This window comes from Nicotiana sylvestris, chromosome 1, assembly GCF_000393655.2.
Source record: "Nicotiana sylvestris chromosome 1, ASM39365v2, whole genome shotgun sequence".
Lineage (NCBI taxonomy): Eukaryota > Viridiplantae > Streptophyta > Magnoliopsida > Solanales > Solanaceae > Nicotiana > Nicotiana sylvestris.
The window spans coordinates 186131373-186203461 of record NC_091057.1 but is presented as its reverse complement, the minus strand read 5'-3'; the positions used below and the strand labels follow the sequence as shown (position 1 = coordinate 186203461).

Sequence of the window (72089 nt, the reverse complement as noted above, 5' to 3'; positions counted from 1 at the left end):
TTCGAATATGAAGTGATTATTATTATTTAGGTATCATATTGATTTTTATGTTTAATAACTAAATTCGGTTAACCTTGAAAGTGTAAATCAACGAAACATTATTGTCAAGGCGACTAAAAAAATAACTATTATGTGTTACTAAGAAAATTCTCTCATAAGAATATTTTAATAGATAATATGTTTGTCATTTTTTTATATTTTTACTAAACATATATGTACATATAAAAAAAATAACAAAGTAAGATTGAAATAATATTTAAGTAATGATAAACCCCAAAAATCCGACAAAACCGAACCAATCCAAATCGATATAGTAGGTTTGGTTTGGTTTTGACAAAAACCGAACCAACCCGTTCCATATACATTCCTATATCACATGATCAATGGGCAAACCTTCAAGGTCAAAAATTAAAAGTTTTGTTGGGGTAAAACTTATTAAACATTAAAGTTTTGCCGATTGTTTAGGTGACTTGCCTAAATGTTAAAAATTGGGGAAATGATATTGTATAGCCACTCTCAAAATAATAGCCTATATATATATATATATATCACACATTATATATGTTATATATAAAAATTATACAAATTTTATACGCTTTTTTGGCTATTAAATTTAAATAGTTTCTGACGCCGGCTAAAAGTGAAAAAGACCATTAAAAATTCAAGACAAGCTCATTTCAAGGTTATTTGAGAACTTAACCCCAAGTGAAGATATACCAATGGACCTTGGACTATGGCAATAGGCCCAAGCCCACTGCGATCCACTGAAGTAAGATTATCAGTATTTATAGCGGTAATAATTCTCCAACCACCTTTCGCAGACTCCGTTTTCATTTTTGGCGGGAATCAAAACCCTCATTTCTCATCAATGACAGAAGCAGAAATGGAGGCGGCGGGAGGAACCGAAGAAGAAGTGGAAGAGGAATTCTCCGTTTGGAAGAAGAACACGCCGTTACTTTACGACCTTGTCATCTGTCATGCCCTTGAATGGCCTTCTCTCACCGTTCAATGGCTTCCGTCACCTGCCGTCGACAACGGTTCCTTTTTAACACACAAGCTCATTCTAGGGACCCACACTTCCGATGATTTCCCCAATTTTCTCATGGTCGCTAACGTCCATCTTCCCCGTAACCCTGCTTCAGGAATCGAACACAATCTCAGTAACCCTCAAATCCCTAAGGTATGTTAGTGATTAAATACTTACATTAAGTTATGTTAGTTTAAATATAGATATTTCCGACAAAAGTCCACTGTCCACCTAAGATTAAATATTCCGAGCCGGTGTATGTAGCTAAAAATATATTCTTAAGATGCGTGTAAATACTTCTTTGTAATGCTTATATGGACTGTTTTGAGCTGTTTGGTGAAATGTCTAAATGAATAAGCTTTGTCCGACTGAACGAGCTTATGCGTAGGAGGACAGGCGGTTAAGGATTTGAATATTATGGTTTCGAGTTTGGGGTTCTATCACTACCCAGTTGATTTACTGGATTCTAAAGCTATTATTTGGACGTATTTAGGGATCTTTAACACATATATAGAGTCCGAGTTACCCATATAAGTCCTTAACATCCGAGTTACCCATAAGTCCTTAACTGCATCCGCCCCAGTGTAGGAGCCTATTAGTGTTTTATTACAGGAAGTTTTAGTTGCAATATCTTTGTAATGTTAACACATTTAAACAAGTGGTTAAGTCTTTTCCTTAATGTTTACAGGTAGAGATAGTACAAAAGATACATGTTGATGGAGAAGTGAATAGGGGGAGATGTATGCCACAAAAGCCAGCTGTAGTTGCAGCAAAGACCAGTAGCGCTGAAGTTTATGTCTTTGACAGTGGTAAACAGCCACTCGATCATGAAGGGGGATCTTGCGACCCTGATGTTCGACTTAGAGGGCATGATAAAGAAGGTTATGGCTTATCGTGGAGCCCATTTAAAGAGGGTTATCTTTTGAGTGGTTCGGATGATCGAAAGATATGTTTGTGGGATGTTTCTGCAATGCCTCAACATAAAGTGCTTCTGGCCCATCATACATATGAGGTAGATTGATCTATGTTTTTCACCCCATTACTTTTGCTTATGCGCTGATTCGACTGTGTTACTTTTGTTAATTCTGGAGGCTAAGTACTTGCTGCGGCAGATGAGATTTTAATTATGTTATTTTGTGTATAGGAACATGCAGATGTAGTTGATGATGTATCGTGGCATCCAAAGAACGAGAACCTATTTGGTTCTGTTGGAGATGATTGTCGTCTGATCATTTGGGACTTAAGGACAAACAAATCTCAACACTCTGTTGTAGTGCACGAGAAAGCGGCAAGTGTCTTTTCTCTTTACCTTTTAGTTTCTATCTGCTAAATATTGTACTTAACACTGTTTGATCTGTATTATTGACATTGATCTTTACTATGTTATTCTAATTGCTTGTTTACCTATTATTATTCTTGCAACTATACTTTCCCACCAAATATATAACAGGGAATGTTCTCCTTTAATGAGTCTTCAACCATGTGAATGAGGGTTGACTGTGACTTTTCTGGAGTGACATTGTTTAGAGGACATTATTAGTATCAAATATATAATTGGATGTGGAATACTTTTCTCTTTAATCTATGAAAGCTTAGCTCTGAATTTGGCTAATATAAAATCAACCCCTACTTCCGAAAGTACTCATATTCTGATTCAATATTCATCATTCAAGGCTGCACAATACATATTGCTGGCCGCCTTTTATATTGGGGTTCTAAGTGCAGACCAAGACAGGTTGAAATTCAACATATCTCATGTTTGGTTATCTGTCATGCTTAAATGTACCTCAAGTACTCATTATAGCAAGGCTTCCAACATGATGTTATGAAGAAACAGAAGAAACCATAATAGGAACAAAAAGTGGATTGTGGTCCATGACTCATGTTCTCTGAAACATCTCTCATTGCTGTACAGAAGACACACTTTGAACTAGATTCGTGTACAATGTTACGAAACTAGTCAAGGAGTCTTCTCGGGCATGTGAACAATATCTGTTAAATTAAGAAAGCTTCATTTGGAACAATTGGACAGGGCAATTCAGATGTTTTGGGCAAATGGAACTAATGGCACCTTTAACTATGGTAATTCTTAAGACATATTAGTGATTCTATTGTATCTGTTCAAGAGTTGTTAAACTGGTCATCTGATTCACATCCATTAATTAATTGCGAGATCAGAAAGTGAATAACATGGTCAGTCTGAACAATGTTTTCTCCACATTTTCCCCGGTTATGTAGTCTTGCTGATCTTGTTTTTTCTTCCACTTTTCAGGTGAATTATTTATCCTTCAACTCGTATAATGAGTGGGTTCTTGCTACAGCATCATCAGATAGTACTGTCGGTCTGTTTGACATGCGAAAACTGAGCACTCCATTGCACGTGTTTGGTAGTCACACGTATGTCCTTCAGCTTCACATATGAGTTTTCAAATTTAGTGCAGTCAAACTGCGAAGTCACTCCCTTGTCTTTATGGCATAGAAACTATTGAAAGCACAGTTCTATGGTGCTTGTCTCTGCTGCTGATTGACTTATTGATGTTTGGATCCACTAACAAGCAAATTAAGCTCCTTTTGAAACAAAAGCAATGAAAGCTACGACGTATTCATTAAAGTTACTTGAAAATTGAAATGGTGCTGACTTTATGCCCTTGCTGAGTAATTTTTCCCTTGTACACGGAAAATGGTCAAATCTTTTGTTGCTTTTGACCCCTGCTGATGCTCTTCCTCAGCTAATTCCTCCTTTCCTACATGCTACAGCCTTGAGAAAAGTTTATTTGATGACATTGTACCTCTATGTTAGTTAATTATAATAATTTTCCAGACTGTGTAACTGTATTGTCACCAATAGCTGGAGACTCTTGATTGTCAGGCCTTGGCGTTACCCAGCTGCTATTCGGACTCTTCTGTTAATTCTCATGCATTCTAAATTGAATGACTGCACTACCTTTTGTTTCTGCAAATGCTAAAGCTTTTCTCACTAAACCATATTTATTTTTTGCAGGGATGAGGTATTTCAGGTAGAATGGGATCCTAATCATGAGACCGTACTGGCATCTTCAGCTGGTGATAGAAGGTTGATGGTCTGGGATCTTAACAGGTACCTCATGCATGAAATGCCCCACAACACATAACGATAATAACCCAAGAATACTCAACTGCACCTTATTATAAACTGTCTTTGTTTACTTGCCTAACATTCTACTCGAATAACAGTTGATTTGATTTGGTTTTATGTCTTCAGGATTGGTGACGAGCAATTGGAAGGGGAAGCTGAAGATGGGCCCTCTGAACTTCTCTTCTCTCATGGTGGTCACAAAGCAAAGATTTCTGACTTCTCATGGAACAAGAACGAGCCATGGGTCATTTCAAGTGTTGCAGAAGACAATACTATCCAAGTGTGGCAGATGGCTGAGAGCATTTATCGTGATGACGATGACAATGGCGACTGCTAAGTTCTCCTAAATCTGGATGTTAACTTTTGTGGCATTCTCCTCCATTAGTGTGGCCATTGCAGTTGTCCTGCAAGTTTATGAACTAGTAGAGTGCCACCGGTATTTACTTGTGTCTGGCATTGCCTATTAAGTTAATTAGGTGCAGATTTATGAACAGTATGTGGCATTGCATGTTAATTATGGAAAGAAAAGGCCTGGCCCCGATTCCAGACACTGGTCTTGATTCAGAGTTTACAGTGCATCTTTGTGGTTCTTTTTTTTTGGGAGAGTTGGGTGACATCAACCTAGGAGGTAATCTGATATCTCCGCCAAAGATGGAAAAATTAAAGAGAGTGGAAGAATACAGAGAAAAGGAAAAAAGGTGGCAAAAATGTAGATCAGTTGTGGACTCCATATCTGTCGTTTTGGGAATAAAGTGGTTTACGATAGTTACTTTATTATACCAAAGTTCAAATAAACATAAACAAACCTAATATCATGAATGTCCTCTTATCTCCTTATATTCGAAATTTCAATGTCCCATAAAATCTATGAAGAAAACAAATAAGTCTATCAAACAACGTAATAGGAGATTGGTTTCGAACAGTATTATGCAGAATCTCGTCGATAATTATACTAGTTCTATATACAGGAAATGCTCAAAAATTCGACCCCATCATTCCTGTTCCATGAGAAATCCATATATTTTCCCTTTGTATTGAATACTCTTTTTTCCCTCTATTGAGAATGAGAAGTAACAACACTCCCACCAACTTCTACTTTGCAAAATCTTATATTCAGATGCCATGTCCACCATTTGATACAACACTTGAACAAGTTAAAGGCACCAAACTTAAATCTCAATACTTCGCCCAGCTTTCCAGGGAAAATTAAAATATTAAGCTTCCACAGTAATTGTATTACCAACTCCAAACGCCACAATATTAATGTACTTCAATAGAAAGGAGCCAATTTGCCTGCTGGCTCTCCAAATATGGTCTAACGAAACTATTACTACGCCTAGACAACAATGGCTCAATGCCAAGCAAGTCTACATCAACTATATGAATCCTCACTATCCATGATGGATCTAACAGAGCAAAAAATAATTAAACACACAACCAATGATTAGCTATAGCACCACACTTGAAAACCTCAATTGTTAGTGTATAATGTGAAGTTACAACAACAAGTCCCACAAATGGGGTCTGGGGAGGGTAGGATGTACGTAGTACAGCCTTATCCCTACCCTGGAAGGGCAGAGAAACTGTTTCCAATATGAAGTTGAAACATCAATTTCAAATTTTGTTCTTAACCTAGCAACCGCTCCACGACCCACCGACTTTGATTTTTGACACCTAATAAGACACCCCCTCTCCCGAACTCCCCTCTCCGTACACACATTAGGAGCATATGTAATACTACATATTTCACCACTTATGGTTTCTACTTCATGAGATCTGTCATGGGCTGCTTTCCAGACACGCCCCATGACCCCTTGGTTGCGCCCCATGGCGGCCTAGCAAGCCTCACAATGCCTAGCGCCATGGTCGGCCCCGTGGTCTTGGCTGCGCCAAGTGACAAGCGCGTATGCGCCTCTGTCGCCCCACCGATGCCTCTCGCCAGCGCTCAGTGGCTGGCCAATGACAACAGCGCCGCGCGCCCTGACAATGCCGCACGCGCAGATCCTGATGCCTCGCCAGCGCCCAGCTGCAGGCCCATTCCAGCAGCGCCTCGCGCACAGACCCTGATGCCAAGCACCTGCGCCCAGCCTCAGGCCAACACAACAAGTGTCGCGCGTGCCCACAGCAATGCGCGCGCAGACCCTGACCCGCAAGACAAAGTTGCTACCATCGGACTTAGTTCTACATTGTAATAAACTAAGTCCTTTTCATTGTAATTATAGGCTAGTTTACATCATTTTCATTCAGTGTGCTTCCACAGCTTTATTAGGACTAGTCATGTAATGTTGGTTTATTTTTTTTAAGCATTATTAAGGGGATCAAACAATCAAACATTTTCAGCAATCAATTTTCTGTACTGGTGTCTCTCCCCCTCGACACTGCATCTTTTGTAATCAGCATTTCATTCATCAATAAAATCATCATCATTCAAAACCCAATTCTCTCACAGCTTCCGCAATTGCTTGTGACATTGGTTTTCGCGCACGACATTGACAATCTAGTCTAGCGTGCGGAGGGGACCTCATTGGCGGACAACAACCGCACTGACATCGGTTGCTTAGCCTTACGTTGCCCTTCCAAAGAACATCAGGAAGGCGTTGCGTAACAGTTGGTATCAGAGCCTAGGCTCGACATCGGACGAGGGAACACATTTGCCATCATCACCATTTCTGACCATGGTGAATCATGGGGAGCGCCTAACATCCCTAGAAGAGACGGTTGACCGATTACGATCCATCGTGGATACGGTGCCTGATCAAAACAACAACCTAGCGCAAAGGTTGGACGACCTGGACCGCCGAATGAGGCAGGCGGAAAATGACATTGCAAACATCAGTCGTGACTCTGAGGATGACCGACAAACGACAGCCATTGAAACTGCCAATATTCATGGCAAATTTGAGGACCTCCAACAGGAGCGTGTCGATGATTTAGCCCATCAGCAACAAGAGGCAGACAGACTAACTGCCATGCAGCAAACCATAGACGACTTGACAGGCAAGCTCAATGTTGTCAATGCTGCCCTACAGAGCCTACTTCGAGGAGGCGACAACCACATCAGGGGTGCAACAAACCTCACCCCCATCCCACAAAAGCTTAAGATACCGGATCCAAAGCCATACGACGGATCCCGGGATGCTAAAGAAGTGGAAAATTTCATCTTCGACATCGAACAATACTTCGATGCCGTGGGCCATTTGGAAGAATCCAAAAAGGTAGCGACGACTGCCATGTATCTTCAGGGTGATGCCAAACTTTGGTGGTGGGTCAAATACGAAGCCATCATGGCCGGTGAAGATACTTTCCAGACATGGGATGAATTGAAGGCAACCATACGCCTGCAGTTCTTCCCCGAAAATGTGGAATACAATGCAAGGAGAAAGCTACGGGAGCTCCGCCACACCAGATCAGTGTGGGAGTACGTGCACGAATTCTCCGCACTCATGCTAAACATACGCGACATGGGGGACAAAGACAAACTCTTCGCATTCATAGAAGGTTTGAAACCTCATGCCCGTATGGAACTGCAGAGACAACGGGTAGACACCCTGCCCAAGGTCATTCAAGCTGCAGAATGCCTTGGCGATTATCATTTGGGAACTCAGAACGACAGGCCCCAACCGTCTGTCCGAGGGGGATTCAACGGGAACCATCCCAGCAATGGTGGCCCAAACAAAAGTGGGGGAGATCGGAGTGCATCCAAAACTAAGACTTCTCCCTCCAGCAGCAACAGTGCTGCATCCATCAATAACAATCAGGGGAGAAAACCTCCCTCAGAATGCCGTCATTGCGGCGGGGCACATTGGAACAATGAATGCCCAAACATAAAGGTCAATGCTCATCCAATTGTCGAGGATGAGTCAAATGAATCAGACACATCAGAAGAAGACCAGGTAGGCGCCTTCAATGCAATTTTTGGCTCTATCCCGCATGCCTTAGCGGGGACCAGTACATGTCCTCCTAAGAAAATCTCAGTCCCAATCACCAAGAAAGGGAAGGAAAAGATGGACGAGAGGCTTCCTAAACAAGCGAGGACCCTGATGCTCGTCGAATTGAAAGTGAACGGCAAGCCCCTTCACACATTGATAGACACGGGTGCTACCCACAACTACTTGGCTTCAACTCAAGTAGAGCGCCTGGGTCTTGTTGTGCAAAAGAGCAAAGGCCGCGTCAAGGCTATCAACTCACCACCCCAGACATTGGGTGGAACAACTACAAATGTCCCAGTGAAACTTGGCCCATACAAAGGAAACATCGACCTGCGCATCGCAATCATAGATGACTTCGACATCATAGTGGGTTTGGAGTTCATGAGGCAAACCAACACCATACAGATACCATATGCCAACATGCTCCTGATGATGGGAGAAAACGGGGCCAAGCCCTACACCATACCATGCTTTCCCATAAAGATGGCCGCTGAAAACATCTCGGCCATGCAGTTGGAGAAGGTAGTCAACAAACATGAACCCCTGGTTCCGACTACCCTTCGCAGCAACAATCAACCATCATGTCATCGGCCTCAAAAGACTGGTGACGCTCCTCAGCGTGTGAAGACTTGTCAGTAATGCCACAAGGACAAGTCGGATCACTCATCACAGAAGGGACCCTTGCAGCCATTACATGTCCCTCAGAGACCATGGGAAAGTGTTTCCCTCAGATTCATCACGGGATTGCCCCAAGTCGGTAATCTTGCATCCATCATGGTTGTCATAGATCAGTTTTCAAACTATGCAACCTTCATAGCAGCCTCGCAAAACGCATCAGCAGAAGATACAGCTCGACTCTTCTTCTCGCACATTGTCAAACATTGGGGTCTACCCAAAGACATTGTTAGTAGGCGCGACTCACGCTTCACTAGCAACTTTTGGACCCATCTCTTCAGGTGCTTTGGGTCAACATTGAGTCACAACTCAGACATCCATCCACCATCGGATGGCCAGACAGACCGGTTCGATGACATGCTGGAGGAATATCTCCGCAACTTTGCAACCGGATCACAGAAGCATTGGGTGAAGCTCTTGGATGCTACTCAAATGTGTTTCAATTCTCAAAAGAGCCATCATATAAACAAAAGTCCTTTTGAAATTGTTAACGGACAACAACCGCTTCTCCTGCAAATGGTGAATGCATCAACCATGCCGAAATCTCCTCGAGCTGCCAACTTCTCGAGCGAATGGGAGCGCAACATGGGGATAGTGCGGAGCTATCTCGTCAAAGCCCAAGAGCGGGCAAAAAGATTCACCGAACAAAATCTTTGCTTTGCCCAACATCAAACAGGGGACAAAGTAATGCTATGCATCCCAAAGCGATACTTGTTTGCAGAGAGGGCCCATGACCCTCGCCTGCAACAAAAATACATCGGGCCCCTGCCCATCAAAAAACGCATTGGGAAGTCCACATACCAGGTGAAAACTCCATCCTGGTGGAAGATCCATCCAGTCTTCCATGTTAGCCGCATGAAATCATTGCCTCGCTACAACAGCAAGCTCACAGAACAGAGGGGCGCATCCCTCCCATCCAACAACCACCAGAAGCATCATCATCATCATCATCATAAGGCTCCGAGGACGGCGCCAACTCAGGTGGGGGAGAATGTCATGGGCTGCTTTCCAGACACGCCCCATGACCCCTTGGTCGCGCCCCATGGCGGCCTAGCAAGCCTCACAATGCCTAGCTCCATGGTCGGCCCCATGGTCTTGGCTGCGCCAAGTGACAAGCGCGCATGCGCCTCTGTCGCCCCACTGATGCTTCTCGCCAGCGCCCAGTGGCTGGCCAATGACAACAGCGTCGCGCGCCCTGACAATGCCGCACGCGCAGATCCTGATGCCTCGCTAGCACCCAACTGCAGGCCCATTCCAGCAGCGCCTCGCGCACAGACCCTGATGCCAAGCACCAGCGCCCAGTCTCAGACCAACACAGCAAATGTCGCGCGCGCCCACAGCAACGCGCGCGCAGACCATGACCCGCAAGACAAAGTTGATGCCATCAGACTTAGTTCTACATTGTAATAAACTAAGTCCTATTCATTGTAATTATAGGCTAGTTTACATCATTTTCATTCAGTGTGCTTCCACAGCTTTATTAGGACTAGTCATGTAATGTTGGTTTATTTTTTTAAGCATTATTAGGGGGGATCAAACAATCAAACATTTTCAGCAATCAATTTTATGTACGGGTGTCTCTCACCCTCGACACCGCATCTTTTGTAATCAGCATTTCATTCATCAATAAAATCATCATCATTCAAAACCCAATTCTCTCACAGCTTCCGCAATTGCTCGTGACATTGGTTTTCCCGCACGACACTGACAATCTAGTCTAGCGTGCGGAGGTGACCTCATTGGCGGACAACAACCGCACTGACATCGGTTGCTTAGCCTTACGTTGCCCTTTCAAAGAACATCAGGAAGGCGTTGCGTAACAGATCTTTTGTATTTAAGCTCAAACTACTTAACACACCATGTGGTCCCAGAAGTAAAAACAAAGAGAACGAGAACTGAGGAACCAAGCAAATGCACTTCAATAATTTGTCAAGAGTGTTTGAACTTGACTCACTCTTAAAAGCAGAATCACGAGCAATAAACAAAGCCACCATCTATTCCAAATTTAGTGGTTTCAAATTCACATAATCTAGGAACGACAACTTATCAATTCAACGATCCATAAGCAAGAGGTGATATTCATCAAAAAGAATGAAGAAATACAACACTGAGGAATAAAAAGCTTCCAGATCTTCACAGAAAACCAAAACTCTTGGTATCCTCTTCATGAGTTCTGCTAGCTATATTTGTTCAATTTGTTCTGCTTTACATGACTGTTGATAAATAACTACTAGGCCACCAACTCAACAGCCGGAAGGAGATTATAACTGAACTCAACAAAATAGATAAGTTGGGAAGAAATCCCAAGAGAGAGCACATAACAAAACGTACTTATTCCCAAGAACAAAAGATGCTTCTCTGACACAGTTCATCAACTTGCTGTTGTTGTACGTGCGCCTCCTGAAAAAGCAAAGCAAAGATCAACATAAAGGAGGACAGTCAGGCAGCTTTGAGAAAAAAAAAGAGTTGTCGTTCTACACTAGTACATTAAACTGTTTCTTGTTCAGCTCATTTGCATTTGAGGAACTAACAAAGTTTACAAGCTACATAAAAGGCACAATACATTGCAAACTTTTGCTTTTTAAACCCCTTCATGTTTCATTATTTAGAATTTCAGTCCAAGATAAATATGTTTGGTAATCAAGGTGAGCAATTTTTTCTTTCTTTTTGCGACACGGTTAGCCAAAACTTTCTTACATGGCATCCAGTAGATGCTTTACTTCCAGCAAATATTAGACTCCCTTTAACAATTTTCTTGACCTATTCTGTAACAAAGGGAGCTGATGTCTGACGAAATTCATATATCCTTTGAAATCATCTATTACATCCAATTTACACCAAAAAGCTAAAAGATACATATAGTTTGCTCTAAAGAAATGTATTGATTGTAATTTATCTTCAAACCATCTTTCATTCCTTTCTTTCAGAATGCACCAGATTCTGCACCATGGTATTGTGATCCAAACTTTCTTGAAGTCGTTCCTTGTCTTCACTCCGCATTAGCAGGTATCAGCGGAGCTCATTTTTTCTTTTGTACACATCTATTTAATTACAAACAATTCCTCGGGACTTGAGGGGAAACATTGAAATTCTTAGCGACTCTTAATTTTGGGGAAAATGGTATCAGAATCTTAAGATAGAATTTGCATAATTACAACTATTTTACTTTTTGAAACGGAGGGACAAAATCACCCTTTTTATTATTTTAAGCCCAGTATTCAGTTTTGGTAATGTCAAAATTGTTATTTTCAACTCTTGGCAAGTAATATTAAGCATGTAAGTGTATGCAAATCATATTAAGACAATGTCACCCATTTCATTTACTTGCAAATCATATTATTACAAATAAAATTCCTATAGACATAAACAGATAAAATATACTAACAATTTATATATACAAACACGTTCCGTCCATTTTATATGAACACGAGAATGAAGATATTCATTTGATTAATGGATTATATTAGTTATAGTAGGAAAAAAGTAATGGCTCGATTAGACGATGTAATGGCTCAACTAGATGATGTTATTGTACACAATAAAGACATCCTTTCGTGAAATAAGGTTACATTAGACATTAGTCCTAGTTCCAAATGGTAACCGTGCTCATGTGAGCTGAAGGACAATGCTCACTTGCTCAGTTAAGCTCAGTTAAGGTGGTACAAAATACTTAAGATAGTCCAATTTTCAGATGATATTAACTTTAAGAGGAAATGACATCAACTCACCTTTTCTCTTGCTTCGACCAGAAGTGTTGGCAGTAGGAGTAGGTGTGCCATTATCCATAGGACAAGGAACCTCCTCCATTCCAGAGGTTTGATTACCCAAGCATTGGAGAGTCTCAAATTCACAGTTATTGAAGCCTTGTCCATTTAATACAGTGCCGTCTGAGCTTTTAACTTCTGCACCTGGATGGAGGCAATAAACCTGATCATCACATTGTAGGTTGCAAGAGTTCACCACATATGATCCAGGAATATTAGGATTAACTACGTTCTGATATACATTGCCACTCTTCATCGGCTTCTGGTATGGAAATGATCCAATTTCCCCTTCAATCCTTCCTCGGATGTCGACAAGCAAGCACTTGAGCCTAGCAACCTCAGCTTCCAATACAGCCTGACCCTGCAGCCTCTTGAATAGTTGCTGATTTATAGCCCTCAATCTGATAACCTCATCCTCCAATGAAGCAGCCCGAGCTTTCTTTTTCTCACGATACTTGCGAACGGCTTCCTTATTACCCACAGGTCGTTTCTTTCCTTTCTTCTCTGAAGACTCTGCAGTATCATCACTGGGGTTCTTATCCTCGTCCTCCTCTGAGGGAGGCACGAATTTGGTGTGAACATGGTAACAAGTGTGTGTATGAGAATTATCAGGGCCAGGCGGGTTGCAAGTGTGGGCGTGAGTGCAGGCATGCGTATCCTTGAGAATCTCATTGAAAAAGCTGTCCATGGAACTACTAAATTCACCAAAATTCGAACTTGATAACATTTCTTGGTTAGAAAATTCCAGCTCTCCGTCAGCCATCATAGCAATCCCAAAAGTAGTAACCAGCAAGGTGACAATCTGCAGCAAAGCACTAGCAATTAAGAGACCCTCTTCACAGATTCCATACCTCATTCAAACAGGGGCGGATGTAGAGTTCAGGTTATTGGCTCGAACCATGTATGTGTGTTTAAAAATTTACAAAACAAGTAGAAACAATATCAAGGTTGTGACAGAACCCCGTACTCGAACATATAAAATTCAAAATCCAGGATCCGCCTCTACTCATTCAAACTAAGAAATCTCAACTACAAGTCCGGGTCAATAATAGGGCAAAACCTCAGAAATGAAATGCAAGAAAACAAGACATAAAGTTGAAATCTTTAGCAACAAAAGCAGCATAATTATACTTTCTGAGGAAAACCTAAATCTTGAATTGAAATTCTGACAATAATTTAACATCAAAACCTATCACTCTTCACAAAAACAAGAAGCAGACAAGCCATGTATCCATATGTTTCCAAGTCATTAACAGAGCAGTAAACTTGAATTGAATTAATCAGTTTAAATCATCAAAATAACTGAAAAAGACAAAAAGCACTTACACTGAAGCCGAGTCTGATGCCCTAAAAGATAACATACCTCATTCAACCTAAAAACGCCAACAACTAGTCCACTCAATAATAGGGCAAAACCCCATAAAGAAATCCAACAAAACAAGGCACAAAGTTCAAAACTTTACCACAAAAGTAGCTTAATTATACTTTCAGAGAAAAACCCAAATCTTGAAATCAAAGCTCTTACAAAAATTAAAAATCAAAACCTATGAGACTTCACAAAACAAGAAGCAAACCGGTGTTACCAAATCATTAATGAAGCAGTAAAATTGAATTGAATTGAAAAAGTTGGTGTCTGCTATATGAACCTTTAGCACAAAAAGTAGCATAATTATAATTTTCAAGGAAAACCCAAATCTTGAAATTGAAATTCTGACAAAAAAAAAATAAATCAAAACGTATCTCTCTTCAGAAAACACAAGAAACACAGAAATCATGTATCCAGATGTTGCCAAATCATCAATAGAGCAGTAAAATTGAATTGAATTTGAGAGTTTAAATCATAAAGAATAACTGAAAAAGACAAAAGAAAGCACTTACAGTGAAGCAGAGTCTGATGAAGAGGAGAGAAAAAGAGAGAAAATGGGGTCAGAGGTAATGAAAAAAGAGGAACCCTAGAAAGGGCTAAAAAGGGGGAGTTGAGATGTATTGTCAAATCTTTTAATGGCGGAAAAAACAGAATGGAGGAAACAGAAGGGGCCACTAGTCAAGATTCCCCACACACATGCTCAACACTTTCTGCTACTGCAAAATTCAGCTCCGTTTGTACCTCTGCGAAATCTCATAGACTCAATTTGTTATTTATACCTATTTGAGGGACCGATCGTAAATTATTTTTTACGTGAATGAATTAGCGGTGTACAATGAGCTACTTTGTCTTTTACTTGGCCACTTGGCTGTCTCAGTATGTTTTACTTTTTTTCTTTTCACTTCAAAGAAGTGACTCTCTATTTCTTCTTCTTCTTTTTTATTTTATTTTATTTTATTTTATTTCTGTCTGATTGATTGGTGGGCATTTGGACATATGAATTGTAAAATTTCAAAAAAAGTAAAAATTCCAAAAAAATTGATTTTTTTAAAGTGAAGATGGTATTTCAAAATTAGAGTTGTGTCTGGACATGAATATTATTGATTGTTTTTAAAGTTTTGTGAGTGATATGACTGAAAATTTTATGGCCAAAAACTAGTTTCGAAAAAATTGATTTTTTTTAGAAAAAAAAGTAAAAAAATTCTTGTTTCCAAACGGGCTATTGAATTTGTGCCACATCAAAATTTATTAGACATTTATAGCATGTTTTGCCTACCTTAAAAAATCAGCTTATTTTGAGAAGTAATTTTTAAAAAAGTGCTTTTTCTCGTAAGTACTTCTAATAAGAAGCAGTTTGTGTTTGGCTAATTAATTTGAAAAATACTTTTGAGAAGCAATTAGTGTTTGGCCAAACTTGTAAAAAGTGTTTCTATGTGTATTTTTCTCAAAAGTGCTTTTCAAAAAAATATTTTTGGGGAGAAGATACAACTTTCTACTTCTCCAAAACTATTTCTACTTCTACTTAAAAGCACTTTTTTCTTCTAAAAACTTGACCAAACACTTCAACTTTGAAAAAAAATAGTACTTTTTTTTGTTGAAAAAAATGCTTTTGAATTTGAAAAATCTTAGGCCAAACAAGCTATTAGACTCGATTCTATTGAAATCTTGGCTTAATAATCCATAATTCTATTGAAAACTTGGCTCAATAATGATTTTTTTTCTTTAATGTGCTGTCCTTTTACTTTTTTCTTTTCCTGACTTGCATAGTTATAAATTATCTTGTTTATTCAATTTTTATTCTTTTGTGTGTGACAGTTGCTTGCCATAATTATTTTTAGCTCTTATGATTAATTTTCAAATTATTATTCCATTGGAATGTAATGTAATAAAGAAAAGCTAAAAGCAAGAGTTGAAATAGCTTAATTTTGTTCATGATTTTTAGGTCATCCAGAAATGGAAAATTGTCCATCAACATTTGTATTCTAGTATATATTTTAGATTGAAGTATATTTTTCTTTTTAAAATTAGCCCGTTTTGACACTTGAGATGTTTATAAACAGAATATATGACAAAATTGCTCCATCTTTCTCATGTTGTTTTGGTCTCAAGAATTTCTGGTTGAGACGCGTACCTGATTAAAATAAGGCGCATCATAGTTTTTATTTATTTATTATTATAATTCATTTATTGACATTTTGTCAAAGAATTATTGGTCAATATTATATTGCCTGTAAATGTGCATTTTCTCCTGCTCTTCACCAACTTAGTAATATATTTTCTAGGTGCTCATCATTGAGATTCTGTGCAGAGTTCGTATAGATTCAAATAAGCTCCATTGAATTCTTTACGTTTTCGTTGATTCGAAATAATCAAATTAGTGTGATAAAACATCGACAATTAAGTAGATTGTCCATTCCTTAGTACTTGTTTATCGGTCGGCATATACTGTTGGGGTTTTAAAGCTATTTTAGCTTAAAAGATGGTGAACGAGTAATGGAGGAAAAATAAAATATTTGAGTTTTCCTCCTTGACGAAGGGATATTGTCCCATATTGGAGGAGTAAAAGATTTTTGATGGGTAGATATACAATTGTTTTTCTTTTAGCCCCTAAAGAGTTAAGAAGAAGGCAAGCCTCGCGCCGTCGTCGCTCGGCTTCGGTTTCGGTCAAATGATTGATTAATTAATTTTTTGGACCAAATTTATTTGTTAATAGTAAATATTAATGCAATTGTCCATTTTCTGTAACAGAAAATAAAGTTTCCTCTGCCCGTTTTATTTGCGTAAATGACCATTTACGTTATGGCCGTTTTACGTGAACAATAACAACTGACACCTGAAGAGTTGCACCTCTTCATTTTGAACTCAACATGTTGGCTATAAATAACAGTCCATTCTCTCAGATGTTCGATACGAAATTCTGAATTCTCCTCCTTTCTTCTGCATTGTTTTAACTACAAAAAAAAATAATAGCAAGTGTGATTTGCTACTGATCATTGTGTTCGCTGAAACATTGGGGTTTAAAGTACCGCTACACCAGTGTGTAATTCGTTCTATCCTGGGAGAAAATAATCCACAACCTCGGGTACTAGGAGAGGATTAAATTTCAGTGGACTTGGATTAAATTCTATTTCTTTTACATTTATGTTTATACGTTATTTTATCTTCTCCAAAACTATTTTTACAAATACAGATATTAATAAGCTTAAGGAACTTAATATTTTCTGTATTTGTGTTATACTCACTGTTCTGGAGACTAAAACCTTTGTGGTTTTTTACTCCCGGTTTGGAGATTAAAGCCTTCGTGGCTATTTTCTACTTCATTGGAGATTAAAATTTACGTGATTTTCTACTCGAGTTTTATTCGGTTTGAAGATATAAAAACTTTACCGTTTATTAAACGTTTGTTTGTGTCATTCTTTTATAGAAATGACGAATGACAATGGTAACCAGACTGTTCCTATGGTGACTGCCAATGCATCGACAAGCTGAACAACACCAGCAGTGGCACTGGCAGAAAAATCCAGAAAATTTTCCGGAACTGATTTCAAAAGGTGGCATCAGAAGATATTCTTCTACTTGACGACTTTAAGTCTACAGAAGTTCATTAAGGAAAGTGTTCCTGTTCTGCCAGACGAAACTCTAGACAATAAATGGAAGCATTATGATTTTCTATGCAAGAATTATATTATTAGCGGACTCGAGGACAATTTGTATAACGTCTACAGTAATATGGAGACGTCAAAGGAACTTTGGATTGCTCTTGAAAGGAAATACAAAACTGAAGATGCTGGGTTGAAGAAATTCGTTGTCGCTAAATTTTTGGACTACAAAATGGTAGCTAACAAGTCTGTTATTACCCAAGTCCAGGAATTGCAAGTGATTATTCACGATCTCCTTGGTGAATACATAAGTTGAATTAATACTGATGTTAAAAGTATTAATTATATTATTTTTACTAACAGAATTTTCACTGAAGGTCTTGTCATCAGTGAAGCATTCTAAGTTGCAGCGATGATTGATTGCCTCCTTTGTAGAAGGACTTCAAAAACTACTTGAAACACAAATGCAAGGAGATGTCGCTTGAAGATCTCATTGTTTGGTTGAGAATCAAAGATGACAACAAAGCTACTGAAAAGAAAGGGTGTGGAAACCCAACAATAATGGGAGCAAACATTGTTAAGGATGATCCTCAAAATAATAGAAAGAGGAAGAAGGCTTCTGGACTGAAAAGCAACCCAAGCAAGAAGCGGTTCAACGGAAATTGCTATGACTGTGGGAAAGCTGGACACAAATCTGCAGATTGTCGTGCTCCAAGGAAAGACGAGAAGAAGGATCAAGCAAACATGGTTGAAAAACACGAAGATATTGATGTCTTATGTGATATGCTTTCTGAATGCAACCTAATGGGAAATTATAAGGAGTGGTGGATTGATTCTGGAGACACTCGTCATGTTTGTGCTGTTAGAGAAGCGTTTGCTATATATGCTCCAGTTGGACCCGAAAAGACGCTTTCTATGGGAAATTCTGCAACAGCCAAAATTGAAGGATGTGGCAAGATATTTCTGAAAATGACTTCTGGCAAGGTGGTGACTCTGAACAACGTCTTTCAAGTTTCCGAGATCAGGAAGAACTTAGTCTATGCTGGACTTCTCGTCAAGAATGAGTTTAAGTGTATTTTTGTTTCAGACAAAGTTGTAACAAGTAAGAACGAGATGTACTTAGGAAAATGTTACCTTAATGAGGGTCTTTTTAAGCTGAATGTTATGATTGTTGACAATAATAAAATTTCAGCTTCTTCTTACTTACTTGAGTCAAATGATTTATGGCATATACGTTTGGGACATGTCAATTATAAAACCTTGCGAAAAATGAATAATTTGAAAGTTTTGATTATGTTTGAATGCGACAAATCAAAATGCCAAATATGTGTGGAATCTAAGTATGTTAAATATCCTTATAAGTTAGTTGAGAGGAATTGAAATCTTTTAGACTTAATTCACACAGATATTTGCGACATGAAGTCAATACCATCTCGCGGTGGAAAGAAGTATTTCATAGCTTTTATTGATGACAGTACTCGATAGTGCTATGTTTACTTACTTAGTAGTAAAGATGAAGCAATAGACATATTCAAGCAATACAAAAATGAAGTTGAAGCGCAACTTAACAAGAAAATCAAAATGGTAAGAAGTGATAGGGGTGGTGAATATGAATCTCCTTTTGAAGAAATATGTGTAGAATATAGAATTATTCATTAAATAACGGCCCTTACATGCCCTAATCCAATGGAATTGCGGAAAGAAAGAATTGTTCATTAAAAGTGATAATGAACGCATTGTTGATAAGTTCTGGTTTGCCACAGAACTTGTGGGGATAAACCATTCTTACGGCTTACCGGATACTAAATCGAGTACCCAATAACAAAACACAATCGATTCCATATGAAAAATAGAAAGGAAGGAAGCCCAACTTGAATTATTTCAAAGTGTGGGGGGTTTGGCAAAAGAGCAAGTTCCTAAACCCAAAAGGGTAAAAATAGGACCGAAAACCATCGATTGTGTTTTCATAGGATATGCGACCAATAGTAAAGCATATCGATTTCTAGTTCATAAATCAAAAAATCCCGACATTCATAATAATACGGTTACAGAATCAGATATGCTACCAATAGTAAAGCATATCGATTTCTAGTTTATAAATTAAAAAATCGCGACATTCATAATAATACGGTTATAGAATCAGATAATATTGAGTTTTTTGAAAATATATATCCATATAAAAAGGAATATGAGTCGATTGGTGAAGGATCTAAATGACCTCGGGAAGAAATAAAAGAAAGTACATTTAATCAGGAGGATCCAAGACGTGGTAAACGTCAAAGAACGTCTACTTCATTGGAAAATGAGCCTCGAATATTTAAAGAAGTTATGTCTTCTTCGGAATTATTATTTTGTAAAGAGGCAGTCAATAGTGAAATAGAATCCATATTAAACAACAACACATGGGAATTGGTTGATCTTCCTCCTGGAAATAAATCGTTGGGTTTTAAATGGATTTTTAAGAGGAAAATAAAAGATGATGGCACTAGTGATAAATATAAGGTAAGACTTGTGGTCAAAGGATATATACAACGAGAAGGTTTTTATTATTTTGATACATACCCTCTAGTTACAAGAATTACGTCCATAAAATGTTAGTAGCATTAGCCGCAGTTTATGGTTTTGAAATTCATCAAATGGACGTTAAGAAGACCTTCTTAAATGGATATTTGGAGGAAGAAATCTACATCAAACAACCTGAAGGGTTTTTGGTTCCAGGTAAAGAAAAGAAGGTATGTAGACTTGTTAAGTTCTTTTATGGACTAAAACAAGCACCCAAACAATGGCATGCGAAGTTTGACCAAACAATGTTGTCAAATGGTTTTAAGATAAATGAATGTGATAAATGTGTATACATTAAAAATATTCTAAATCACATCGTCATTGTTTGCTTATATGTGGATGATACGTTGATAATGAGTAATGACATTTCCAACATAAATGCGACTAAGCGTATGTTAACTAGCAAGTTTGATATGAAGGGAGTTGCTGATTTAATTTTGGGTATTAAGATCCATAAGATTCATCAAGGTCTGGAATTGTCACAATCTCATTATATTAAGACAATACTTGAAAAATTCAAGCACTTAGATTTTAAAGTTGCAAAGACTCCAATTGACGTGAATCTTGCACTAGCAAAGAACAAAGGCCAAAGCATATACAATTGGATTATGCTCGTGTGTTGGGATGTTTAATGTATATCATGAATTGTACAAGACCAGATATAGCTTGTGCTATAAGTAAATTGAGTCGATACATGAGTAATCCAGGTCGATCTCATTGGATGACAATAAAACGAGTATTGGGATATTTAGAACATATCCAGGACTTTTCTTTGTACTACAATAAATATCTTGCGGTGATTGATGGATACGGTGATGCAAATTGGATCACCAGTCCAAACAAACTTGTATTGCCCGCTCTACAATGGAGGCTGAGTTCATAACCTTAGATAAAGCCAGTGAAGAAGCTGAATGGATCCGGAATATCTTTGAAGACATTCCATTTTGGCCCAAACCGTTGGCACCAATATGCATACATTGCCATAGTCAAACGACAATTGGAAGGGCTGAGAGCGTTATGTATAATGGTAAATCTCGTCATATATGACGAAGACATAAAATCGTTGGGCAGTTACTCTCTAGAGGAATTATCACGATTGACTACGTAAAGTCAAGTGATAATGTGTCTGGTCTACTTACAAAAGGCCTAACCAGAGAGGTAGTTGAGAAATCATCAAGGGAAATGATACTATGGCCGATGACAAGTCATTGTGGCGGTAACTCTACCTAGAAGACTGGAGATCCTACGATCTAGGTTCAAGGGGATCAAACAAAGTCATTAATGACGGTTCAACATTGTCAACTAAAATTTTGGTCCATTTCGTGATGGTAGAATGTTCAGTACCAATGATAAAACATTAAGGCTTTTTAATGATTTCTAAATTTGAGACGGGGTATATCAAATAGTGTATCTACGGGATTGCACGTTTAGAAATCACCTATGTAAGTGTGAAGTGTTAGCCGCTTCAAGGAGGATTTTGTAAGGCTAGTTCTCTACGCATTTATGAAACCAGACGGTGTTCATGGCTGAAACGAACATAGCAATGAGAACCAAAGACGGTTAAGGGTTTATTGTATGACTTTATGCCAAAGTTCGATGGTTCAAAGATATCAAATCTACCGATTGACCGAGTATATCCCACATAAGTTCACTACGGAAAGTTCAAAGGGAAACCTAATTATCCAGATGCGATAAATCCTTACTTGCGAATCACACAATTTTTCATGTATATTTTCGTGATATAGCCATTCCCCATTCATGTGGGGGGTTGTTGGGGTTTTTAAGCTATTTTAGTTTAAAAGAGGGTGAATGGAAAATGGAGGAAAAATAAAATATTTGAGTTTTCCTCCTTGACAAAGGGATATTGTCCCAAATGAAATATACAATTGCTTTTCTTTTAGCTCTTAAAGAGTTAAGAAGAAGGCAAGCCTCGCACAATCATCGTTGTCGCTCGCTCGGCTTCGGCTTCGATTTCAGATTTGGATTTGGATTTGGATTTGGTCAAATGATCGATTAATTGATTAATATTTTGGACCAAATTTATTTTTTAATAGTAAATATTAACGTAATATTATTAAATATCCGTTTTATAAACAGAAAATTAATATTAAATCCAAATTATCCATTTTTTGTAACAGAAAATAAAGTTTCCTCTGCCTGTCCTTTTTTTGTAACGGAAAATAAAGTTTCCTCTGCCCGTTTTAATTTGCGTAAATGGGCATTTACGTTATGGACGTTTTATGTGAACAATCATAACTGACATCTGAAGGATTGCACCTCTTCATTTTGAACTCAACATGTTGGCTATAAATAGCAGTCCATTTTCTCAAATTTTCGATACGAAATTCTGAATTCTCCTCCTTTCTTCTGCATTATTTTATCTTCAAAAAAAAAGAAGCAACAGTAAGTGTGATTTGCTATCGATCATTGTGTTTGCTGAAACACTGGGTTTGAAGTACCGCTATACCAGTGTGTAATTCGTTCTATCCTGGAAGGAAATAATCCACAACATCGGGTTAGGAGGAGATTAAGTTCCTTAAAGAAACACTGTGAATTCAGTGGGCTCAGATTAAATTCTATTTCTTTTACATTTCTGTTTTACGTTATTTTATCTTTTCCAGAATTATTTTTACAAATACAGTTTATTAACATATACACATGTGATATATGAATTACACATATATGGTATGTTTGCCGACTATTTTTTGTTTAAGCGATAGGATAAGCTATTATACAAGTTAATTTTTCTTACTTTTTCCAGTATACAAAGTAAACTATTTAATCATTCCTCTATTGCTATTTCAGTTTCCTTCATTTCCCTGGATAGTATGTCCTTCGTAAGGCTCAGTTATGAATATTTCTCTAATTAAAGTTAACTGGTTATATATTTTTGCCTTACCGGTAGAGACAATAGCAATCTCATTCTTTTTTAAACAAAGTGCAGATATGTTGGTTGTATCTTTGCTGAACTAGTCACAAAACAAGGAGAATCTGAGCTGCAACAACTGCTTTACATTTTCAGATTGCTAGGTACTCCTAATGAAGACTCTGGACCGAGGTTATTAAGCTAGTAAACTGGCATGAATATTCCCAATGGAACATAAGTCATCCCCAAGAAGGATAATTTCAAATACTTTGGGTCTACAATACAAGGTAACGGGAAAATTGACGAGAATATTACAAATCATATTAAAATAGTGGATATAATAGAGGCTCACATCTGGTGTTTTGTGCGATAGAAATGTGTCACAAAGATTTAAGGGTGAGTTTTATAGAGTGGTATTTAGACCGACTATGTTGTATAGGGCCGAGGTGTTGGCCAGTCAAGAAATCTCATGTCTAAAGGATGAGAGTAGTGGAAATGAGAATGTTAAGATAGATGTGTTCTCATACCAAGAAAGACAAGACCAGGAATGAAGTTATTAGGGACAAGTTGAGCATGACTCATGTGGAAGACAAGTTGCAGGAATCGAAGATGAGATGATTCGGGCATGTGAAGAGGAGAGGCATCGATGCCCCGACCAGGAGATGTGAGAGGTTGATAGTGGTGTGTCAGAGGTGGGGTAGAGGGAGGCCTTAGAAGTACTACCAGTGATATTAGGTAGGATATGACACTACTTCATCTTATCGAAGGCATTTCCCTTGACAGAAAAATGTTGAGGTCCAGAACTACGGTTGTAGGTTGATAGGTAGTTGAAAGTTTTTCCTTGTCCTACTAGTGATATTATCACTAGTCTTGTATTTTCATATTCTCAGTTCCTTGTTATTACATGGCGTGTCACTATTACCAGTAGTTGGTACTAGTGTTGTATTCTAGTATTCCTTGATCTTGGTTATTACATGTTTTGCCATTTTCTTCCATCGCCTTTTACCTTGTTGTTATTAATTGGTTATTGCTTCCTTTTACTGTTCTCGAGCCGATGTCTTATCAAAAATAACCTCTCCACATTTATAAGGTAAAAGTAAGGCATGCGTACACATTACCCTCCCCAAACTCTACTTGTGAGATTCCACTGGATTTGTTGTTATTACTGTGCAGAAGGGGAATAAAGTAAACTGTTTTCATTTTTCAAATTACACACTAAAAAGGGAAAGCAGGATATTTAGTTTTTGTTTTGATTTTCTTTCCTTTTTGTTACATATAGAAATTGATGGAATGAGATGTGATGTTTTGTTTTAGAGGGAGAACAAGAAATATTTGATTGAAATAAAACCCAAGCATAATTAAATCAAGATTGAAACAGAGGAATATTTAGTGATATTCAATACTCCGCCAAAATTAAAACTTTTAAAAGTAGCAAAATCCAAAGGTGATGAACTTACTAGACTAATAAATATAGACAATCTAATGTAATATTTACAAGATTAATTTGGTAATAGAAACATCAATTGTATACCTATTAACAAACAGCGAAACGACTATTTTCGGGGAATAAAAGTCTCCCAAATTTCTCCTTTCTCAAGCTTAAGTATGAGATATAATTGAGTGCATGAGTCGAATAAAGAACCCCATTGAGGAAAATACATCTATTAGGCATAAGTAAACAATTAGATGACATATGGATTTTTCTCCAGGAGGAATCGGTTCCTAGAGTTAGAATTCTAGTCTTAATTATTCGATAATCATTGTTGTTGATTTTCACAAAAATAATAAGCAATTTTGTATTTTCCAGTTATTAGATCAAATCCGAGAACCAATTAAGGATGATCCAATAGGTATTTCCCGTGATTCATAGGGAACGACAAAAAATTTATCTCCCCCTGTGGTTATATTGTACAAGTAAGCTTGAGCATCTTTATAGTTTTACAAACGAACTGTTGGGTTTAAGCCTCTTAGAGATTAAAAGAGGGTGAATGGGAAATGGAGGAAAAATGAAAATTTGATTTTCCATTCTTGACAAAGGGACATTGTCCCATATTGGATGAGTAAAAGACTTTTGATAAGTATATATACAATTGTTCTTCTTCTAGCTGCTAAAGAGTTGAGTAGAAGGCAAGCCTCGCACTGTCGTCGTCGTCGCTCGGCTTTGACTTCGGCTTCGGATTCATGATCGATTGATTGATTAATTTTTTGGACCAATTTTTTTTTTTGCAATCCTACAACAATTAGGAAAAGTATAAATAAGGGGGACAATAGCACTGGTATTGTTACCATATGCCTTGGCTATATAATCACTCATCTGCGCCTCACATTGCCTTATGATGTCAGCCTCATGTAGATGATTCATGGTGTAGCTGCCGACAAAGTCTCACGAGGGCATATAATCTCATAGCCGTGTGGATATTTTTCCAAAGGCATAGGACCAAGGCAACACAAACCGGGCTAAACCTTACCTTACTAATCCTATTGAGGCAAAGAAAAAGCCTCATCTTCTAGCAAGCATGTAAAAAATAGGAACTTGAAAGTACCAAGTACTCTATGATCGCCATAGAGTTTATAACACACTCTATGACGCTATTACTAGTGATGATGCTTTGAAAATGATAAACTAAAACAATGTAGAAATTAGAGTCTCGCCCCTCATTTATCAAACTTGTGAGTTCTTCAATTTGAACTTCCTTAAAATTCTCTTTAACTGTCTTCAAATAATCTTCAAAATTCTTCATTTCTTCTCGGATCTATTGGACCTCGTAGATGTGGAGGTGGCAACCCCTTTTTGCTTTGCAGCTCTCATTGGGAGTCGCCTGAGTGTTATTTCTTGATTCACCTTCTTTTTTTCACTATGCTTAGGAGAGAAATCACCAATTGTAGCCGCCTCTTCCGGACAAGATTCAATCAATTCATCTTCTTTTGCTTCATCGGAGATGGCAACACATAAGTTGGCCTCAAGTTTCTGATTAGCTTCTTCTTGTATAACCATCCTTAATGGTTCATGCCTCTTCAATCTCTTTGCACTACATGGTTCATGTCTCTTTGCCACTGAAAATTTTAGCTCTGTGTAGTCGTTTTTAAGCCAGATGAAAATGCACTTTTGTGAGGTTTTGGACTGTCCAAAGCATCCAATAATACACGGTCATGGTCTGAGATCAAAGCCTTGTTTGAAATGTCACGTGACTGTTTAAAACTCTCCAAGTCTACTGCTGCGATTTTCTAAAGTTGTTGCTGCTCAGATGGAAGAAATATTTCAGCCTGATCTGCCCAACTGCTTTTGGATACTGCAGAAGACATCAAGGGTTAATCCTGTAGAATGTTTGCTGGGTGCACTGAGTCTTCTGAAAAAGTGATTGTATCGTTGGAGGGAATATGTTTGTTAGATGTGTAGAGTCCGACGTTGTAAATAGTAATGTTATCAAACTCTGCTTTGTCAAGTTGCATTATAGGAATTGGAGATCTATTTCCAGTGAAAACTTGCATTGGATTCATGTTCTTCAGAATTTGTGCCCCAAGAGTAGTTACATTTACAACTGCTGGAGTGGAGGAGCTGTTTTGATCCATGTTGTGTGCTGCATTACTCTCCACCAGCTGTAGATTCTCTTCATTGTTCATCCGAGCACTCTCATTCCCATTTAATTTTATTAATCCAAATTATTTGTGTGGAGGACCAAATTTATTTGTTAATATTAACGCAATATTAATTAATCCAAATTAGATCGTTACTGTAACGGTAATTCAATTTTCCTTCGTTTTAATTTTTTCGTTATAATTTGAATTTGGTGGTTTGAATAAATGACTGTTTTATAAAATAGCCATTTTGAGTTGCAACCTTACCCGAATAGTATGTTTTTTTGGCTATAAATACATGAACTCTCCCTCAGATTTTTCTTATGAAAATTCTAATTTCTTATTCTTTCTGCATTGTTTTAACAGAAAAGAAAGCAGTAAATGTGATTTACTACTGTTATTTGAGTTCGTTGATTACTGGGGTTTGAAGTACCACTACACCAGTGAGATTATCCGTCTACCTGGGAGGAAATAATCCTAAACCTCGGGTACTAGGAGGGGATTAAGTTTCTTAAGGAAATACTGTGAATTCAGTAGGCTCGGTTTCATTTTCTGTTCTTCTACATTTCTGATTTTTTCCATTGCTACTGGTTTTGAATATATTTTCGAATACAGATTTCTAACAAGCTTAAGGAACTTAATTTTATATTTTTTGTTTTCATCTTATATTCTGTTTGTGGGAGACTAAATCCTAGCGATTTCTACTCTCAGTTTGGAGACTAAAATCTTTGAATGTTTTGCTCCTTTTGTATTCATTTTGAAGAAATAAAATCTTCACCGTTGTATGTAATCTATTTCTGTTAAAGTTATTCGGTTTGAAGATTTTAAATACTTCACCGTTAATTAATTTTGTTTCTATTTTATGATTAACAAAAATGATAGAAACAGGAACTTCTATGGTTGGCTCTACGAGCAATGTTGCTTCTTCCAATCATTCTGTGCCACCGGCTTCGGCGGAAAAGCCCGATTTTTTTTTTTGGAATTGACTTCAAACGGTGGCAACAAAAGATGTTCTTCTATTTGACTACTTTGAGTTTATAGAAGTTCATCAAAGAGGATGTTCCAGTTCTGCCGGAATCAACTCCTGAGAACGAACATTTTATAGTGATTGAGGCATGAAAGCACTTAGATTTCTTATGCAAGGATTACATTCTTAGCATACTGGAGGATGATCTTTAAAATGTCTATAGTAATGTGAAAACTTTGAAAGCACTATGGGAGGTGTTGGAAAAGAAGTATAAAAACAAGGATGCCGGTCTGAAGAAGTTCGTTGCAACCAAGTTTTTGGACGATAAGATGGTAGACATCAAGCCTGTCATTACCCAAGTTCAAGAGCTGCAAGTTATCATTCATGATCTTCTTGCTAAATGTATAATCCGAATTAATGCTTATTTGAAAGTATTAATTCTGTTGCTAATTATAAATTTTTTATTGAAGGTTTGGTCATCAATGAGGCGTTTCAAGTTCCAGCAATGATTGAAAAGTTGTCTCCTTTATGGAGGGACTTTAAGAACTACTTGAAACACAAGCACAAGGATATAAAACTCGAAGATCTCATTGTTCGATTGAGGATCAAAGAGGACAATAAAGCTGCAGAAAAGAAGACACGTGGGAACTCAACAATTATGGGAGCAAATATTGTTGAAACTACTCCAATTAATCCGAAGAAGTAGAAAAAGTCTTCTGGACCAAACAACTATCCCAACAAGAAGAAATTCAAGAAAAATTGCCACAACTGTGTAAAGGTTGAACACAAAGCTGCAGAATGTCGTGCTCCAAAGAAAGAGAAGAAAAAGGGTCAAGCAAATAGGGTTCAAACACATGATGATATTGATGACTTGTGCGCCATGTTGTCTGAATGCAACTTAGTGGGAAATCCTAAGGAGTGGTGGATTGATTCTGATGCCACCCGCCATGTTTGTGCTGTTAGAGAAACATTTGCTTCATATGCTCCTGTTGGACCCGACGAGTCCATTTTTATGGAAAATTTTGCAACGGCCAAAATTGAAGGTAATGGAAATATATTCCTAAAGATGACCTCTAACAAGGTGGTGACTCTAAACAACATTTATCGCGTTCCTGATATACGAAAGAACTTAGTTTCTGTTTCATTTCTCGTCAAGAATGGTTTTAAGTGTGTTTTTGTTTCAGACAAAGTTGTAATAAGTAAGAACGAGATGTACTTAGAAAAAGGTTACCTTACTGAGGACTTTTTAAGCTGAATGTAATGGTTGCTGACAATAATAAAATTTCAGCTTCTTCTTACTTACTTGAGTCAAATGATTTATGGCATATACGTTTAGGACATGTCAATTACTAAACTTTGCGAAAAATGATTAATTTGGAGTATTGCCTAAGTTTGAATGCGACAAATTAAAATGTCAAATATGTGTGGAATCTAAGTATGTTAAACATCCTTATAAGTCAGTTGAAAGGAATTCAAATCCTTTAGATTTAATTCATACAGATATTTGCGGCATGAAGTCAATACCATCTCGCAGTGAAAAGAAGTATTTTATAACTTTTATTGACGATAATACTCGATATTGCTATGTTTACTTACATTATAGTAGAGATGAAGCAACAGATGCATTCAAGTAAAACAAAAATGAAGTGAAAACACAACTTACCAAGAAAATCAAAATGATAAGAAGTGATATGGGTGGTGAATACGAATCTCCTTTTGAAGAGATATGTTAGAATATGGAATTATTCATCAAACAACGGCCCCTTACACGCCCCATTCCAATGGGATTACAGAAAGAAAGAATCGATCATTAAAGAAAATGATGAACGCTTTGTTGATAAGTTCTGGTTTGCCACAGAACTTGTGGGGGGAAGCTGTTCTTACCACTAATCGGATATTAAATCGAATACCCCATTGCAAAACACAATCCATTCCATATGGAAAATGGAAAGGAATGAAGACCAACTTGAACTATTTTAAAGTGTACGGGTGTTTGGCAAAAGTGCAAGTTCTTAAACCCAAAAGGGTAAAGATAAGACCAAAAATCGTTGATTGTATTTTCATAGGATATGCGACCAATAGTAAAGCATATCGTTTTCTGGTGCATAAATCAGAAAATCCCGACATTCATAATAATACGGTTATAGAATCAGATAATGTTGAGTTCTTTGAAAATATATATATCTGTATAAAAAGGAATGTGAGTCGATTGGTGAAGGATCTAAATGACCCCGGGAAGAGACAAAAGAAAGTACGTATAATCAGGAGGATCCAAGACGTAGTAAATGTCAAAGAACATCTACTTCATTTGGACCATATTTTGTGACTTTCTTATTGGAAAATGAGCCTCGAACATTTAAAGAAGCTATGTCTTCTTCGAAATCATTATTTTGGAAAGAGGCATTCAATAATGAAATAGAATCCATACTGAACAACCATACATGAGAATTGGTTGATCTTCCTCTAGGCAATAAACTATTGGGTTCTAAATAGGTTTTTAAGTGGAAAATTAAAGATGATGGTACTATTGACAAATATAAGGCAAGACTTGTGGTCAAAGGGTATAGACAACGAAAAGGTCTTGACTATTTTGATACATACTCTATAGTTACAAGAATTACGTCCATACTAACGTTAGTAGCATTAGCTGCAGTATATGGTCTTGAAATTCATCAAATGGACGTTAAAACAACCTTCTTAAATGGAGATTTGGAGGAAGAAATTTACATGGAACAACCTGAATAGTTTGTAGTTCCAGGTAAAGAAAAGAAGGTATGTAAATTTGTCAAGTCACTTTATGGACTAAAACAGGCACCCAAACAATGACATGCGAAATTTGACCCAACAATATTGTCAAATGGCTTTAAGATAAATGAATGTGATAAATGTATGTACATTAAAAATGTTCTAAATCACATAGCCATTGTTTGCTTATATGTGGATGATACATATATTAAGACAATCTCATTATATTAAGACAGGTCTGGAATTGTCACAATCTCATTATATTAAGACAATACTTAAAAAATTCAAGCACTTAGATTTTAAAGTTGCAAAGACTCCAATTGACGTGAATCTTGCACTAGCAAAGAACAAAGGCCAAAGCATATACAATTGGATTATGCTCGTGTACTGGGATGTTTAATGTATATCATTAATTTTACTCGACCATATATATCTTGTGTTATAAGTAAATTGAGTCGACACACGAGTAATCCAGGTCAATCTCATTGGATGGGGATGAAACGAGTTTGGGAAATTTAAAACATACCCAAGACTTTGCTTTGCACTACAGTAATTATCCTACGGTGATTGAGGGATACTGTGATGCAAATTGGATCACCAGTTTAATTGATTCTAAGTCCACAAGTGGATATGTATTCACTATTGGTGGAGGAGCGGTACCTTGAAAGTCATCCAAACAAACTTGTATTGCCCGCTCTACAATGAAGGCTGAGTTCATAGCCTTAGATAAAGCTGGTGAAGAAGCTGAATGGCTCCGAAATTTCTTGAAAGATGTTCCATTTTGGCCCAAACCGTTGGCACCAATATGCATATATTGCGATAGTCAAGCGGCAATTGGAAGGGCTGGGAACGTTATGTATAATGGTAAATCTCGTCATATACGACGAAGACATAAAACCGTTAGGAAGCTACTCTCTAGGGGAATCATCACAATTGACTACGTAATGTCAGTGACAATGTGTTAGATCCACTTACAAAAGGCCTAACTAGAGAGGTAATTGATAAACCATCGAGGGAAATGGTACTACGGCCGATGACAAGTCATTGTGGCAGTACCTCTACCTAGAAGACTGGAGATCCCATGATCTAGGTTCAAAGAGATCAAACAAAGTCATTTATGACGGTTCAACATTGTCAACCAAAAATTTTGGTCTATTCTCATGATGAGACAATATTCAGTACCAAGGATAAAACATTAAGGCTTTTTAATGGTCTCTAAATTTGATACGGGGTATATCAAATAGTGTATATACGGGATGACACGTTAAGAAATCACCTATGTAAGTGTGAAGTATTAGTCGCTTCAAGGAGAACTTTGTAAGGCCAGTTTTCTACGCACTTATGAAACCAGGTGATGTTCATGGATGAAACAAACACAACAATGAGAACCGAAGACGGTTAATGGTTGATTGTATGACTTATGGTTGTCTAGGTATACACCAAAGTTCTATGGTTCAAAGATATCATATCTACCGATTGATCGAGTATATCCGACATAAGTTCACTACGGAAAGTTCAAACGAAAACCTAATTATTCAGATGTGATTAATCCTTGCTTGTAAATCACATAGTTTTTCATGCATATTTCCGTGATATAGTCATTCCCCATTCATCTGGGGGATTATTGAGTTTAAGCCTCTTAGATCTTAAAAGAGGGTGAATGAGAAATAAAGGAAAAAATAAAAATTAGGTTTTCCCTACTTGACAAAAGGACATTATCCCATATTGGAGGAGAAAAAGTCTTTTGATAGGTATATATAAAATTGCTCTTCTTATAGCTCTTAAAGAGTTGAGAAGAAGGCAAGCCTCGCGCCGTCGTCGTTATCGCTCGGGTCAGTTTCTGCTTTGATTTAGAATTCAAATTCGGATTCGGATTGGATTAGATTTGGATTTGGTCAAATGATCAATTGATTGATTAACTTTTGGACCAAATTTATTTGTTAATATTAATGCAATATTAGTTAATCCAAATTAGACAATTACTGTAACGGTAATTTAATTTTCCTGTTATAATTTGAATTTGGCAGTTTACATAAATGGCCGTTTTATAAAACAACCATTTTGAGTTGCAACCTTACCTGAAGAGTACATTTTTTTAGCTATAAATACATGAACTCTCCCTCATATTTTTCTTACGAAAATTCTGATTTCTCCTTCTTCTTTCTGCATTGTTTTAACATAAAAGAAAGCAGTAAGTATGAGTTACTACTATTCTTTGAGTTCGTTGATAACTGGGGTTTGGAGCATCGCTACACCAGTGAGGTTATTCGTTCTATCCTGGGAGAAAATAATCTTAAACCTCAGGTACTAGGAGGAGATTAAGTTCCTTATGGAAACACTATAAATTCAGTGGATTCGATTTCATTTGATGTTCTTCTACATTTTTGATTTTTTCCATTGCTAGTTTTGAATATATTTTCGAATATAGATTTCTGATACAAACAAGACCATTGGAGTGATTTGAGCAGATATTCATCTCGTTATAGCAGAAATAATGATGAGGCGCCAGTAATTCTAAAGGAAAGTATTCTAACCATGGTCTTTTTTCCTTTATTCCAAGATTCTCTTTCCTTCTAGTTCAAACAAAAGGCAGATGGCCGAGGGCGAACTTGAGAACGAGCATTGTGCAGTTTGACAAAGTTGGGTTGCTGTATCAAAGTGTTCTAAATTTTTGGAATACACTGAAATCACATGAGAGACTTGTCATGAAGACACGTTAGGATCTCGAGTACTATGTCATCAAAACAATGCCTCTCCATAAGGTTATGTAGCACATCTTCTCAATATTTAGGTTGGATTACCTAATAGAGTTGTAGGCAAGTTAGAATTGCTTCTTTTGATTGTGTTATGAAAATATTTAATTTGCGGGCATCTACTGTATTGGAAAAAATTAAGTTCGTATATAGAACTGATTGTAAGGTGACACGTCATGGCACGTGGACTGGTCAAAGGATGACAATTGGCAAAGAATAATTAAAGAGGCACGAGCTTCAATAGGCATGAGCAGAGGTTCAAGAAAAAGCAGAAAGGATAGATGCTCGAACCTCTTGATGTTCAAGGGTTGTATTAAGAGAATGAATCTGATAGCAAAAAAAGGTATAGATATGTATAACTAATAGGCATTAAATACGGAAAACGTTAGAGAATCTATATTGAATCAAATATGATTACCAATTATAACATCACATTAAATGCATTAATTATCAATAATGGCTCTATAATGATAAAAACAAACGTATTACCTAGAGATAGCTATAAAAGGAGAAGACTGATCATTTGTAAGGACACGAAATACTACTGGAATATATTGATTTACTTTGCTTTATATTCAGCTGTTATTTATCAATTATTCTTATTTTTATTTGATTATCAGTAGCCCGAGTTCTTCTAAAATAGGCTTTGGCATAAATCTCGATTTTTGGTCAAACAAATTGGTTCCGTTACCGGGAATCTGATAATCGTTTGCTTTTTTAAATCAATTCTTTCATCAAAAACTTACCATGTCGAATGTCAACGACAATAACCAACACAATTTACCACTTCAAGATCCACAACATCAAGTGAATGATGCGGATGATAGGACCCCACCTCTCTCGCCACGTGATTCACATCGACAGTCTAGAGAGGGGACTCCAAATGGCTCCGAAGCAAATAACGGAGTTGCGAACCAAAACGGATCTGAGGCAAATCAAAATGACAGAGTTGTGAACGAACAAGCACTCGATGATGCTCTGAAGAAACTAATTGCTCAACAAGCCAATAATGCTCTTCGGGCTTTTACCAGCCAGTTGCGCCACCAACACCAACTCTGAATTACAATACTTTGGAAAACTCGCGTTCTGGGCTCATTAATTCAGGCACTAGTGGGACTCCCGGCGAGTCTTGTGGTGGCAAACCAGGTAACATAGTTAATTCTGATTTATAAAACTTAGTTTTAACCTTGTAGAAGCAGCTCAAGGAGCAAAGCGATCGCATAGAGCAAATACCTGGAGTACCGCCTGTAATAAAGGAATAGATATGGAAAATATTTACAACAACCATGGAAGCCCAGTGCTGCTCCTGTGCCGATTCCAAAGAAATTCAAGATGCCTGATATTCCAAAATATGGTGGCACAACTGATCCACGTGACTGCGTTCACAACTGGTGTGATAGGCAACGACTTAACCAAACAAGAAATTGAATCAGTATTGGTCAAGAAATGTGGTGAAACGCTCACCAAGGGAGCATTGACGTATTCTCTCTTACCCAAAAAATTCTATAAATTCTTTTGTTGAGCTTGCAGATTCATTTATTAAAGCGTATTCGGGAGCTCAAAAAGTTTAAAAAAGAATGCAAGATATTTTCAAAATAAAGCAAGGAAATTCCGAGCTACTTAGAGAATTCATGGACGGATTCCAGCGTGAAAGGATGACGTTACCACACGTGCCTGATAACTGGGCAGCTATAACTTTTGCCAGTAATTTGAATGAGAAAATCTCATAAGCCACGAGACGACTCAAGGAAAGTCTACATGAATTTCCAGCAACAACCTGTAATGATGTTTACAACAGATACAACACAAAGCTAAGGATAGAAGAAGATACCATCTCCCGGTCTCAAAAAGAGGAGAAGGTGAGTTCGAGATGTGCTGAAACCGAAAAAAGGTCCGGTAAAAACATATACGAACCCTACATGGTCCCAGTAGGAAAAGACTCACGTTCTAAGCAGGACAATTCAACGAATGATCATAGATCGAGAAATAGAGAGTCGGGTTCATCATCGAGGTTTGGAAATGATTGAAACGCACGAGAGACGCGAGATGATGATAGAAGCTTGAAGGCAAGATTTGGCGGTTACAATTTTAATGTCAGCACTTCAGAGTTAGTAGCAGTACTAAGAAGCATGGGTAATAAGGTGCGGTGGCCAAAGGAAATGAGATCAAATCCAAATAGGCGTAATCTTGATCATTGGTGCGAGTTTCACAACGATCATGGTCATAAAACAATAGATTGTAGATTACTACAAGGTGAAGTAGACCATTTATTAAAGCAAGGGTATCTTACCAAACTATTTAGTGAAAAAGGTAAGCAAGACATGAAGAACAGGCAGGAGCCCCCTAAACCTCTTTCTCCGAAAAGGACCGTGAATGTTATAAGCGGGGGCGAAGAAATCAATGGCGTGACATATACGGTGGCTAAGAACATTTCAAAAGTTACAGTTACACACGGGAAGCGGGTCCGGCATGTTTTGGAGGAAGAAAGTATTACATTTGATGATGCAGATGCGGACGGCGTGTTAACTCCACACAACGATGCTCTGATAATATCTCTACTTGTACATGATATTAATGTGAAACGAGTTTTGATTGATCTAGGTAGTTCCGTGAACATAATTTTGTTAAGAGTATTAAACGAGATGCAAGCTGAAGATAAGCTAGTACCTAAGGCACATACTTTATCTTGTTTTGACAATTCAAGTGTTGTAACAAAAAGGGGGGTAATACTTACCACATTCGCAGAAGGGGTTGTCAAAGATACGAAATTTCAGGTGGTTGAGATGGAAATGGCTTACAATATAATTCTCGGGAGACTGTGGATTCACGAGATGGATGATGTGATGTCTACCTTACATCAAGTTATTAAATTTTCATCACCATAGGGAATACGTCAAATCCGTGGGGATCAACAGACATCCAAGAGCATCAACTCTTTAGCAGATTCAAGTACAAAAAACGAAGAAAAGTAGCAATTACAGAATCCAGTTGAGGATACTACGACACAAGCCTCAACTGAACATGGGCGAACAGATGTGGAATCAAGGCCCGATTCCATTCAAGAACCAAAAGAAAATAAAAATATATAGTATACATAGGACATATATGTAAAGAAGGCAAAGAAGACTGAGAAATAATCAAAGTTCAAGTCAAAGCCCGAAAAGTCTACTCATTGAATGAATCAAGTGCAGGGTAAACTTACGAGCCAATAAACATAAATCCAAAGAAAACCTTATCATATATAGGTTAAAGACAATGTATAGAAACGAGTTATAAATAAAAACCTTGTATTTTATTTCCTTTTTTGAAATATATTGTAAAGAAAATAGTTACGAAAAAGTTATAAAGATGTTATTTAAACTTGACAAAGTTCAAATGAAAACTTTATCAAAGTTATTTCAAGAAACATGTGTGTTCCTATTTCTTTTGTCGTACATTTACACCATTATGAAGTTGAGACGTCTTCTTCATTAAGTGTCGAATATAAAAGGGCCTTCTTTTATAAAAATCATGTTTGATTTAAACATTCATGAAGTTAAGAAAATATTTTATGAAATAAAAGTGCAAATTATTTAATAAGTCCTTGAATATAAAGGCAAGAATGAGCAAAACAGAAGCTCAGAATAACTAAGTCAAAATGGAAAACTTCTTAATGTTGAAAAGTTTAGACCAAGTATGAACTTAGTCATAAACTATTGGTCATTTATACAAAATGCCCCGAAAAGGTCTGGAGACTTGTTGTTTTCAAAAAACTAAACCCCCAAATGGGACCGAGGGTTATAACTACATTCCACCAAAAAACAAGAAAAAAAAAGAGTCACATTCCTTAAAACTTGTCACTGAGGAGTTGAAGAAGGAGCCGAAGCAGGGCCACCAGCAGCAGTAGATTCAAGTTGGCTTGAAGGAGTTGGAACATTCACTGTACCCATATCATCTTCAATATGTTCAGAAGTATCAGCCATGGGAGAGGGAAAGTCTTGGCCTTGCTGAGTCTTTTCAATAGTTTCTTTTATCTTAGCTAATTCAGCCTCCAAGTTAAAGCCCTCTTAGCTAGCTTCCACAAGTGTATCATGGCGAGTATTTAAAAATGCCCAACTCACTTCAATTGCGGTCCTGTCCTCAAGAATCTTGTAATCTTTCTCCCATTGATCAATTTTACTTTTGAGCTTTTCATTCTCAGCCAAGGCAGAATCGTAAGAAGTTTGAAGAGAAGCACGTGAACTTTCTAAGGAACGACCTTATTAGAAGATTCACAGAGGTCTTCTTGAGTCTGAGTCAAAGTTTGCACAAGTTCACCAGCATATACTTCTTTCTCACTTAACAAAGCCTTCAACTCTCTCATCTCTTCACTAGCTTTGGAGAATTGCTCGGAAAAAGATGTTTCGAGGAGATTCTTGTCTTTGCCAGCCTGATTTGAGGAAGCCTTTTCAACTGCCAACTCTGAGGTTAAAACCTTCAACTGCTGCTCTAAGGTGCGCTTGCTCTCTTCTAACACTTCCATATCAATTTGAAGGCTTTCATATTGTTCTCTCCAGTTGTCCGCTTCAATTTGGTAATCGTGCATTAACTGCTCCGTGTGGGAAACCCTCTTCATCATTTCTGTACCAACAAGGTTGATCTAAAAAAAGAAGAAGGGTAAGAACATTAATAAAAGAAAGGAATAATAAAGCATTAGAAGGAATACCTTTAATGATGACTGCACTATGTCATTCATCCAAGTCAAAGAGTTGTGACTCTCAAGCTTGGATCTCTCGATTGGACCAATCAGAGGTTTCAACCACACATCAGCCCGACTTGATTTTCTCAAAAAATTACCATCGGCAGGAACCTCGATGACAACTTGTTTTATAGCTCCAATTCCACTTGAGGAACCAACTTCAGTGTGATGAACAATTGTAGGAGGAACTGTGGAAGGAGTCAAAACAGTTTGGGACGGAGCAGCAACGACAACAGTCATAACTAGAAGAGAAGATGTCACAGGAGTGGACATGGGAAATGAGGCAAGGGGCATTTCATCAGAAATTGGACCCAAACTTTCATTACCAAACCCACGAGCAAAAAGCTGATCAACAGAATCACGAGTAGCCGCGGGAGTATCGTCATCGAAAATCACCAACGTGGCTTCAACAGGCTCGGTTAGAGGAACAGAACGAGGGGGTGATGCGTCATTATCTGAAATAATGCATCTTCTAGCTCGTGGCCTTTTTATCAAAGAACCCCCGTCTTGTTCTTCCTCTTCTTCAGAGTCTTGGTCAGCAGAAGCTTTCCGTTTCGATGAAGAACCCAAAATTATTTCCTGGGCTTTTTCCAAAGAAATTTTGAAAGCTACAATGGCCTTAGTGATTATGCCTCAAATGGAAAATCCTGACAAAAAGAAGGATCAAAATAATTTCTAAGGAAAGAAGTGAACAAAGAATATAAAGGAAAAAGCACTTACCGTGATTTTTCACTTTCCAACCAAACCGATGAGAAAGATTTTTCCAGAATCTACCTTCCATCGGAGCAACACTTAACAACTTTCCTACCCAACCACGGAAATTGGAAATCTCATCATAGTTCCCATGGTTGCTGAAAAAGAAGAGGAAGTTAAAATGATAACCATCAAAATTGAGAAAAAGGTATAGGAAAGTTACAAAAAAGAAAACTCACGCGCAAAATTCTACTTCTCAGGAAATGGAACATTCTCTTCATCCACTAAACCAACAGTGGGGGAAGCAACAAATCTGGCATACCAGCCACTGTCCTTATCGTCCTCTGGGCTGACCAGAACTTTTTTACTTCTCGCTACTAAAGTAAAAACTCCTTGACGGAAGAGTTTGGGAGAATAAAGATGGATTAAATGGAAGAAAGTAAAAGGCATGCCAGCCATGTTGGCCAAATGCCTCAAAAAGCAACAGCCCTCCACACGATGGGGCCAATTTGTCCTAAGCAAATATCGAAAAAGCGACAGAATTCGATGATAACAGGGTCAATAGTAGGCTTGAAATTCAATGTGAAAGGGTATGTATATACGAAAGAAAACCCAGTCAAGTAAGAAGTGATTCTTTGGTTCGCATTGGGGATTATATTAGGGAAATCATGACTCCATTGGCAATCTCTACGAACCACAGAAATCAAACCTTCAGTGATCTGAGTCGGGTAAATGTCGGCACGATCTAATGAAGACATAGAAGAAACTTGGTTTCTGATGGACTCTCTATCATTGTAAAAAGATAGTTCAACAGGAACAATTTCATCTACTAAAGGTGTACGAAGAGGTTCAGTGGGTTCTTTATTTCTAGATGGAGATCTTTGAGAAAGAGAACCTCTGGTTCTAGAAGGTGGAGTAGAACTCATTGAAGGAATAGAAGGACCTCGTGAAGATGAAGATCCTAAACTACGAAGTTTTCCTCCTCTCCTACTTCTAACAAGAGCAAGAAGAAGGTTATCAACGATGGGGATTCTCCGAGGGGTTAGGGTTTGAAGAAGACATAGTAGTACGAGGAAGAAGAAAACAAGAATTGAATATTCTAAACCTTTTGTGAAAAAGACATAGGTGAAAAGTTATATTTATAGTCAGAAGCAACCGTCAAAGGAAAAGGTGCAATGATGAAAACGTCATAATGAGAACTGTCGTTTCGTAATTGGTGAAACCGTAAAAAAGCCTTAAAAGATGCTGAAAAATTGCAGAACCAAACAGGAGATGCCACGTGTCACGGACATTAAATGGAAGTGACAGATGATGCGTTAGTTCCATAGAAGAATTAATGGCGGCAAAAATTCTCGCTTTAATGAGATCCACTTCCCAAATATTCTATTGATGAATAAATGGCAAGTGGGGGGACTATTTGTATTGGAAAAAATTAAGTTCGTATATAGAACTGATTGTAAGGTGACACGTCATGGCACGTGGACTGGTCAAAGGATGACAATTGGCAAAGAATAATTAAAAAGGCACGAGCTTCAATAGGCATGGGCAGAGATTCAAGAAAAAGTAGAAAGGATAGATGCTCAAACCTCTTGATGTTCGAAGGTCGTATTAAGAGAATGGATCTGATAGCAAAAAAGGGTATAGATATGTATAATTAATAGGCATTAAATACGGAAAATGTTAGAGAATCTGTATTGAATCAAATATGATTACCAATCATAACGTTACATTAAATGTTATTAATTATCAATAATGACTCTATAATAATAGAAACAAAACGTATTACCTAGAGATAGTTATAAAAGGAGAAGACTAATCATTTGTAAGGACACGAAATACTATTAGAATATATTGATTTACTTTGCTTTATATTCAGCTGTTATTTATCAATTATTCTTATTTCTATTTGATTATCAGTAGCCCGAGTTCTTCTAAAATAAGCTTTGGCCGAAATCCCGATTTTTGGTTAAACATCTACTCCTTCATATATGAGGTTAAATTTAGCAAAGGAAAGTTTAGTTTTCTAATAGGAAAGAAATTGTATTACAACTTTGATTTCTTTCCCGTAAAGTCATAACCTTTTGTTTCAGAAGGTAAGGGATTCTTCTCAAAGATTAGAATATATCAACCTGTTGCTCTTTGAGAAATCAATATCAAGTCTCCTAATAGAGTACTGATGTTATATTAGTATTAAACTTTCAAAAGCATCTACTCATCTGATTTCTTTCTTTTCCTTTACCACTTGTTCCTTTTTCTTTTCTGATCTTAGAAATAAAATCGGAGATGTGTTCGAGATGTTCTCTATGCCGAAGCACATGCTGCTCCTATGTTATGTTATACTTTCTGCTAATAAAACATCTGATAGCGTCATCTTGTCAATCCTTTCTGCTTCAATCAATGCAACCTTCTCCTGCGAATTAGGATAATTAGAGTTCTTCAATTTCATAAAAACATTGTTAATGTCATCGTATAGCAAATTGCGATTTTCACGTCTCCCGTTATGGTTGAAGCAGCAATGTATAACCAGTTTTCCCCGTAGTGCAGTTTGCATTTTATTTAGGCGAATGTAACTGCAATATTTTGGGGAAAGTCTCCCAAACTTCTCCGTTCTGAAATTGAAGTAGTAGATACAAATACAATTCAATGAATAATCAGTTGAATAAATAACCCCGTTGAGGAAAATACATATCTTAGGCTTAAGAAAACAATTAGACGGCATATGGAATTTTCTCCAGGAAGAATCGATTCCAAGAGTTCGAATTCTAGTCTTAATTACTCGATTACCATTGTTTTTTCCCACAAAAATATGAAGCAACTTGTATTTTTCCGTTATCGAATCAAATCCCAGAAAAAGTTGAGGATCCAATGGATATTGAGCCTGAATTTCTTGATTCATAGAGAATGGCAAAGCTTTTATCTCTCCTGTGGTGACACTATACAAATAAGTCTGAGTATCTTTAAAGCTATACAAACAAACAAGGCCATTGCAATAATTGGAGCAAACACTCATTTGATAATAGTTGAAATAATGGCGAGGCGCGAGTAGTTGTACAGAAAATCTTTCTAATTCTGGTCTTTTCTTTTTTATTGAAAGATCGTCTTCCCTACGAGGACATACTTCTACTTCAAACAAAAGGAGACGGGTGGTGGAGGGACGAGCATTGTGCAATTTGACAAAGTCGGGATCATGTTGTATGTTCCAAGTTTTAGAAACACACTTGAATCGCATGAGAGACTTGGTGGGGAGCCATGTTAGGATCTGGAATACTATGTCGTCAACACAATGCTTCTCCATAATTGATCATGGAGAAAGAGAAACAAAATAATTCTAATATAGTATGGCTTTAGGGCAAGTTTTCAATATTAGGGCTGGACTCACTAGGGCTCTAGGGCATGTTTTCAAGTTTCGTACGTTTGTTACTCTTTGGGCTGTTGTGTTATTGACATTAACTAATAAAATATTCAAATTGTTTTAAAATTATGATCTTGGTATGAAATTATTAAATTGTGGTTATGTTCCTTATATGAGGTTAAATATAAGAAAAGTATTCTAGTAGGAAAGAAATTGTATTGCAACTTGATTTCTATTCCTAAAAGTTAGCACCTTTTTATGGGAACACAATCAAGTGATCTAGATCCTTTCGCGACTTGTGTAATTACGGGATACCTTGTGCATCGAATCGTCCTTTTACAATCAAGTGATCCTGATTAAGTTGTGATTGAGAATTAGATATCGTCTCCTTGCTACTAACTAGCCAATACCTCGCGAATTTTTTTGAATTTGAGTATTTAACTAAGATATATGCTCACAATTTTCTAATCCTTGAAGTAAAAGGAAGAATATATTAATGAGAATTGCAAGAATAGTTTACACAAAGAAAAAGGACAATGGTATATTCTTTCTACGTATTCCCTCTATCTCGAATAGTTGCAGAGTTTCGTTTCACAAGTCCCTTAAGAAACATTAATTACGAGGGTAAAAACTTATCCGCACCGGGTGTTTACACCAAACCAATAGATATATAATATGTGTCCTGCATATGGACTTCAATCATTTAACCATGATAAATTACATGTATTCTCATCTAATTAAATTAATTAACCATAGTGAGTTAATATAGTTTGGTGTAAACACCCGGTGCGGGTAAACACCGGGTGTATATCTTAAGATACGATCTGCTTCTATTTATTTAATATCTCCATTTTGAAGAACAATAATTACTAAGGGTAAAATAGGAAAAATATAACTTATTTTGTCTTTAACCTTTAAAATGACAAATAATTTGAGACAACTATTTTTAGAAATCACGACATATCATTTGAGACAGAGGGGTACTATTTAGGGTTCTTTCTAATCATTAAATGGATTCACTATTAATTGTTAACCTCTCTACTGTTGTTCGCTTTAAAAGGTAGTAACGATTTAAACCCACACATAATTAATTATTGATTTCTTAACCTCTGCCAAAATTAAACTTTCAAAAGCAGCAAAAAAAGATAATGAACTTTATTACAGCAGTTCGATCCACAGAATTGCAAAAGATCTGTGGGGTTGACAACTTTCTTGCTATTATCCCAAAGTTCTTGTTCCTATTAAATCTAATCACCTCAACAATGGGTGCATTTTTTCCTGTTCCAACTGTACACAATGACAGATTTGCAAAAGTTTGTAGTAAAAGCTACTACTAATATTCTGAGCTTGAGGATCTGCTCCATGTTTTTCTCAAGTATTCATCAACAGAAGAAAGAGGGCTGCTTTGATCCTGACTGCTGCTGAAAGATGTGGAATTATCATTCACATCAAGTAATGCAAGACTTAAATGGGACTCTGCACTTGAATCTGGATATACTTCATCATCATTATATTCTTCTATATTGTTATGATCCTCACCACTTCCGGCATTAGCTTCTTCATTCCTATCTTTCTCCCCCTTCAACATCTTCAGAATCTACTCAAATAACAACATGGGGTTACAATCTAAGGTGTCGTTTGTTTGCGGTCCAGTTATATAGAAATTATAATGCAGGGTGAAAAATAATACATGGAATTTTTTGTCTTTAGATACTCTTATCTATGTATTGCTAATACATGTATTCTTGTCCCACATCCTATCCCATATAAGAAAATGCATAAATTCCCATATAATTTACACCAGAATTAGTATTACAACGCTTGATTTTCATAAACACCGCTACAAGATTTTAGACCGAAAACTGGACGTTGAATTAGTAATACTTGCGGATCTTTACACGGAGAGTAAAGTTTCTTATAATTCAAACAAAACGAACTCTAAAGGGAATAGCTCAGAGGCGGATCTAGGATTTCCGGAGGATGGGTGCACTATTACTTTTTTTAAAAAAAAATTAAAGGGGATTTGATCCCCGGACCTTAGGCTATTGGAAATAAGAGATCAAAATCAGTGCACCATTTGGTCTCTTTTGACCATGGGTTGCATCAAATATATATCTCTATTTTTGCCAAATTATGTACATCATATCTATACTTTAACCTGAGGACCACGGGTTCACGTGAACCATGTTTTACATGGTAGATCCGCCCGTGGAATAGCTGCAATGAATTGTAGTTACCTGGTTTATGTTAGGACGTAGCCTTGCTGCTTGTGTAAGACAGAGTTTTGCTGCAAGAATCATTCTTTGGACTTTATCATCTTCAATATTCACATCCAAATTCTCATCCAGAATTGCTTTAATATCCTCACTTTCTAACTTAGGTTTCGCCTGGAAAATAATTTTAGCAAAAAACTTAGATGAAGTGACAAATGAAAGTTTGTAATTTGGACTAGAAGTCTTATTGTCAAAGTACAGATGCTTACCCACATGACTAAACTTTCTTGGCCACTGGGAGTCTCAAAGCCAATAGCTTTTCTCCCTGATAATAGTTCCAACAGAACCACACCAAAGGAGTAGACATCAATCTTATCACTTACTTTCCCATACATAAAATACTCCGGCGCTAGATAACCAAAGGTTCCCACCACATCACTATGAGTCAAGTAGGATGCCTTTGTGGGTCCCCATATTGCTAACCCAAAATCCGATAGCTGCAAAGGAGAATTGACCAGCGAGTTTAAGTTCTATGAATTAACGATGTACAAAATATTTACACAATAAAGTCAATTATAAGATAATTACAGGTAAGTTTGACAAGCAAACCTGTGGTTCAAAATCATCACTTAAATCCTAAACGAATTAATGATCTTGTTTAATGTACAATAATGAAATAACTGTCCTATCTGTTAGTTTTACAAGCACACCTGTGGTTCAAAATCATCACTGAGAAGGATGTTTGATGACTTAACATCTCTGTGAATAACAGGCCTTGGACATTCACTGTGTAGGTAATTTAAGGCTTCCGCAATTCCGACGGCTATTCTGAATCTTGTTTCCCATTGCAAAACTGTTTTGCTTCTTCCTGCATTCGAAATTAACCGAGCATTAATATAATACCTTGGATGTTTTATTTTTTACAGAAATAAATTCTTGTTTTGCAGCTTACCGTGTATATTTTCTTCTAAATTCCCTTGTGAAAGAAAATTGTAAACAGATATCAGATGGGAATCCTCTATGCATATTCCAAGTAGATTAGCAATATTCTTGTGTTTAACTCTTGTCATAATATCCATCTCCTGCCTGAAATCTTTTCGCGCTTCCTCTGATGAACTGGAAATCTTTACTGCCACTGATTTTCCATCAGAAAGCTGAGCTTTATATACACTGTTGCGCCCTCCTTTTCCAATCAATTTCTCTGCACAAAATTTCCAATGTTTAGGAAGAAAATGAATTTAGAGAATGAAGTGTAGATAAAAGCTAGAAAAACCAACCCGAGTAGAAGTTAGAAGTCGATGATTTTAAAACATCATAGCTAAACCATTTGCAGCCTGATGAATTTGCCTCAAGTATAAGCTGCAAATCTTTTATCAGCTGGTTACAAACTGATGCACCTTCCTTTTTATTACAATCCACGTAGTTTTTTTCCATCCCAAAGGCGTTTGGCGTCTCCTTAGGAGAAAAATCGGATTTAGGACTATCTAACATAGATCGATTTGGCAAGGTCATCACCCATTGCACCACCGACATTTTTCTTTCTATTTTAGCCGGTTGATTCAATGAACTCGTGGTTTGTAAAAGGGGCCAACCAGGAGTATCAGTAGCAAAATCTTCGGTAGGAAGAGAAATTGAACCTAGTGAAAGAGAATTTTTCTTGTGTTTCGCCAAAGAACTCACAGTTTCCTCTTTTGGATTCTCAGTATTACTCACTTCATAACTGAATCTTCCCATTTCAGGCACCTCAGATTCACCAAATTCAGATAGGCAATCCCTTAGAGTAGAACTTCTTTCTGATTGAAGACTCGGTTTTGGATCACCAAAAGAACCTAATCTCACCGAAAACAGAACAAATTCAGTTTTTTCTTATACAAAATGAGAAAAATAAGCTCATAAATGTGCAATCTGAAAGTAATATCAAACCTTTGAGTTGGGAACTAGAGCTTCTTCTAAAGAAAACCTTCCCATTGTCAATGGCCATAATCTCAGTAGTGATAGGAAGCCGCTTGGCGCAATATTTAGAAATTGAGATCCAGCTCCTACACAAGTCCCTTTCAAATTAAATTAGTACGATACACGATGAATCAAAAATAGAATAACCAAAAACTTCTAGTAGGACGTGAATCCAGATTAGTCGAGCCAGTAGCTTTACTTACCCAAGAGTACTATGTTTGCTGGTTCCTACAACTACAGCAACTGCAGCATGGTTCTTTGCTTCTCTTACCAAAACTCTTCTAATTGAACTTCCTTTTAACACCAGAGAAATAATATCCACCTGAAATTCCCAACCAAAAACAAACCTACATCAATCACAATCGGTGGCTTTTTTATTCCAAAAAGACAACAAACAATTTAGAGAAAGTTCAATTGTATTTATCACCAGAAAGAAAAGAAAAAAAAAAGAAAAAAAAAACAACCTGCTTTTTATTACATAAGCCATCGTAATCGTCCAGATAAGTGTCCAACAAAGATTTATCTTTTGCAATTGAATCTGAAATGATAAGGTACAATACAATGTCAAGACAACAACATTTAGTTAAGAAACAAAGCAAATTCAATTAAAACAAGTAAAAAATTTAATGTACCGGCATTTCGACAAACATGTAGAGCAATAACCCTATCTCCAGGATTTGCAACTTTTACAATAGCCCAATTCAACAACTCTCTAATATGGCCGTCAAATCGAATTCCAACTAACACATTTCTCTTTTCTGATTCTTTTTCCTTCTCAAAAATCATCTTGTTGACGGCCAATAATGTAATTTTTTTTATTGCCTGACCATACCAGAGAAATTATTGATAAATTTATATCAAATGCAGCAACCCAGAAAAAAGGGAATGCTCCAGCTGACAAGACAAAGGAAGTGTATAGCAAGACACTGGTCCAGAATATAAGCTTTGATCTGAATAGTCAAAAGCAAAATAAAAAAATATTAACACCATTAACAAGAACAATAAGAAAATCCAAATTTTGAATGAATAAAGAAATAAAAGTAAACACCTAGAACGACCGATAACAGTATATCTTACGTATTGAATCTGCTAAAAATTATTTAAATAAAGATCCGAGTCCGACAACAGGAATTTACCTAAAGATTGAGCCCATATGTCGCAACAAGCCATTAAAACTTTGAAAAAGAAAGAAATGCCGCCAAGATCATATACAAAAAATTAATAGTATTAACTAACAAACAAATAAATACATGCCAATGGCAGGTGCTTTGCTGACAATAAAGCTTCCTTCAGCTTATGGGTATTCTTTCTTTTTTAATATTTTTTTAAAACATAAAAAACTAGAAAAAACTAAAACTAAAGATAATTTTTGAATTTGATACCTAAAATCCTACTACTAAAGAAAGAAAGTAGGGAAGGGTAAGGAATAAAGAGAAAAAAAAGGGATAAAAACAGAGGTTAAAATTGTGTGATATTTTTTATTTCGTTCTGTTCAGAAAAACAGGCAGGTAATTCGCGGGGAAAGTAACGAGAAATCAATGATATTTGTTCAGTTAATAATAACCACCGACAAAATAGGCCTGAGAACTCTCTCGCGGGTATTGTTGCGAGTTAATAGTTGCCGCAACGTTACGACAACGGTGATATTTTCAAAATATAATTAACAGCTTAAGATAGAACTCGTAATTTGTATTTTAATTTTCACATAATAGCTAACAAAAAGAGAAAAATTAATTTTGAGCGTGTTTGGATAAAATTATAAGTCGGTCAAAAATTAATTTTGAGTGTGTTAGGTGAATTCTTAAACTGGTCAAATCAAGGTTATCTCCAACTAATAGTTTTTCCACGAATAAGTACTTTTGTTTTGATTAAATTCTATTCTTAATACGTTTTGTAATCCTTTACGAAATAAAACTCTTTAGTTCCCTCAATTTTATTTATAAATTCAGTCATTTTAATTAAAATTGTTATGAATATATTATATTATGGATGTTCATTTAGTACTCCGTTGTAAATAAGCTTCCTCAGAAAACTTATTTATATGGGACTCCGCCGTAAATATGTTTATTTATTTAATACTCTATTGGAAATAAGCCTCCTGAAGAAGCTTATCACTTCGGTACCCGGTTATGGATAAACATTACCCCGGTAGAAGATTATCCATACCGGGTATAATAAGATTATCCTTTCGATACACCGTTATGGATAAACATTACCCATAGTAAAAGATTATTCATACCGAGTATAATAAGCTTATCCTTTCGATAATGCATTATGGATAAACATTACCCCCAACAGAAGATTATCCATACCGGGTATAATGAGCTTATTCTTTCAATACTCCGTTATGGATAAACATTACCCCCAGTAGAAGATTATCTAAACCTGATACAATGAGTTTATCCTTTCAGTACTCCGTTGTGGATAAACATTACACTTAGTAGGAGATTATCCATATCTGGTATAGTAGCAGCTTACACAACAGCTTCCTTTCTTCTATAAATAGAAGAGATTTCAGTTCATTATGTACATCAGTTTGAATTCGAATAATATATAAGTTTCTCTCTATACTTGTCTTTACTTTACAGTCTTTATTTTATAACACGCTATCAGCACGAGACTCTGCCATCTCGAGCAAAAACTTTGAAAGTATCTGAGGTACGAACTTTCTTTTTCTATATAATGTCAAATCTTTCTAAACTTGAATTTGTAGCCCTGAATATATCGGCAAAAGCTACATGTCTTGGGTGCTTGATGCTGAAATTCATCTTGATGCGATGGGTCTGGCAGATACCATCAAGGATAAAAATCAGGCATCAAACTAAGACCGTGCCAAAGTAATGATATTCCTACGCCACCACCTTGATGAGGGCCTGAAAATGGAATATCTCACTATTAAAGATCCAGTCATATTGTGAAATAATGTGAAAGATATATATGACCACCTGAAGATGGTCGTTCTTCCACATGCACGTTATGATTGAACTCATCTAAGGCTACAAGATTTTAAATCTATAAGTGAATATAATTCTGCTATGTTCAGAATTATTTCCCAATTAAAATTATGTGGTGATAATATTACTGATCATGATATGTTGGAGAAAACTTTCACCACTTTTCATGCCTCGAATATGCTACTGCAGCAGCAATATCGAGAGATGGGATTCAAAAAATATTCTGAACTTATCTCATATCTTCTTGTATCTGAGCAACATAATGGACTATTAATGAAAAATCATGAAAGCCGACATACTAGTTCTTGTCCATTCCCTGAAGTGAATGAGACAAACTTCCACCATGCGAAGCGTGAAAGAGGTCGCGGCCCCAGTCGTGGTCATGACAGTGGTTGGGAAAGAAATTTTAATCATAATAATAATAATGCACCAAAGAACCCTCCTCACCACCAACAGTGGAAAAGGAAGGAACAAAGGCATGAAGCGGTGCAAGCACCAAATGCAAAAAATGCATGCTATAGATGTGGAGGAAAAGGGCACTGGTCACGTACTTGTCGTACGCCAAAGCACCTGGTTGAGCTTTATCAAGCCTCCCTAAAGAAGACAGAGAAAAATGCTGAAGCAAATTTTATTTCTGAAGATAATTTAGACTTCATGCATTTGGATGTAACTGATTACCTTGCACTCCCAGAAGGAGAAACAAGTCATGTAATCGGTGGTGAATCTGTAGAAATGTAAATATTTTAATTTTTGTTATTTGTAATAGATAGTATGGTTATGTAATTGTTGTACATAAAGAAAAATTATGATTTGATAATGATGTTTACTATAATATATCTTGTTTATGTCATTTTGAAGAATATGGATAACATTATTAGATCAACTTAAACTCTAGCAGAGTTTGCAAGAAATATACAACCACAAGAAGTGGTTATATTTCGTATATCTCATTGTAATTATATTTTGTTAACTACCAGAAGTGGTATATGCCTATGATCACCAGAAGTGATAATTTAGGCTTTCTATGGTTACAATTGAAGATAAGCTACATAAATATTCTCTATATTAAATGCACGCCTCGATTTGCTCCTGAAGTAGTAAATATTTTAAAAGAGGTTGAGGCATCACAATTTGATGTGATTAATGCGCATTCAGATAATTATGTTCGATTTCCTGAAGGATGAGAACTTTTGATAATATTAATCCATTCCCTGAAGTGAATGTGACAATATTAATAAGTCGGGTAAATATGAACGCGCTATTGATGTGAATATATTACCATTCACCTCCAGAATAAGTAATATAATTGAGAGAATATATACTCAATATTTCGTATTTTAAATTTGCTCCTGAAAAAGTAACACAATTGAAATTGCCTCATGGAGTAGGAAAATATTATGAAGAGGAGTTTTCGTGTGCTTAAACAATTGTTTTACATTGTTTATTTGATTGTGATTTCCTCTCATGATACCAGAAGTGTCTGAGCAATATTTGATAGTACAAAATGTATTAACAACTCCTGAAGAGCTAACTGTTTGCCTAAAGGATACATGACACCAGTAGTGTCCGATAAATATTAGATTGTAGATAATAAATGAAGGCTTTCGAAGAGCTTATATACAAATATGCCATTCATATTGTATGATTATGGTCAAAACATATGTTGTAGTAAACCTGAAGTTTACTAATACAAATAGCTATCATATTGAGACTACAAATTATTGGAAGATTGATAATCTTCATGTTTCCACAATTATAGGGGGTAAAATAATATGTATGTGAGAAGTTACCCGCGTTATTCTTTAATTTGTACTATATCATGTATCACAGTAAACCAGAAGTTTACTAAAACAAAAGTTTATGCCATAGTAAACCAGAAGTTTACTAAGAGGCATCACATGCCATTATAAACTTGAAGATTTCATTTGCCATTTTTAAATGAGCTATTTGAGAATTCAGATAAGCATATACCGAAGAACTAGAAGATTCTTCAGGAATTCTCTTGTGTTGCTTGTTCTCATAATAAATTGATTATACCACCTAAAGTTGGGACTAAGACCCCTTATTCTGAAATATATAAAAGGTGAATATGGGCTCGTTCACCTGTCATGTGAACCACTTATAGATGCATATATCAGATAGTTACATGTGTAATTATCGTCAACCTGTACTTTGGCATTTGGATTTGTTTTTCTCGATTAAGAGCATAATTTTCAGATTATGAAATCAAGACAGTTCATCTTGATAATGCTGGTTTATATCCAAGCTTCTTTAGCATTGAATACCTCCTATTAATGGCTAAACCATTGCTTATGAGAACAAAGCTTCATGTGTTTGTCTAAGATTTTCTAAATTGCATATAACAGCACTTGTATGCATCAGACCAACAATATATGATAAGTCCTCCCTTCATAATTGGTTTAGGATCATAAACCAAATATTTTTACTACCTTTTGTTGCGTGGTATATGATTAATTTCTCTACCATAATACATAAAGATATGTTTCCCAAAGATGATTGGGGATATATGTTAGTTTTTCTAACATTTGGAGGATGGGATAAACAACTGAAAAATATGCTATATGAATCGAATTATCATTAATATGATCCTCACTTAGAAGATAATTAAAGTCGAATGCCAGAAACATTTGCTGATCCAAAATTAAATATCATATTTTAGCTGCAAATGCTCCTATTAAAATTAAAGTCCTTGAAGGATAAAGTTTACTACACGCATGAAGCGTAGTAAATCAATCGGTTCCAAAGGTAACAATTCTTGAAAAATGATAGGAGCAAATGATCAAAATGATCATAATGGGTAGGAAATGAGCTCTAGAAGAGCCCACGACATAACATTTCATGAAACTCTAGAAAAAGTTCAGGTAACTGAAAATAAAGAAAGTTATGAGATCTCAACAAATTATGCTGCTTAGGAACCGATACAAAAGGATCGTTGACGATATATTTGATACAATATAGTGCACAATATTGTAAAAGATTGTGAGGATCAGACCTGTAGTCCAGACACTTGGAGATGTCATGCCATTTAAATGCAAGGCATAACCTATATGACTCAGTTGATTAAGTCTATATGAAGATCCCTGAAGGATTTAAAATGCCTGAAGCATATAATTCAAAGTCTCGAAAAATGTACTCAATCAAATTATAAAGATCTTTATACGTTTTAAATCAATGTGGGCACATGTGATATAATCGCGTCAGTGAATATTTGCTGAAAGAAAGTTACATAAATTATGTTATTTGCCATGTATTTTTATAAAGAAAATGTCATCAGAATTTGTTACACTTGCTATTTATGTTGGTGAATAAATTTTATTTGAACTCCAGAAGAGCTCCAAAGGGTCTTAAAAATGCTTTTACATGGATAAAGTGTGCCTATTAAGTACACCAATGGATATTCTATCACTTGAAGTGAATAAGGATCCGTTCCAACCTCTTGAAGAGAATGAGGAACTCCTTAGTCTTGAAATACTCTATTTCGGTGTAAATGGTGCTCTTATTTATCTTGCTAATGCTAACAAAAGTAGTGTAGATCGTATTGGTAATGCAGATGCAGGTTATTTATCTGATCCTCATAGAGCTTGATCTCAAACCGGCAAGCAGGGAGTGCATATGATTGAGATCAGTGATTCATTCGAGAAATATGCGGGTTGGAATGTAATAAAAGACTCACAATATTATACGGAGATAATGTTGCATGCATAACTCAATTAAAGGGAGGATTTATAAAAGGAGATAAAACGATGAACATTTCACTAGAATTATTCTACACACATGATCTTCAGGAAAATGATGATATTGATGTGCATCAAATTAGTTCAAGTGACAATCCAGCAGATTATCTTTACCAACTTCAACTTTTGAGAATATGATATACAAGATTGAAATGCGGAGACTCAAATATTTGAAATAAGGTTTTTTTCAGGGGGAGTAAAATGTGTATGTACTTTTTTTTTCCTTACTAAGGTTTTTCCCACAGGGTTTTCCTTATAAGGTTTTAATGAGGCAGCCAGCAATGCGTATTACTAAATATGTGTACTCTTTTGCCTTCACTGATTTTTTTCCCACGGGATTTTTTCTAGTAAGGTTTTAATGATGCACATTATCTTTTAATGAACATCCAAGGGGGAGTGTTATGAATATATTATATCATGGATGTTCATTTAGTACTCCGTTGTAAATAAGCTTCCTGAAGAAGCTTATCCATATGGGACTCCGCCATAAATATGTTTATCTATTTAGTACTCTATTGGAAATAAGCCTCCTGAAGAAGCTTATCACTTCGGTACCCGGTTATGGATAAACATTACTCCCGGTAGAAGATTATTCATATCGGGTATAATAAGATTATCCTTTCGATATTCCGTTATGGATAAACATTACCCCCGGTAGAAGATTATCCATACCGAGTATAATAAGCTTATCCTTTCGATACTGCATTATGGATAAATATTACCCCCGATAAAAGATTATCCATACCGGGTATATTGAGTTTATTCTTTCAGTACTCCATTATGGATAAATATTAACCCCAATAGAAGATTATCTATACCTGGTACAATGAGCTTATCCTTTCAATACTTCGTTGTGGATAAACATTACTCTCAATAAAAGATTATCCATATCTGATATAGTAGCAGTTTACACAGTATCTTCCTTTCTTCTATAAATAGAAGAGATTTCAGTTCATTATGTACATCAATTTAAATTCGAATAATATATCAGTTTCTCTCTATAATTTGTCTTTACTTTACAATCTTTATTTTATAACAAAAATATGTTTATCAACAAAATTATCAATTTTAATGCTTTTATCCAAATTTATATATAATTAACGGATCACCGTCCTTAGTGGCGAGCTCCTATGCTGTGAACAGTGTACTTTAGTCAACTTGGTAGGTTCTCTTTTTTAACTTTAATTTAATAAATAAATATGACTAAATCAAATTTGACCGCCCGTGAGGAATTTAAATTCCAATTATCGTTTAGCTGTCTTTTGATGAAAAAATAATAAGCACGATTATAATGGTTTTAGAAAATTATTACTTACATAATTATTGGACTAATAATTTAGAGAATGGCGCATTATCAATTCCTTAATCTATACCATCAAGATGTCAAACTGTAGCTTCCTGATATCATTGTTATTTCTATTTTGTTGTCCAACTATAATATAAGAAATGTCAAACAATAAATAAACTTTTGAAAGGTTTAGTTTAATTTTAAAACCAAAATGAAAACTCAGCGTAATATGGACAAGTGTGACTATTTTTGACCACGAAAAGCCAATATCTTTTTTTTTTATTCAGATGTCTAGTATTATCTTATGACCCGATTAGTTCAGATTCGCAAAATTTTATTTTTGTGATAAAACACTTCTCATCAAAAGTAATTTCATTTCTAAAAAAATTTAAATTTGAAATCTTTGATTACAATAATGAGATAATTATCATTCCATCACAATGTTTGGTGGTAAACCCATACCTTTTCATTATAGTAACCAAGTCAACAATAACAACAACCCAATAAAATTTCATCAGTGAGATTTGGGGAGGGTAGATTGTGCGCAGACCTTACCCCTACCGTGAAGGGATAGGGAAGCTGTTTCTGGGAGATCCTCGGCTTAGAACAATAAATCCGTGACAACAACAGAAATCAGAAAAATAACAGCAACGTGAGAGACAACAAATAAATAGAAAAGCAATAACACAAATACTATACAAAAGTATGAAATATAATATAAACCGCTAACAGTCCTAGACAAAACACTATCAGACTAACCAGTACCATTATTGTAACCAAGTCACAATTACCGATTGACTACTTTATTTCATTTTCATTCCTTTATCCTTTTGACTCTTGCTCGCTGCTCGAGATGGACGAAGAAGAATTTAGAAATGCAATGGAAAAGTTTCTCTTTACCTTTTTCCTTACTCCACCACCAACAAGTACCACCAAAGTATGTGGTGCAGTGGATAAGACTGCTCCTCCCTTAACCAGAGGTCTCGGATTCGAGCTTGGGGTATGGAAAAATCCTTGGTAGGAAGCGCTTCCCCCCGAATGGGGCCTTATGCGGCGTGAATCCGGATATAGTCGGGCTCCAATACAGGTACCAGACACAGGATGGGAAATAAAAAAAAACAATAGTATTTTACTTATCTTTTTATGTCCAAACTTTCGAAAAATGAAAAATACCAATGCAAAATAACGTGGGGAAAGAACAATACATCATCCCCAAAAAAGAGAAAAGAATATTGAATCAAGAAACTCAAAATCTTTGAAAGAACTTCTTATTAGAAAACTTTTTATTTTCCATAACTTGAACCCAAAATCTTTGTTACTGCTACTAAATATCTTACATGTGCAAGCTTCAATTATCAGACTTTATTTTAGCTTTAGCCTCTCCATCAAAAAGAAAAAGAAAAAAGCAAAATACTCGTAATCAGAACGTGGCGAGAAAAGTTTGGGTTTATCAATTAAAAAGTTTAAATCATCTATCTCCAACAAAAAGGAGAAAACGAAAACATATGTCATCCCTTCCTAACCTTTCCTAAAATAAAATAAAACTTTCCATTAATAACCTAAGATTGCATAGTACAATTAGAACCTCCTTCACGTAATTTAATTTACACTTGGCATACCTCTTTTGGTCCTTCTTTCATCAATTATGGATTAATCTTATTTAATCATGGTTAGTTCAAAAGCTGATGGTTCATTATTTCAAGTAATGTAAATATATGATTTTATTTCTAAATGGACAATAATAATTATTCAATGACATCCAAGGATACGGACCTAGTGGTCAATGGAGCGCAAAAGAATTACTCTCTATTTCAATTTATGTGAATTTATTTTCTTTTTAGTCCGTGCAAAAAAGAATGACATCTTTCTTTATTTGAAAATAATTTTCCTTTATGCAATGATTTATACACAAAATATATGTGTCTCATTTTACACCACTAGTTCAAAAGCCTTATTTTTTTCTTAAACCCAATGCTCAGTCAAATAAGTTCACATAAATTAAAACGGAGAGAGTATGACTTTTCATTCAAATCTCAATGGAAATAAAAAAAATATTAGATAATTTTTTCTCATATAAATGCTTAGGATTCAGTAGGTAAAGTTATTCAATATTTATACGGATAAAGTAAATAAGCATCCTATTAAATATATAAGATGCGCGCAAACTGGTCGGGTAAAAAACTATTTAATGTAAGACCAAAAAAATTAAGGTCAATATATTGCAATATCTTTTGGAGAGGAAAGTGGGGTATATAGTAGTCAGCAGTCACTTCAGTCTAAAATGTTTTTGGTGTGATGTCTTACTCTGTCCCAAATCGTATCACGCACAAATCAATAATAGAATCACCGACGATTTAGCACTAGTACCACATGTTTGTTAATATTTAATATTTGTATAGTGATCCTAATTAATTTGGATTTGTGCCGCGTGAGATTCAATAAAAGGGAAAATGTTCTTTATTGTAACCTTGGATGATTTTCGCGTTAATATCCTGCCCTTATTAGAATTAAAGGGCAATGGAATAATATCTTAAAACTATATTCATTTTGTGCTAAAACCATTTGAAAATGAAAAGATTACAACAAAAGATCAAAGAACAATTTTCGACATATTGATCGATTACTCGGAAATGAAAATTTTCAAAATCATCTGACTTCTCTACGCATGATAGTCAGAATAATGAATTAGCACAAAGCAAACCTTGAATATTGATGGAATGTGCTCTATTATTGATGGAAAAAGAAAAAAAAATTAGGAGATTCATGGAAGGGTAGGTTGTGTCTCAAATAGTCCACTTTTATTTAGTGGACATTTGGACATAAGAATTATAAAATTTAGGAAAAAAGTGGGGGGAAAATTCAAGTGAAAATGGTATTTGAAAATTAGAGTTCTGTTTGGACATGAAATAATTTTGGGTTGTTTTTGAATTTTTGTGAGTGATCTGAAGTGAAAATTTTGAAAAATAACTTTTTGAATTTTTTTAAATTTTTCAAAAAATACCGAAATTCATCTTCAAGTGAAAATGGATAATTTCATGGCCAAATACTGTTTTATATAAAAGTAAAAAAATAAAAGATAAAAAATAAAAAATCTTTTTTATGGCCAAATGGCCCCTTAAATTTGTCCTCCGTTAAACGTTAGCAATAAAAGTACTCTCACACTTTCGTATCATATTTGTTCTTTTGCTTCAGTTCAACGAATGGAATTCTCATATGTATCAATTTATCGTCCATGCTAACTGGCATACGATGATGTATGAATATTGTAAATCAATTAATCAACAAAAATTAGTAGGAGTTGATTACATTAATTGGCAAAATCATTATCCTAGAATTACAAAAAAGTTTTCATCGAGAGTGGTTTCCAGTTTACCAAATATAGAAGCGAAAGTGGAAGATTATACTTCAACTAATGGTTGAGATATTGAAAGTTTTCCGGGTCCAAGTCATTAAATTATATTTATTCGTCCCCTACCTAATTTATTAATCTCAAACTTACAAATATTTGAGACCTATTATTAAAATACCAGTTTATTGTTAGGCAGCTTGGTCATCTATAATTATTATGACACTTTTTGTTTGGCAACTTAGTCATCTATAATTATTAATACCAATGACAACTTTTTGTTTGGTCATCTTAAAAAGAAAACTATTTTCATTTTAAACCTTCAACATAAAATATAGGATAGGGAAGTAAGTTATTCAAGAATATCGCCTGAGGTTCCTCCTAATTTTTCATCTGGAATTAAGGACAAAAATATATTCAAGAATATCCCCTCACGTTCCTGCGAACTTTATTTAGAATTTATTGGGAAAAAAAAAACAGTAGATTCAGCTTTTCCTAGATGTAATGAAATGTTATTGTTTCCTGTTTTCTAATAACAACGAACCATTAATTGGTAACTCATATGTAAAACGATAAACTTATACTCCTATTCTATAGGTACAGATTCAATTCTCATCAATCTCCAACGTTATAGCCGATATATATATATAGACTAGGGACTATAAATATTTTTGGCCGAGCGACCAAATTTGTAAAAATAATACGGGCTAGCCAGTTTTCGGATTGGTCATTCAAAATAGCTATCGTTTACAAAGTCATTGAAAAATAGCAGTATTTTGCTGCAACACGAAAAGTTCCAGCATAATATAATGGAGATCGATGCACCTGTGTATGAACTTCCAGTATATTATGCTGGAACTCCAACACGCAAAAAATTCCAGCATAATATAATGGATATTGGAGCAATTGTGTATGAACTTCCAGCATATTATGCTGGACCGGTATATTATACTGGAACTTTTGTATATTATGCTGAAAGTCCAATTGTAACAGTTTACCTTATAGATTGTCAATCATTCACTTTTTATTAATGAAGATGTCAGAATCAACTTTTGCACGATTATTTCATTAGATACCTGCTATCTCCCCCAACATAGATATATGCATATCATTCATTTTTTATCTCTTGGTGGGATAGACTTTTTATTTTAAGAATCTAATTTTATTCATGATTTGACATCTGTCTTTTGCTTTATTTTCTCAAAGGTTCACTTTTCTCTATCATTTGGATATCTCAGTTAACAAAAGTCAAAAACATGAAGCTAATTATCATGCCAAAAAAAAAACCTTAGCTTTTGAGAAAATCCTAACTTTGTCTTCAACGACACTTTTTAAGAAGGAATGAAGCAGAATGAAGATGGAGGATTCATATTACCAACCCAGACTCTTTGAGTTAGACAACTCAAAGTCTAGCCCAAGAACCCATCGTCACCTTAATTAGCCCAAGATACATAGATAATCAGTTTTATTCAATTCAGTGGAATGAAAGCATGAATTTAGACAGAATTAGTAGTTTCGAACTGCAATAATACACACATTCTACTTCAACGAGCACAAGGCATAATTCACAAAACCATAGGCCACTATCTTTATGTTTCAAAACAATTGACACAGCAAATTCAACTTCTTGGACAATCTAAATCAGTATGTTCGGTTACATTTTAACAACACATAGTAGATGCAAATTCAAGGAACCATCACACAAGTGTTACATAATACGATACACAGAATCAACGCGAAACAAAGAATTTTGCACATCTGTATCCCCAACCATATACAACAACAAACAACAACAACGACCCAGTATAATCCCACAAGTGGGGTCTGGGGAGGGTAATATGTACGCAGACCTTACCTCTATCCCGAAGGGTAGAGAGGCTGTTTCCAGGAGACCCTCGGCTCAAAAAGCAACAGGAGCCGATATATTAGTACCATAAAAATGCATAATAAAATAACAGCAGTATAAGAGATATGAAATACAGAATACGAAATACGAAATAGATGGCTGGTATAGTAAAACTAGCAGGTAAAACCCTGCATCAATAGACGACCAATGACATTCTTAGTCTAACTCCTAATTGGCTAGTCTCTCTCTATTGTGTTGTAGAAATATTCACAACTTTCCCCTAACCTACAACCTTAATGCTCGACCTCCATAATTCCATGTCAAGGGCCATGTCCTCAGTAATCCTAAGTCGTGCCATGTCCTGTCTGATCACCTCTCCCCAATACTTCTTAGGTCGCCCTCTACCTCTCCGCGTGCCCACTACAGCCAGTCGCTCACACCTCCTCACCGGTGCATCAGTGCTCCTCCTTTGAATGTGCCCGAACCATCTGTGTCTTACTTCCCGCATCTTGTCCTCCATGGGGGCCACGCCCACCTTCTCCCGAATATCTTCATTCCTAATCTTATCCATCCTTGTATGCCCGCACATCCACCTCAACATCCTCATCTCTGCTACTTTTATCTTCTGGATATGTGAGTTCTTTACCGGCCAACATTCAGTTCCATATAACATTGCAGGTCTAACCACTGCTCTATAAAACTTACCTTTTAGTAACAGTGACACTTTCTTGTCACACAAGACTCCCGACGCTAACCTCCACTTCATTCACCCCACCCCTATACGGTGTGTGACATACTCGTCAATCTCTCCGATCCCCTGAATAACCGATCCAAGGTACTTGAAACTACCCCTCTTGGGAATGACTTGAGAGTCAAGCCTCACTTCAACTCCCGCTTCCGTCAGCTCAACTCCAAATTTGCACTCGAGGTATTCCGTCTTCGTCCTGCTCAACTTGAAACCTTCAGACTCAAGAGCATGTGTGAGCACGTGATTTTTGCCTTACGAAAAACTACTCCAAAATAAATCAAAATAAATTTCTTTTACTGTGTAATTTCTGAATTTGCGTGGTGTTAAATATTTGTTTATGTCCGTAAAATGTTTGCTTTGTTATAATTAAACAAAATTAAAATAAAAATTACATATTTCATCTAGGATTTAAGTATGCATTTAATTAAGTTAATTTAAATAAAATCACAAAAAATATGCATTGGTTCTATTTTAAATGTTTCACTGTGTGATTGATGTTTTGTCTATGTGTTAAACAATTGTTATGAAGTAATTAATATTTTTGTGTAAGGTTAAAAATTGTTTTATAATTCTTATTAGGATTTTTTTTTTAAATAAAATTAGGAAAGGAAATTGGACCTGGATTAAAATCCAGGCCCAAGTGAATTAATTCCCCCCACAGCCCAATCCGAACAGCCCAAGTCTGACCCAGTCCCAAGCTAAGACCAAACGACGTCGTTTGGTCACCTCTCATCAAGGGCCGTTGGATTAAATTCAACCAACGGTCAAGATACACTACCCTTACCAGTAACCCGTTACCCGATCCATTAACCCGATTCAGTCCGACCCCAACTTTGAACCAAACGACGTCGTTTGATTTAATGAATTAATCTTGGCCATTCATCTTGCTTGATCCAACGGACGATACCAGTCCACCCCACCCCTATATAAATCCCAAGCCTCTACCCGGCCCCTAACTGAACACCCCCCTCCTACACTGTTCATCATCATCCCCCAAACCCCCACTCCTAACCCTAGCCGCCCTAGGATTCCACCGCCTGAAACCCGGCGGCATCAACGCCGCCGGTCACCAAAATAACACCCCAGAACCCCTTGAACCTCCTCTATCCAGATATGTTATCGGCTTGGTTCGAATCTCCCTGAAGGTTCTCGAATCTTCATTTGAAGATTCGAGCCAAGTTCAGATCTAGACCTAACAGTCCCAAATCGACACCACAACTTCCCCTAGTCACCCTGAATATGGATCTATCGTTTGTTTGGTTCGAATCAGTTCGGAACTTCTCGAATCTTCTTTTGAAGATTCGGACCAAACAAGAACAAACTCAGATCCGTTTCAAATTAACACCAAATGACCCCTAGGCTACCCTCACCCTTATATCATGTTTGGTTCCCTTCGAATCTGCCCTGAAATGTTCGGATTTAAGATCCAAGAACCTGAAACCCTAAAAATACCAAACTTTTGGATTCCGTGCATATTAAATGAAGATTGAGGTTTAATCGACCTTAGTCGAAGTATTTTCAGTAGAAAATACTTCGACTGAGGTCAGTTTGATTTCAAACAAAGTCCAAATCCAAGTTGAGTTCGAGTCGGAATAAAATTGAAGATTCAAAGGTATTTTTCTATTTATTTTGTGTATTATACGTGTATTTTTGTGTTTGTTTTAGTCTGTGTAACTTTCCCATCTTTTATTGTCATACTGTCTCCTACCCGTCTATTTGATTTGAAATGAGAACTGTTTCTGTTGGTTGTGATTGTTTACAATGTGTGTAATCGACTCGATTAAGTTCGTCGATTAGTTATATTACGAATTTTCATTTCTGAAAATGTTGACTGAAACAGTCTGCTTCTATTGTTCAGACTAATTATTGACAAATGTTGTAAATAGTCAATTGATTAGTACTCGTCAATTAAATCAATGTTTGTTTGTGAATCAATGAATTCAAACGTATGCTGTATTGTTGTTTTCTAAACAGGACATTGTCAGTATATTGACAATGCTCCTGTATTTGTTTGCTTTTAATTCAGTTTTGAATTCCAGTTGAAATAATTCTGCATGTTCTGTATAATGTTAAGGTTGTTTTTATTCAGTATTCAGTTGAGAATTCCCTGTTTAAATTCAGTTTTTGTCAATCAGTTATTAGAAATGTAATATACTGTCTCAAAATCATAGGATTGGTTATAGCTGTAAATCAGAAGGATAGTTAAGTCTATACAGATTGTAGAATCTGTTTTACAGTGGGTTCTGATTTTTCAAGTAATAACAGTAGGTCAGGGGCATTTCTGGAATGAAACAGTAAAAAACAGGGTGTTAGTGCTAGTGTATTATAATGTAATGTTAATGGCTATATTTAAGTAATAAAGGGGGAACAAGGGATAATGGGGCTGCTGAAAATCATGTTAGGATCACATAAAGTATTAAAAAGAAGTTTCAATGGAAACTTTCTGGTTGTTAAAGGGATAAAGGGTCCCTCCAATACTAATTGGTATGGAACCAGCCCTGTATAAATACAGGAGCTGGACAGACCTTAAGAAGGAGGTTTTTATCAGTTTTTGAAAGACAGAGAGAGAATTTTTGAGGAGAGTTTTGAAGGAATTCTAAGAGGGCAGTCTTTAAGAGTTTTAAGAGGAAAAGAGAGTGTGAAATTGGGAAAGTAAACAGATTTTAGGATCAGTTTCAGAAGAGGAGAATTTAGATGAGATTTTGAGAGATATTTTAAGAAAAAAAAAATACACCTAGAGGGAGATAATAAGAAAGAGAATCAAGCAGAAAAATCAAAAAATGATTTTCTGAAGAGGAAGAAGAAATAGAAAGAAACAAAAGGAGAACACACATATACACACACAATCGGAAACATATTTCTGAATCTGTCCGGGTCTGTTTTTAGTGGCAATTTGTGGTTCAAACCTGAAATTTCTCATAAGAATACTGCTATTGTGCATTTGTTTTCCTTGGGTCTCATTATTGCTCAAATCTGTGGGAATACTGGTATATTTTGCTGCTTTGCTGCTGCTGTCACTGCTGAAATTCATTTCTTCTACCTCCATTTTCAGGTACATATCTTTTAAATTTTAAGTTGGAAGGAGATTCAACATGACTCATCAATGAAGTTTGAATTGAAATTCTGTTTTCTATTTGTCCAAATTCATCAATTTAAATTTCATTTTTATTTTATGTTAGTTAATTAGTAGTGAATTCAATTTGATAGTTATGAGCTAATTGTCTTACTTTGAAAGTTTGTATAAAGATTTGTAATAACATTAGTTCATTATCTCATTAGTTTAATCATATTAAACTGTCGAAGTAGGGAATATGGTATGAATGTTGGTCATTATTTAAACTTTGTTGTTGGTTAAGTAAGAAGTGCCAAGAAAATTACAGTAGTGATACTTATTGTTACATAAGGTTAAGATGGTGTTGTTGATAAGATAATAGATGTGGGTATAAAAGTGGGCGAAAGGCGATATGATGTAGCTTATTACAATGTTAAAACGTTATGAATACGATATACAGTTAAGTTGCATGTAAGGTAATTTTATCGAATTAACTTGTATAATAATTCGGCCATTATAGCTCGATGTCTATCTACCTTCATAAAACAAATTAACCAAGTAATTAGGCCTATTAGATTAAAAGCAAGCATATAATAATGAAAAGAGATGTATAAGCATAAATTGCCACACTTCATATCAATGATAATTAGAAGTAGACTTTGCATTAAGTAAATAATGAAAATTCTCGGAAAATATTTCCTTCCTTTATGAATCATTTATTTTCAGTTTCATATGCAATTTATTCTTTGGCATATATATATATATATATATATATATATATATATGTCATATTTGTTTAAAAATAGTATTAATCATATTTTATTCTGTCCTTTGAAATTGAATAGTTGGAATGAATATAACTTATATTCGGAAAATATAATCAACGGTCAACATTTAATAAATTATAAATTCTTTTCAAAGAATTTAAGGGCACCTCAAAATGGGAATTTATCATGATTTTCACATAAAAATGTATAGATATAATAAACAATTTGTGGAAAATCCCTAATATCATTACGAATATTTTGCGCAATTAGGGATACGTTCGCGTACCCTGATTATATTTTTAAAAGCAAAAATTCGGATTATGCGTACGCGCAATTTCGAACGAATATTTAATAAAAGGATTTTTCCAAAAGGCATTAAATCAATTTCATAAAAACCCGAGCTGTACGGTTCATTATTCAAGAAAAACAAATATTCTTGATCCAACACAATTTCGAAAAATGATTGCTTCATAAATATATTATAAAAAGTTATTGTGTACACGTACGCGTGACACAAGTCCGCAATTTTTTTTTAACACGAATATACGTACGCGTAATTCGATTCAAAAAAGGGTCATCAATAAGCGGTAGTAAAAACATGTAACATCAATGTATTTAATAAAATCAAGATAATTAAGCCAATAATAAAAACAGTTAAGCGACCGTGCTAGAACCACGGAATTCGGAAATGCCTAACACCTTCTTCCGAATTAACAGAATTCCTTACTCAGGATTTCTGGTTCGCAGAATAATAAACAGAGTCATATTCTCCTCGATTCAGGGATTATAATTGGTGACTTGGGACGCCTTAAAATTCCCAGGTGGCGACTCTAAAACAAATAAACAAATCCCGTTTCGACTGTCCTTCAATTGGAGAAAACTCCCCACGCGCCCCGCGGGCGCGGCAAAAAGGAGGTGCGACAGCTCTGGCGACTCTGCTGGGGACAAAAGTATTATTGTAACCCAGAACCATTGGTTCAGGGTTTAAAGAATTCGAGCTTAAAATATCTGTTTTTATTGGCTTTACTTACTATATAATTTTCAACTGTTTATATGCTAATATGCTAAATGTTTTTTTTTACCGCTTTAATATTATTTGAATTGTGAATATATACAACTGCTACGAAACCCCCTTCTTTCTGAGTCTTCTGAATTTATGGTGTACACGTGCGCGTGACCCACCTTTCTGTTAAAGTCATACCAAATAAGACGGAGTTGGGACAAGTAACTAGGCCGGGCAGACTTTCGTGCTCCCGGTACATTACCCCCGCTTCGGCTCAAACTGTCCGTTTGGGTAAGCCAGGTTTAGAACAATCAACCTAAGGTTTTACACTTAGAATAACTCAGCCATGTACCGGATCCCTAGTAGGAACGAATATTTGCATCATATGCATTTGGCCTTGGAGACTCAACACAGGGGTTGGGTCTGTCTAGGACAGGTGAACCAAAAATTAAAAGACCATCATGATGCATCCTACTTGTTATTTGTGCATTCATTCGCCTCGAACATGCTTGTTGACCAGCTTAAATAAAATCATGGTGAGAAGCAAGGAATAAAATGGGTTGCTTTAAAAATTTCGAAAAAATATAGTTTTAAAAATTTTTTTAATAAATAAAAGAAAAAATTTCGAAAATGATTTTTAGTATAAATTTTGACTTTATTAAAATTAAATTTCAGATACAAAATGAGCACTACACAAAGCCCCTCATCCACAAGTACGGAGGAATTTCTATGTCAGCTTCAAATGTGGTGGTATGATTTAGGCGAAGACGGTCAAAAATGGGTCGTCAAGCATTTGGGAAATCTCACGGACATTATGAAAGTTGAGCCTCGGGATGATCTGATTACGACATTAGTAACGTTCTGGGATCCTGTTCACAATGTTTTTCGTTTCTCTGACTTCGAGCTTACTCCTACATTAGAGGAGATAGCTGGCTATGTTGGTTTTGACGGAAGTTTAAGAAATCAAAGCTTGATATTCACAAAGGCTCCTTCAATACATCGATTCTTCGGTCTTCTGAACATCAGCAGTCAAATCAGGAAAAGCAATGTCATCAATGGATGTTGTTCCTTCAATTTTTTGTATTCCAGGTTTGGAAAATCAGATGGGTTCGAAATTCATGAGAAAGGCCTTACTAATAAGCAAAACAAAGACACTTGGCAGATGCACCGTCGATTTGCTTTCATGGTGGCTTTTCTAGGAGTCATGGTCTTCCCAAATAAAGAGCGAACAATTGATATTCGCACCGCAAAAGTTGTGCAAATCCTCACCACTAAAGAAAATCACACCCTTGTCCCCATCATTCTATCAGATATTTATCGGGCTTTGACTTTATGCAAATCAGGAGCGAAAGTTTTCGAAGGATGCAAAATTTTGTTGCAAATGTGGGTGATTGAACATCTCCAACAACAGCCCAAGATCATACAGTATGGGTCGAACAAAGCTAATTGCATCGAGAGCTATGAGGAAAGAACAAAAGATTATCAAGCTCCAGAAGGGATAGAAGCATGGGTATCTCATCTAAAGGCTTTAACTGCAAATCAAATTGAATGGACTCTGGGATGGCTCCCGATGAGAGAAGTAATACATATGTCAACCTCAAATAGTTATCTACTACTATTGGGATTGAGAAGCATTCAGCCGTATGCACCACTAAGAGTCCTAAGGCAACTAGGGAGATATCAAATAGTTCCTGATGAGGAAGATTTGAGTATGCAAGTAATCGAATTACACCCAGAAGCCACTATTCCCGAAGCTTTACTTCAGCAAATGTGGAATGGGTGCCGATACTTGAAAAGTGATACTCAAGTCCTAGACACTACCAAGGGTGAGATAAATCCTGGATATGCAAGGTGGTTCGAAAAGCGGTCTCGCGTGGATGATGTACCAGAACCTGAGCTAAAAAGGCCAACAAAAAGACCCCATGTTCAAAACTTCAATGATAAAATCCAAGAGCGGTTGATCTGGGGAGAAAAAGAAAAAGGGTACAAAGCAACTATCCATGCCCTAAAAGAAAATCTAAGAAGCCTCAGTTTGGAGAAAGATTTGCAAGAACAAGAAGCCGAAGGCGAGAAAAAGAGTCTAGCTTGTGAGAATGAAAATCTTCATGCTCGATTCCAAAAAATGAAAAGAGTTTCTGAAACGCCAAAGAGGAGCTGGAAGGATCAAAAAACCATCGCCAATCTCTTTGAAAGAATGCAAGATTATGATTCCATTCTTGCGGAAAATGAAAGGGCATTGAGCAAAGCAAAAGAAAAGATCCAACAATTAAACGAAGAAGCCAGATCTAACAAGGAACGCCAAGATAGGCAATCCGAAAAAGACAAGGCACAATTCAAGAAGGAAAAAGACTATTGGATGCGATCAGAAGACCAGCTTCGTGCACAACTAGAAGAGGCAAGAAGATGCAACAGAGAACACCAACAAGCAGACCTCGACAGGGAAAGAGCGCAAGCAAGATTAGAGCAGGCCAGACTCCGAGCTTTGTTAGAATCAGCTCTAGATCGTGAGAACCGTGTCAGAGATATAGCCACCACTCGTCAGCAGCAATTGCAAGACCAAGACCAACGTCTCCAAGGTTTTAGGGCACAAATCCACGACCTGGCCGTCTTCACATCTCAAAGTTATGTAAACTGCTAAGGAATGGATTATGAAAGGTTTACAGAGCATGCGCCCACTTTTGCTCGTCATCTAGCAATGGAGTTGGAAAGGATGTATCGAACACTGGGAGGCCATCCGGGTCAAGCCCCACATTGAGCAGATGATCGAATATTTGACAAACAAAAGTGGAAAGTGGGGCACGTTGTGAGATGTTAAGAATTGTATCTTTTATTTAAGTGTGTGTTTTCAAGCCATTTTCTTAAAGTTTTCAAATGTAATTCCATCTTTGTGTAATAAATAAAAGTGATTGCCTATGGTCCGAACTACGCAAGGTCTGATTCATGTAAGAGCATGATACGTAGGCAATCTCTAAGATTCGACCACCACAATAAAAGATATATATAAAACGAATAACAATAAAAATTTCAAGAAAGCTGGGACGACACAAGCAACCGAACGAATGCATAATAGAAAGGGATTATTTGTCTAGGAGCATTGCATCTCAACGTGTGATTATATATGTGTTAAACTCTCAAAACTAACAAGTTTGTCCATTTTCAGAATTCAAGCAGCTAGTTTCTCTAAAGAGTATACTGGCATATTATCACTATCACACAAGATCAAAAGGACCAATACCCGAAAGTATGTCTATCCCAGATGTTGACACAGGTATGGAAATAGAAGAAATGGATGTTGGGAAAATGAAAGAAGAGATGTTTAAGCTCAAGCAGCAAATGGCTGAGATGTACCAAGCTTGGTCTACAGGACAGTTACCCCCATCTTACTTAAATAACCCTGCTCCATCAAAGACCCAAACTCAGGATAATATCGCCACTGAATTATCCCCAAGTTTTCCCATTTATCAGCACTATCGAGGCACTACCTCTCAGACACCACAGTCTCCACCTCCAAAACCAGTTCCGTACCTTCCTCCACCTATGACTCCTGTTTTCGTAGCACCTCCCCCTTCTACATTTCACCAATCTCCTAGTGAGCCTACATTTCAGGCCCAAGACAACCAATATTACCCCCCGGAGCCCACTCTCAAAGCCTCCGAAATTCATTCAACCACTCCTCATTTTGATCTCCCAACCGAAATTGACAAGCCAGCCAAAAATGCTGAGCAAGAAGAGATGTTCCGGAAGGTCAAGAGTCTAGAACAATCGTTCAGAGACATGCGAGGATTAGGTGGGCAAGTCAGTGTAGCCTACAAAGATTTATGCTTATTCCCCAATGTACAATTGCCAGTTGGTTTCAAGATGCCCAAATTTGACCTATACAGCGGGCACGGCGACCCAGTAGCCCACTTAAGGGGTTTCTGTAGCAAGATGCGAGGAGCTGGGGGAAAGGATGAATTATTAATGGCATACTTCAGTCAAAGTCTAAGCGGATCAGCTTTGGAGTGGTATACACGCCAGGACCATGGAAAGATGGTACACCTGGGATGACCTGGCACAGGCATTCACATACCATTTCCAATACAATCTGGAAATCATCCCAGATCGATTATCTTTGACAAAATTTGAGAAGAAACACAATGAAAGTTTCAGAGAGTATGGTTTTCGGTGGAGAGAACAGGCAGCAAGAGTGGATCCTCCTATGAAGGAGAGCGAAATGGTAGACTACTTCCTCCAAGCCTTGGAACCGACTTACTATGCCCATTTGGTTTCAGCGGTTGGGAAATCATTCAACGAAGTAGTGAAGATGGGAGGTATGGTGGAAGAAGGCCTCAAGACAAATAAAATCATGAGCTATTCAGCAATTAAGGCAACTACTCAAGCTATTCAAGGCGGGGTAGGAGGAATCGGAAGAAAGAAGAGGGAGGAAGCAGCCGTAGTTGATTCAGGAATTTGGCCGGGACCCAGAGGTTCACCGCTTTACTATAATCAACAACGACCTCGCCCATCAGCTTACCACCATGATTCATCCCAAAACTACTATCACCCTTCAGAACCTCATTTTTCCATTAACCATGCTCAAGCATACAATCAGCTACCTGTTCACACCAATTGGCGTGCTCCCGTCACACCAAATACTTACCCACGAGCCTACCCCGGACCAGGTTTCAGGCCTAGGCCAGCATTCAGGGGAGAAAGGGAACAGAAAAAGAAAACTTACACTCAATTGGGAGAATCTTACACTAGTCTGTTCCACAGGCTGAGACAACTAGACATGTTGAGACCAATACAATCCAAGCTACCCAATCCTCCTCCAAAGAATCTGGATTACACCATTAGCTGTGAATATTGCTCCGGTGCACCAGGCCATGATACGGAGAAGTGTTGGCATTTGAAAAATGCAATACAGGAGCTGATTGATACTAATAAAATCGAGGTTCAAACCCCCGAAGCCCCAAATATCAATAGAAATCCAATGCCAGCCCATCAAGAGGCTAATATGATAGAAATCATACAAGCCGATGGGAAGACAAAGAAGCCGTCACAAACTGTCATGATGATCAAGACTCATGAAGCCAAGCCAGATAAGCAGTTAACAGAGGAGAAGCCGGTATCTAAGCAGAACAGAAATGGTGATGGATCATCTATGATAATCAAGGAGGCATCATCGAGCAAAGTTGCCGCAAAACAAGAAGGGCCGAAAGTGGTAGTACCGGGGGTTGCTAACAAACCCATTATATTCGTGGAAGGAGCCCGTACAGATCAAGTTATTATTGCACCTGTAATCCAGCTACCGGTCATCAACAACAAAGCCATCCCATGGAACTATGAACGGGTGACTGTAATGTACAAGGGCAAAGAAATCAAGGAAGAAGTGTGTGAGGTGCAAGGCTTGACCCGTTCAGGAAGATGTTTTACTCCCGAAGAGTTGAGAAAAACTAAAAACAATCCAATGCCAACAAAGAGAGCTGTGACGGAAGAAGAGGCGGAGGAGTTTTTAAGAAAAATGAAACTACATGATTATTCTGTTGTGGATCAATTAAAGAAGACCCCCGCTCAAATTTCATTGTTGTCATTACTGATCCATTCAGAGGAACACCGTCTGGCGTTGATGAAAATCCTGAATGAAGCTCATGTTCCTGAAAAGATCTCTGTGAATCATTTGGGCAAAATAGCCAACAGAATCTTTGAGACAAACAGAATTACGTTTGCTGATGATGAATTACCTGTGGAAGGTACCGAGCACAACAGAGCTCTTTACCTCACCGTGAAATGTGAAAACTCCGTAGTAACCCGGGTATTGGTTGACAATGGGTCCAGTGCAAACATATGCCCTCTCTCCACTTTAAACAAATTAAAAATTAAAGAGGAGAGGATCCAGAAGAATAGTATCTGCGTACGAGGATTTGACGGTGGAAGCAGAGATTCATTTGGCGACATAGTGTTGGAACTAACTATAGGGCCAGTTGAATTCACAATGGAATTCCAAGTGTTGGACATATCTGTTTCTTACAACTTGTTATTGGGTCGACCATGGATCCATGCTGCTAAAGCAGTCCCGTCAACACTACATCAGGCTGTCAAGTTTGAATGGGATCATCAAGAAATAGTCGTGCATGGAGAAGAAAGTTTTAATGCTCACAACAACACCATTGTACCGGTCGAGGGAACAGAAATTGACCAAGGACCATGGGTATACCAAGTGTCCGACACGGTGTCGGTAGAGAAAATTCCAGAAGGAAAATACCTTTCGAATCCAAAGATATCCTCTGCATCAGTCATTGATAGCTTATGAAATGCTGAAGAATGGCTTTATAGCCGACAAAGGTCTGGGCTTATCTCTGCAAGGAATTGTACAACCAGTATCTCTCCCCGAGAACTGGGGAACATTCGGTTTAGGGTTTATACCCATCGCCAACGACGTAATAAGGGCCAGAAAGTTGAAACACCAAGCGTGGGTTCTTCCAAAACCAGTACCACATCTGTCAAATTCTTTTGTCAAGACCGGCGCTAAAAATCGCCCGATAACAGCAATTCCTAAATCCCGGGTCAATCCTGAGAAGGAATTAATTGAAAGGTTCGAGAAATTGTTTAGTGATGTGAATATGTTGGAAAGCGGAGAAGGGTGTAGCAACGCAGAAGTTCAATTCGTTGGGCCAGAAACAAAGCTCAATAATTGGAAAGCCACTCCTCTCCCAATTCGAAAGGAGTCTTGGTAGTTTATTTTGATTTTCTTTCAGTTTGTTTGGGTTATTTCAAGGTTGTAATCCCAAAGTTTATCTTACAGTTGGTTTGAAGTGTGCAAAACCTTGTTATCTTTCATCATCCAATAAAAAGCAGTTTCCTTTTTATTATCATTCCTAATAGCTTTCTTTTCTTTTTCTTCTTTTCTGTACAGTTCCTTTTACGCTGGCTCTAGTGATATGGCATGCATGAGGAATCCTCAGCCCAGTCTTAAAAATCAATCTGGTTCCGAAATATTAATTCAAGAAATATATTGTGATTATGAATCAGAATATGATGAAGATGAGGTTTTTGAAGAGATTAGTAAAGAGTTAATTCACTTTGAGGAAAAAATCAAACCTAACTTGAGTGATACCGAGGACGTCAATATAGGGGACACGAGTAATGTCCGGGAAACTAAAATAAGTGTCCATCTCGAACCAAAGATCCGAGAAGAGTTAATTAAAGCACTCATAGAATTCAAAGATGTTTTTGCATGGTCGTATGACGACATGCCGGGCTTGAGCACTGATTTAGTGGTCCACAAATTGCCCACCGATCCAACGGTGCCTCCTGTCAAGCAGAGGCTGAGAAAATTCAAGCCTGATATGAGTATGAGAATTAAGGAAGAAATCACCAAACAATTGGAAGCAAAGGTCATTCGAGTTACTCGATATCCTGTTTGGTTGGCTAATGTCGTTCCTGTGCCAAAGAAAGATGGCAAAATTAGAGTATGCG

General features: G+C 36.7%; 5 protein-coding genes across 6 annotated transcripts; 3 read left to right on the top strand and 2 right to left on the bottom strand.

Annotated features, from left to right (window-relative positions):
• The first annotated feature begins 817 nt into the window (after positions 1-817).
• Positions 818-4708, top strand: LOC104238848 (WD-40 repeat-containing protein MSI2-like). The gene is made up of 6 exons (XM_009793332.2): positions 818-1180; positions 1716-2039; positions 2172-2315; positions 3300-3424; positions 4029-4124; positions 4269-4708. The coding sequence occupies exons 1-6, from the start codon at positions 869-871 to the stop codon at positions 4477-4479; spliced, it is 1212 nt and encodes a 403-aa protein (XP_009791634.1). The 5' UTR covers positions 818-868; the 3' UTR covers positions 4480-4708.
• A 6016-nt stretch (positions 4709-10724) lies between these two features.
• Positions 10725-14623, bottom strand: LOC104238836 (basic leucine zipper 23-like). 2 transcript variants are annotated; one of them, XM_009793323.2, is made up of 4 exons: positions 14389-14512; positions 13837-13883; positions 12475-13312; positions 10725-11146 (listed from the first exon to the last, which is right to left on the bottom strand). In XM_009793323.2, the coding sequence occupies exons 3-4, from the start codon at positions 13274-13276 to the stop codon at positions 11118-11120; spliced, it is 831 nt and encodes a 276-aa protein (XP_009791625.1). In that variant the 5' UTR covers positions 13277-13312; positions 13837-13883; positions 14389-14512; the 3' UTR covers positions 10725-11117. The 2 variants fall into 2 exon arrangements, with proteins under 2 accessions (XP_009791625.1, XP_009791619.1); XM_009793317.2 differs by lacking the exon at positions 13837-13883 and having other exon boundaries at positions 14389-14623.
• Positions 14624-17302: 2679 nt separating this feature from the next.
• Positions 17303-23108, top strand: LOC138878127 (uncharacterized). The gene is made up of 4 exons (XM_070157789.1): positions 17303-17338; positions 17474-17752; positions 17911-18590; positions 22982-23108. The coding sequence occupies exons 1-4, from the start codon at positions 17303-17305 to the stop codon at positions 23106-23108; spliced, it is 1122 nt and encodes a 373-aa protein (XP_070013890.1).
• Positions 23109-35073: 11965 nt separating this feature from the next.
• On the top strand, positions 35074-35829 carry LOC138878118 (uncharacterized). Its single transcript, XM_070157780.1, has one exon. The coding sequence runs from the start codon at positions 35074-35076 to the stop codon at positions 35827-35829; it is 756 nt and encodes a 251-aa protein (XP_070013881.1).
• Positions 35830-42839: 7010 nt separating this feature from the next.
• Positions 42840-46748, bottom strand: LOC104238826 (protein kinase STUNTED). The gene is made up of 10 exons (XM_009793310.2): positions 46505-46748; positions 46337-46410; positions 46076-46194; positions 45843-45958; positions 45197-45748; positions 44872-45120; positions 44630-44787; positions 44189-44416; positions 43944-44093; positions 42840-43303 (listed from the first exon to the last, which is right to left on the bottom strand). The coding sequence occupies exons 1-10, from the start codon at positions 46656-46658 to the stop codon at positions 43040-43042; spliced, it is 2064 nt and encodes a 687-aa protein (XP_009791612.1). The 5' UTR covers positions 46659-46748; the 3' UTR covers positions 42840-43039.
• Positions 46749-72089: the final 25341 nt, after the last annotated feature.

Bases quoted from the DNA above. Each gene is read 5' to 3' on its own strand.
- LOC104238826 (XM_009793310.2), bottom strand. From the start codon at position 46,658: ATGATTTTTGAGAAGGAAAAAGAATCAGAAAAGAGAAATGTGTTAGTT. The intron at 44,417-44,629 runs GTGTGCTTGTAA...TCTCCTTTGCAG, and splicing joins GTGATGATTTTGAACCACAG to CTATCGGATTTTGGGTTAGC. The intron at 44,094-44,188 runs GTAAGCATCTGT...ATTATTTTCCAG, and splicing joins AAGAAAGTTTAGTCATGTGG to GCGAAACCTAAGTTAGAAAG.
- LOC104238836 (XM_009793317.2), bottom strand. From the start codon at position 13,276: ATGATGGCTGACGGAGAGCTGGAATTTTCTAACCAAGAAATGTTATCA. The intron at 11,147-12,474 runs GTGAGTTGATGT...TTGCTTTTTCAG, and splicing joins TGGTCGAAGCAAGAGAAAAG to GAGGCGCACGTACAACAACA.
- LOC138878127 (XM_070157789.1), top strand. From the start codon at position 17,303: ATGACGAATGACAATGGTAACCAGACTGTTCCTATG. The intron at 17,339-17,473 runs GTGACTGCCAAT...TTAAGTCTACAG, and splicing joins GTAACCAGACTGTTCCTATG to AAGTTCATTAAGGAAAGTGT. The intron at 18,591-22,981 runs GTACTTAGGAAA...AACAAAGTGCAG, and splicing joins GTAACAAGTAAGAACGAGAT to ATATGTTGGTTGTATCTTTG.
- LOC104238848 (XM_009793332.2), top strand. From the start codon at position 869: ATGACAGAAGCAGAAATGGAGGCGGCGGGAGGAACCGAAGAAGAAGTG. The intron at 2,040-2,171 runs GTAGATTGATCT...TTTTGTGTATAG, and splicing joins TGGCCCATCATACATATGAG to GAACATGCAGATGTAGTTGA. The intron at 3,425-4,028 runs GTATGTCCTTCA...TATTTTTTGCAG, and splicing joins CACGTGTTTGGTAGTCACAC to GGATGAGGTATTTCAGGTAG.
- LOC138878118 (XM_070157780.1), top strand. From the start codon at position 35,074: ATGGGTAATAAGGTGCGGTGGCCAAAGGAAATGAGATCAAATCCAAAT.